The 72,089-nt window shown below is 38.6% G+C and overlaps 1 protein-coding gene across 1 annotated transcript; it reads left to right on the top strand.

The window, feature by feature from the left end:
- Nucleotides 1–51,764: 51,764 nt before the first annotated feature.
- Nucleotides 51,765–68,642, top strand: LOC120535359 (cytochrome b-c1 complex subunit Rieske, mitochondrial). Its single transcript, XM_039763146.1, has 2 exons — nucleotides 51,765–52,051; nucleotides 67,901–68,642. The coding sequence occupies exons 1-2, from the start codon at nucleotides 51,841–51,843 to the stop codon at nucleotides 68,509–68,511; spliced, it is 822 nt and encodes a 273-aa protein (XP_039619080.1). The 5' UTR covers nucleotides 51,765–51,840; the 3' UTR covers nucleotides 68,512–68,642.
- The last annotated feature ends 3,447 nt before the right edge of the window (nucleotides 68,643–72,089 follow it).

Genomic DNA, 72,089 nt, shown 5'->3' with positions numbered 1-72,089 from the left:
TTAGAAAGCGATAACCCTACGCATGCGCCACGGGCCAATACACAGAGTAGCAACGCTGCTTCTTTTTCATTAACATATCCTAGTTACTTAGGCTAATAAATGGGTGCTATGCACCAAAATAATGCATTTTCTTCTTTTTAAAGGTACATGTTAATCATGCCAGGAATAAAAAGACTAATTAAACGTGTACAAACATTCATGACTTATATATAAATATTAACGCGCTTACGGATTTTTATTTATTTACAAAACCATTAGCCCTAGCGTGTCTTACCAACTTCTAGGCGTATTATAAATTAAATTGTGTTTATTAAGAATGAGAAGAAGAGCATTCCATTTTTTTTTTTTTACCAATTGTTTATGGGGCTATGTTAGAATAACATTCATTAATATTTTAATCATGATAATATAGATAGATAGATAGATAGATAGATAGATAGATAGATAGATAGATAGATAGATAGATAGATAGATAGATAGATAGATAGATAGATACTTAAAAAGACCTGTCTTATTTTTGCTCTCGTCCCCAATCGCAAAAGCAGATCTCCTGGGTTAGAGAGCGGCTGCCCTATGAGTGCCACCATTGCATGTACAGCATTATAAAGATTTTGTCTGTTACTGTTAAATTCATATGCTAACACCGTTTTCATTGACAGACCAGTTCACACATTTTTTCAGTCGCCATATTGCCTTTTAGCCATATGAGACTCTTCACATCCCAGCTGCCTGGTGTGTATCCTGATTGGCGGTTCTGAATTTGGGAAGCGCTGGATGCACTCAGCACACGCCCGAACCAGCATGGTGTAATTCCATTGGCTAGCTTAACATGCGGCATGTGTTTGTTGATTGGTTAAAAATATGTTGGCGGGTTATCTTAAAAAATCTTTTCTTAAAACGTTTTGATTGGCCCAAGCGTTGTAAAAGCCTCGTCCATAAGCATATTTAAGTACAGATATTTGGACCCAAAGGCCCGGGCTCCATAAGAATTGGGTAAGTTGTGCTGTGTTTTTTTTTTCTTTCTTTTTTTTCCTCTCCTTTTATTTTCTGTCTCTCCTTTGGGTAAAACCAAGCACCGGTAGCCATCTCCTTATGACAGGGACCTAGCAGGTCGGCTGAGTCCACCGCTGTCCAAGTCAGAAAGGAGACACCAACGCTTGTTTTACAGCTAACATTTCTTTTGACCGAGCTGAAGTTGGTTGGCTGAGTCCACCACTTTTGCAAGGTTTTAACTGGCTACGCTAACCATAGTCCCTGTGTCGCTTGGCCAGTCGAGCTCTCGCTGGTCCCTCGCAGCATTGGAGCTTGCTGGTCCATCCCGAGACACACCATTATCTGTTTTCTTTTACTAGAAAGAAGCAAAACGTGGATTCTGCAACAACAAAACATACCGCTAAAGCAGAGACCGGTGTTATCATTATAGAAGATAACCAGTCGGTAGAACATGAACCAGAGAAATCTAAACAGGTAATTTGGATCTATGCCTGTCTAAAAATGTTCTTGGGCTTATAGACCTAGCTTATTTATGCTCCAAAGGGCTAGAAAGGCTAGACTTGTGTCCTGTGTCTGTGCCGTGCTAAAAATGTATAATCTCCCCTGTTTTCTTAAATCTGTCAAGAGAAAGGTGGATGATGTTATGTCGGTATTTGAGCAGGGGGAGATACCCGTTGATGCTTATGCACAACTGCTTCAGCCTGTGAGGACCAGCTTTTAGTGGTCGGCTCTGTTCCAAACAGAAAATAGTCTTGCATAATTTGGTGAAATACAAATATATAAAGTATGTGCTGGCTTAAACACTTTTATTTAGGGGTATTACTGGTTCACTGATAGGTTTGGACCTGGTTTGCAATTCGATTGTGTTCTCATACTTGTATACAATTGTGTTTTTGTTTCTTTTCAAATGGGTTACTGATCTCATTCACACAAGCTTGTTTGTATAATTTTCCTAAGCAGTTTCATACTGTAATTTACCCAAAGTCTCTTTTGACAAATTTATGAACAGAATGCTCAAGAAATCTTTTCAATGAAGTTTGCAACATACAGTACAAAACATTATTGTCTATGAGTGCATTACACCAACATAAACATTTATGATGCCCACATCATATACTGTATGTATCAGTGAATATTTTCCTGCTGTTTCTCCTGCTTTATTCATACATTTAAAAAAAATATAAAATGTATAGCACACAGTGTGTAACTCTGAAAGCAAAGACTACGTGTTAATTGCTATGTTTGGAATTTTGCTTCAATAAACTTGTTGTTTTAAGACACTTTGATATCCTTTTTTTTTCTCTCCCTTTATGTATCATGTTATATCAGATGGGTTGGGTTAGATCATGAGGTAAAGGATGCAAACTGTGTGTGTCCTTGAAATATACAATAAAGTTATTGTTTTTAAGACACCTTGGTGTTTACTTTATGATTTGCTTTATAAAGGGTATGGTTTGGAAGGTGGCTGAGGTAATGGGATGCCCATGGTGTGTTTGGGCTGCACTGCCAGTTTCCTTGGGTGTGTAATAGATTCTCTCTCTAAAACCTTCTTGTACATCCTCTCTCTGGGTCTGTCACTTCATGCTCTCTTGTTTCCTCATTCATTTGTGTAAATTGTGCTTCCTGGGTGATGGAATTGAACATTTTTGGGTAAGTCAGTTCCACCAGTGCCACTTCCCAGTCTCTGGGCAGTTTTATTGTCTTGGCTACCTGAACGGTTAATGATGCTGTCGTGTTGTTGGGAAAAGTTCTGGCTGATGAATTATTCAGAGGGTTTTATAAAATCCATTTCTGACTTTAGACATTTTTTCTTGGTTTCTCAACTCCTTGTCTTTCACTTCTGAAGTCTTGACCCAACTGTTAAATTTCTTGTCCCAACCAAGCCATTTTACCAACACATGCTTGTTTCTACCATGCCCGTGAGTGGTTAGAATTTTCTGGATGCGGTATACACCTGGTTAGCATCTGGGGTTTATTTTTTTGTAACTCTTCTGCATAAAATCTCCCTTGAATTTCATCACCTGCGTAATATTAGTTTTTAGACAGGTTTGATCCATTTTAAAACAGTCCACGATAATAAATATCTCATCTGTAAACCACTGCTCATAGCCTTCTCGAATACACTTTTTAATTTTGAAACTCGGACATGATCACCTATTTTCAAAGTGCACGGAGTAGATTTTCTTTGCCCGGCCCTACCATAGACTGTTTTCCAAACACTCAGAGCATTTTCAGGAGTCACATCTACAGGTCTTGTTTTAATCGTGGTGTGTAAACTGTGGTTATAACTCTGCAGAACGTCTGACGGGACATCTATATACCGAAAAGTATTGGCATATGTAAAATTTCCACATTTTGGATTTTAAGGTGCTATTGAACCGTTTTACTATGCTGGCCTTTACATAGCTGTTCGTGACAAATGTACAAATGTACAATATTGTTCTGTCTTAGAAGTTTTTGTACCAATGTGTTATAAAATTTTTTGCCTTGGCCTGTCTGTAGCTTTTTAGGAACTCGACCCTGTCTAAAGATCAAACTAAAACCCAGAGAAACTTCTTTCCCTGTCTTGGCCTTTTATTTACACAGCCCAAGCATATTTTGAGAGCACATTGATACAAGTGAGGATACATTTTATATCCATCATTGAATTTTGAGTAATAAGACATCTCTGCTAAATCTACTTGCTACTGGTAATTGATCGTTGAAACAATTGTTCTGTTTCTCTTGAGCCTCAGCTGTGCTTGTTTGTGCATACTGTAAGTGTATTGTTCACTCATCCATTCCAACACGTTTTTTTGCTTGACATTTCTTTTCTTTTTTTCCCCATAGAGTGACGATGGCCGGTGACGTATTTAAGCACAGTGTGAAAGATTGTTCAACTTCAAGGCGGAAGTCTCAAGACCTGTGTATTTTCTCAAACACTTGTCAGCCATCGCAGTCACAGAGCCGGATTGATTTTAATGAAGCATTATGTAAAGTCTGTTGTAGCTTACGTGGTCTGCACCTGTGTAGAGATGTATTAACTGGGTCTTGTTTAGCATGCCGTTTGGGTTCCGAATCTCAGGATGGGCACACTTGTCTTTTACTAGAATCTGATCCTGAGGAAATACACCCTTGTGTTTCCAGCATCTGTCGACAGATCAGTATTTAAAGATTAATACACATGGTGTTTTATATGGTTAAAGCCTTGTGTGGATTAAGAATTGTGAAACAGAGTAAAGTTCATACTCTTAACTGTCTGAAGCAGTTTGTTGCTGAAGTAAACACTTTCGCTTATACAAAAGACCATGCAACAAAGTCCAAGATTCGGACAGCAGCTTTTGAACTTGTCTCTAATCACCATTACTGTTGTTTTTTTAAAACCAACATTAATTTACAGAAACCTAAGCAAATTGCATTATCCATGCTAAACAAGATCTGTTTGTGTTATATTTTCTGTCGGCTAACTGTTTGTGTTTTGTTTCTGTTGTCAGAGGAACCAAGACTCGGCAGCTAGAACAAGGAAAACCAGGTCCCTGCCCAGCGTGACACGTAATGCAACCTATAGAAGGTTTTCTCCTTATATTATATCTAATAAAAAGATTCATTATGACCATATTGGTCGCTCAGTCATCTGGGCTTATGTGTTTAGCTCTGTTGAACATTTAGTGGGAAAATGTATGGAATATCAAGTGAAAAAATACATACCAGATGGACACATTTTGTAATTTGGTTCACTAAAACCAATTATTGCATATAGACATAACTTATTTATGCTCAAAAGGGCTAGAAGAGATAGACTTGTGTCCTGTGTGCGTGCTTTGTTAAAAATGTACAATCTCCCTTGTTTTCGTAAAGCTATCAAGATTGATGTGGATGATATTATAGCTGAATTTGAGCAGGGAGAGAGACCCATTGATGCATATGCAAAACTGATTCAGCCTGTAAAGACGAGCTTTATGTGGTCGGCTCTGTTCCAAACAGAAAATAGGCTTGCATAATTTAGTGAAATATAAATATATAAAGTATGTGCTGGCTTAAACATTTTTTATTTTAGGTGTATTACTGACTCACTGATGGGTTTGGACCTGGTTTTGAATTTTCATTTGCGTACTCATATATGTATACATTTTCTTGTGTTTTTGTTTCTTTTCAAGTGAATTGCAAATAGGTATACAAATGAGCTTGTGTGATTGTTTTACGGCTGTTTCTCCAGTTTTTATTCATACTTTAAACAATTTTAATGTATAGCAAACAATTTGTAACTCAAAGTGAAGACCAGATCTTATTTTGCTATGTTTGGAATTTTGCTTCAATAAAATTTGTTGTTTTTAAGACACTTTGGCATCTTTTTTGAATCATTGAATAAAACTTGTTGTTTTAAATCACTTTTGGTATCTGAAATATGCCTTGCTTTATAAAGGGTATGGTTTTACAAGGTGGGTGAGGTAACGGGATGCTCAAGGGGTGTTTTGGGCTGTACTGCCAGGTTCCTTGGGTGTGTAATAGATTCTCTCTAAAGTTTTCTTGTACATCCTCTCGCCGGGGTCTGTCAATCACGCTCTCTGTACTCTCTGTACACACCCCGGGCGCTGCATAGAGATAGGAGCAGGATGTCTGCTCGCCCCATTGATGACTTACCTTTTATGACACCTTACAGGCTCCCAAAGGTCCGTCTCGGATCATAAAGATGATCAGCCCCCAGTTTAGCATCAAGGCTAAGATCGGCCGACCATTTTTTCCTTGCGCACGACTGACAAAAGGTCCGATGCCGGTCAAACAGAGCACCCGACAACAGGCAGAGATCAGAGCGCGGGGGGAAATGCCCATGAACCAGGTGGCAGCAGGTGGGTACCGGAAATGCCAAGGGGGCGGGACATACACCTGTCAAAATCTGATGATGTATAATAGTGCCGCCCCTATACTACTCATGTTCTTCAACTATTCTAGTAATTTTGCTTTTTATCTCTGCTACTTTCTTGGTTTCTAATTTATTTCTGTGGGAAAGATATGAGATAATCTGTCCTCTTAAGAAGGCCTTAAGAGTTTCCCAGAGTATTCCTGTAGAAATCTCTGAAGATGTATTTGTCTCTAGGAAGAAATTGATTTGTTTGGATATGAATTCTGTACAATTCTTGTCTGCTAATAGAAGCGGGTTAAGACTCCATCTGCGAGGTGATTGTGTGGGGCTTAGTAACTTTAGCTCCAAGATGAGAGGTGCATGGTCAGAAATAACAATAGCATCGTATTTGCAAGATTTAATCATGGGTAAGAAGTTATTATCTATTAAGAAATAATCAATCCTTGAGTAGCAATGATGTACTGGTGAGTAGAAAGAATATGTTCTTGAGTTTGGGTTTAAAAACCTCCAGGGGTCTGATAAGTTGTGATCAGTTATAAACTTTGTAATTATCTTTGCGGTGTTAGATGCCGTTCCCCCTGTGGAAGAAGTCCTATCCAAGAGTGGATTTAAAACACAATTAAAGTGTTCAGATTGGGAATGGATGCAAAAAAAATTTGTATAAATTCATTATCATCAACATTAGGTGCATAAACATTTATCAAAATCATTTTACAGTTAGATAAGTCACCCATGACCATTACATATCTCCCTTCAGGATCCAATACTACATCTTATGCTACAAATGAGACTGTTCTATGTATGAGAATTCCCACACCTCTAGTTTTCTTTGTAAAACAATAATTGAACATTTGGCCAGTCCAGTCTTTTTGCAGCCGGAACTGATCCTTGCTTAGTAGATGGGTCTCCTGACCCATTTGTGATTCAGGCCTTTAACATCCCAGCTCACAAAGTTAACTGTCCCAGCATGAAGACATTGATTCTGAGTTTTTGATGTCATTTTATTGCCTTAACTGGAAGTGAGACAGCTTCGACCTTAGTTTCCTATTTCCCCAAGAGTTATTGCCATGTAGCCTATTATTACGTTGGTAGTTATAATTATAAAGATTAAAAGGATAGATTAGGTATAGATCAAGCCTGCTCTCTTTCTCTCCCCCCCTTAACCCCCCACTCTCCCTAGAACCCACTTCACACAGTCCCGGTCCTCTGACATACCCAGAGACAGAGCACGTTCAAAGCAAAACAAGCCCCCACGCAGCAGCGTTTTAGGATTAAAAAATAGAGATATCTATTACCAATATAGTCTAAAAAACTGTGCACTTAGAATATATATAATCTTCAGCAATCTTAGTGTATTAAGATAATACACCCGGATAATAAACCTGGGGAATGGTGTTAGAAAGTGGTCCAGAATAAGCATAATAAGTCTAATGCAATAATAGCAGTAACAATAAACCAAGGGTATGATGTTGAACAGTCTCGTTTAGGGTAGAGAGAAAATAATTAGATAATAAAAAAAAGAAGAAAAAAAGAAAAAGTAATTAAGCACAATAAAACATAAACAGATAGCACCCAAGTAATAATGAGTGATAATGAGAATATATCATGATAAAATCCCATATTTTAAACAATTAGATCAGACAGTAGATTATTAATCCTTGCATATCATTAACGGCCATGACTCACTATTATGTATCAGAATAGTCCCGGGATCAGCTTTCTTAATTCCTTTTCTGCTTCTTCCTTACTAGCGAAGACATAGAATTGACCCTGCAATTCCACTTTCAGTTTGGCCAGATACAAGAGGCTGTATTTGACGTTGGCTTGCCGTAACCGCTGTTTAATGTTGTAGAGTACATTTAAATTCAAAGAATCATTTGAGTATGTTGTCTTTTTGTGCACTGAATTATACTTTTATCGAATGTTTTTAGATAGGCCGCCCCATTTAAGCAAGCTGTACCCAATATGCATTTTGTAAAATTAATGTATAAGGCACAGCCTTAAGTTGGGGAAATACGGTAATTGTCTCGTGTTATGGATCAGCTATACTACAACATGAGTTCTCCAAGTATGTGAGAGGTTTTCAGCTCCGCTCTTTTAAATATTTTGAGCGCCCCTGCCAATAGTTACTGTGATATCAAAGAACTCACCCTTGATGACCATCAGCACAAAGGCTGGGTCATCAACTGAGATTGTATTAGAAGAGATGCAGTTCTCTAATTTGGAGGATATTTGTTCTAAAAACATTGTTTATATTACTCTTAGGGTGATGGAATAGATGCACATGTGTAGTCTGAGAGAGGTGTGAATAAATGTGAGATATGAGACATGTGAATACACTGGCAACAAGGGACAGAGAGACAAAATGTAGTCTAGTCTGAACAAAAACTGATCATGAGAAAAGGAATATTCTTTGACTGGTACATTTATTAACATAACAGAATCTTAAATCGGAAACAAATTTGAAAAAATGAGATGAAAACAAACTAGCATGGTGAAGGTGCTGTGTCACTGCTAATGTGGTGTTGTCTTTTCTGCAGATAATTTGTTACAGACACCTGCCTCCCAAGTGCTTCTTGGTGGTGTCTTCTGCCACTGCCAATACTTTGCCAACCAACAAAGCCCTAAAAGTATTTAATATTTTAACTGGTGTGTATGCATGCATTCACAAAGTTTTCCTGGCTTGCGTCTTGTGCTGCAAGGATTATCTGTAGTGCCCAATCATCCCAAAAAAGATATTTTAGAAATGATTGAACTGATTTGGTACATTATAATATTAAATCACATTGGTTTAATAAAAGAACATAATACATATGTACTGTAATAAAGAACCTCTACAGACATTTCCAAGAATTTAAATAATAGTGTCATATTTTATACATTAATAAGTGTAACATGAAAAAACACTCTCAATAGCTATCTCTCTCTCTGTATATATACTATATATATTTTATTACTCTGTTATCTGTTTGTATCTCTTACAGCTGCTATTGACTGCTGTTTTGTACAGTAGGAATCTACTTTATGACTTCCGATGAGAGATTTCCACCGCTTCAGCACAGAAAAGTGGGAAAAATAAAGAAAAAATTAAAAAGGACAGTCACTCTTTTACAATAATTCTGAACAGAATGAGAATGGGCACACCACAGTGCTCAGTAAGGGGTAGAGGACAGTGGAGATTAACTCAGCAGGTAGTTAGAGATCTCACCATTTACAGGCTTGTAAATCAATAAAAATAGTTTGCACTCTATGTTTTTCCTTGTTGATCAGTACAGTGGAGCCTTACAATTCAATGATTCATCAGTGGCAGATGAATATGTTAATTATGGCTGGATTTTTTTCTGTCTTCCTAGAAGTTCAATGATGAGGGGTTATCAGAGTGGATTGATAAGTAAGTAAATACATAAAGGTTCAGGCAATATTAACAAAAAAACAAGACAGTAAAAATGACATAGCAGTAGCCTCCAGTGGACAAATTCTGTGATTGCTAGAAGAAAGTTAAAGTCATACATTGCCTAGTGTGCTGCCAGGCATTAATAATAACATTTAGAAAAACAGATTGGTTTGAAAATAAGATTTTCAGCCTAGCAGGACATTTTCTAAATCTCATGTTGTCAGTTATTGGCAAATAGAAAGAAAGAACTAGAAAATACTGGGTAGGCAATATTTATGAAATGAAAATTAAAAAGAATGTTTTTAAACATGTTTAAACCAATATCACCCAAGACAAATTTATACTAACTGCAAGTTATTTCTGAAGCAGTTACTTAATGCACTGTTTACATTTTTAATCCTGATCTTGATTCAAGTGCAAGAGGAAACAGGAGTACAGGAGCACACAGTATATGAAGAGAACGAGTTGGTTCTGTGGTCATTTATTAGTGAAATTATGACAATTTTATTATAGTACTACTTAATGATCTTTAGGAAAGACAGTGTCAATTATGTGTGTGTTGATCAAAATTGCAAGTAAGAATTTTCCTCTATTCTGAACAGAAGATCCATTGCCAGTTACTGCTACATTCATTTTGCTCATAAAAAGAAACAAGGGGCAGGCTAAATTTCCAGTCACTAAACATATTTAACAATTGAGATTCTTTTAACTTAACTTTAAATCTTTCATATTAGAGTTGTAATTTAATATAGCTTAGGCTTTCAGGCAGGCTACCTTGTTACTCGACCATTTGCCATTCAGATTTGAGTTGAGTATTTTGCAGATTTTTCAGAGCATACATGTGCTTTTTAAAGTGCTTAATTCTTAGTCACCTTATTGAAATCACAGAAAGAACAAACACGGTTTGTGTTCAGATACGCTCTTTGAAACCTTATAATGTCCATAATGTCCAGAACTCAGCTAATGCAGAACTTTCACCAACTTCATGAATGGAACGCTCTATATTATGATGCCTTCATGACGGATTTGAGGAGAGTGGCCAGAATTATACATAATAAATAAACTGTTGCAAGGTTAGTAATAATACAGATGTCTTCTTTTTATATCTTATAATTTGAGCTACACTTGCAATGTGATCATAATCAGTTCTTAATTTGTTGTCAAGCTGAGGATAGTGCTACCCCATTTGCTTTAAGGACTAACCTAATGTGACGATAGAAAAACAAGAAAGCAGGGGGAGCTGAAAACGTGGACCTCAGTAAATAGAATGTTCCAAGTCTGGGGTCATTGTAAGTGTCATTATATGGACTTGCCACCAATATAAAGAGCACATTTGGTCAATTATAATATAATTTGCTATATTGTTACTATAAGAAAAATTGATAAGTGACCCATGAATGTGTGTCAATAATATCAATTAGTATTTGCATCTGCTTACTTCTGTAATACTTGACATGTAAGAAGTAGATTAATACGGATTTTCTAAGTAATATATTTGATTATTTTATTTACTCAATAGATGCGGTAGACTGTACAGTATGTCTGAATATGAGTAAAATTACTTACTGTCATAAAATAGTCTTTGAGGACTAATTGTTCTAATTGAAGAAAATAATTATCTATATTATGCCATCTTTCACTAAGCCTGGAACAGCTGCAGAATGAATTATGTCAAATTATCACATGTAAAACAAGTGCTCTGACTTATACATAAAGGTTTAGATATGAAGACATACTTCTCAAACTATTTTTCACTAATAAAATTCTATAAGCTTCATTAATTATCTGTTTTAATGTGTGATTTAAATAAAAGGGAAAGCAAATGTAGGAAAATGAACAGGTTAGCTGAAATGAGCCTACTGTAAGTTTTAAAGAAATAGTGTGGATACAGTTAAAACATTTCATATTTAAGTTTTATAAATGCAGTTAATGCATTAATAAATGATTTAATTTATAGGACATCATTGACAGCCTCTCTAGAGATTGTTCCTGCCTTGCACTCCATGCTGCCAGGATAGACCACAGGCCCTCTTGATCTTAAATCAGATTAAGTAGATTTAAGCACTTTATGTTATATTATGCTATGTTTTATTACTTGTGTTTGTATAGGAGTAGTTCAATGGACTAATGCCATGTTCTCAAAGACCTTTTGCAACAATGAATTTGGAATAAACAGGTTGTAATAGATATGTTAGAAAATAAAAGTTGTTTTTTTTTTTTTTAAATGTCCCTTCCAGAGTCAATTTCCTGCTTTGTAGCTGATGTTGTTGATGTCAGCTCTGGTCCAATCAATTATGAACTGACATGTGCAAGTCTGATAATAATGGGTTAAATATCTGTATATGTAAATAAAATTATAAATTAATAGAGGAAAAAAAGGGCGAATCAGGAATGTGCATGCTTATTTTTTACAGCTGTATGAACATATTGCAGAAATGTCCATCATACTGTGTACATTATAAATAACAGTGAGTCTAGTAAATGTAGATTTTATTTGAAGAATATCAACACTTATGTTGTGGGAGGTGGGTAGCAAAGATTATTTGTATGATATAATATTAATTTTTTTCACTGTACACAGTATTTATTAAACATGTAGGACAACTTTGAACAGTTAAAGTAAAAACAAAAGGTAAATCTGCCAAAAATAAATATCGTACAGTTCATACAATAAAGGTGTTACTTTATTAGGGATGTTATTGTACATTCCATTTTAACTACCAAAGCAGTGGCTCTTTCCAGACCATCGACTATAAACAGTGCAATAAATCTGTCTGTTTAAGCAAATTTGAGTCTTTATGTATACTCATTGTGGTGGGCTGGTGCCCTGCCCGGGGTTTGTTTCCTGCCTTGCGCCCTGTGTTGGCTGGGATTGGCTCCAGCAGACCCCCGTGACCCTGTAGTTAGGTTATAGCGGGTTGGGTAATGGATGGATACTCATTATGTAATTAGTAATGTGGAAAGTCTGTATTTACATTTTACTTGAGAAAATGTCACAGCACTCTATGCTTGCACTCAGTGATAAGTGCTATACAAAAATAAATTGAATGAACTGAATTGATGATTCATACCTAGAACATTAGAGGCTTGACGCAGCTGTACTACCAGCTGTGCCACAGTGATGCCTATTACACAAAACACAATTGTTATGATTAGAACACTAGAAACATTTTTGTTATTTTTTTTTTTTTTACTTAAAAGTTTTATTGTGCTTTATATTTAGGAGAAAGTAACTTAAATCCAACAATTTAATGTAACACAGGGCAAAAAAGGAAGCTTATTTAGAATCTTTGCAGTAATCATTCCTTTATCACAGTAAAAGTGGCCTTTTATTGTTAACATTTTCCTTCAAAAATAAAATGCACTTTTAGAGAATTTTTAGAACTCATTTCTTTGGAATGTAGTTTACATTCCTTTTCATGTGTAAATTGGTCTGGTAAATTAGGTGAAAGTTTTTGAATTATTTTTTAGTCCCTGTTAAGCCTGAAGATCAAATGAATGACATCAGACACTTCAAATTAGAAAAGACTTTGTTGCCAAAATAACACATTTCAAGAAGTGAATAAACTGCATCTTTTACAGTTTAACAATAAAGTACTAATAATAAGATGCTACTATTAGTCTTTTTTCACTGGCACACTAACATGTTCTCCCCCTCGATTCTGTTACAATATACTGTGTCCCAAATGAAACTCTCCTGCACTATATTTGCTCATGCTTTTTATATAGGGGATACTTGCCTTTTCAGCTAACAGATCTCAGCTGATAGGCCTTAGTCTGAACATCTTGTCAAGAGGTACAAGATGAGTATTTTCCATGATTAGTTTGAGCAGTTTTTGATTCCCACAAGTAAATAACCATTGAGCTTAGTGATAATGATGCCTGATACATTTTCTGTGTTTTGAAGACACTATAAAAATGTAATGCTCTGCTGGCAAGTAATTCAGGTGTTTTGTGTATATATTTATTTTTGTCAAAAAGGGAAGGGGAAGAATAATTTTTTTTTTTATTGTAAAAGAAGGCATTTTTCAGTTCTCTTAGCTAATGGACATTTGCAAGGATCCTCTCTCATTCATTTGCTGCTTTTCTGACAATCTGACTCTTTTGCAAAGAGTTGAGCTCAGTATCTGCCTTGTGAAAATTGACACTTTCATGGAGCTCACTTTCAGCTGCTGTGGAAATTTTGCAAAGAATTTTCTATCCGGCTTTTCTCTTTTCATTGATTCATTGATTAAGGATATATAATTTGTAGCTAAGGAATTGGGCCATCTGGGAATGCCTATCTACATATTATTGTGCCTAATAGGGCTGCATAAACCCACCTAAGTTGTGTAATTCTTTGTATCATTTTGTATTTGCTGTTATCAGCTTAAATCAGGTGTCTCTGTCTGATTGCTATGAGCAGAGCCAGGCAGCCAGATTAATTCCTTATCTAGCTGGAGCCCCTGAAGGTCACTAGAGTACTTGTTTGTGAAATCCTCTATTGGTAGTAAACTAGGCTGAAGTAATGGATTAAAGGCAAAAGAAATCCCATTTATGATACTGTATATAGTACCATATCATCTATATAAAGGGATATTTTCTTTTCAAGTCCTTCTCTGATAAGCCCCTTTATCTCAGATGTATTTCGAATGTGAACAGCCAATTGTTAAATAGAGATTGCAAATAGCATTAGTGAAAGGGAGCACCGTTGTCTAGTACCACGTTATAGTTTGGAAGTAGTCTGACAATACAAACTGAACATTCTTGAATGGAATATAGTAGTCTGATCCAATGCACATATTATATGTTCAGGCCAAACACAAATTTGTGCAATGTGGTGAATAGGTAGTCCCATTCAATCATATTAAATGTTTTTTCTGCATCCAAAGATAATAAGATCTCTCCGGTGTTAGATTTTATGGGTGAATATATTACATTAAAAAGGTGTTGAAGAGGGGAAGCTAAGTGTCTGCCCTTAATAAATTCGGTTTGGCACTTTCTCAGTCCTTCTATCTAGAACTTTTGGGAGTATGTTAACATTGTTATTCAGAAGTGAGATTGGTCTGTATGATGCACATTGTAGTAAGTTCTTATATTTCTTAGGAAGATGGTAATTAATGCTTGGCAAAAAGTTTGAGGTAGAATTTTATTTTATCTGGCTTATATAAATGTTGCTAATAAAAGGGAGTCTAACTTAATTGAACTTTTGTATAAAATTTAGTAGGGTAGCCTTCAGGGCTTGCTGCTTTCCCACTCTGAAGTGAGTTTATAGTGTCTAGGAATTCTGAGAGTGTCAGAGGTTTATCCAGTTCCTCTGCACTGAAAGTATCTAGCAAGCATCAAAAAACAAATTAGTTGTATCTTGTCTTCTTTAAACTGAATAGAATATAAGGATTTATAGTAGGCTACAACTTTTTTCCAGTGTTATTATCCCTGTAGCCGAAGACCTATCCAGGTCTCGATTTAAAACACAAAGTCTCTTGCCATTATAATTTTATGAGTGTTAACATCAAGAATGGATGAAAATACATTTTGGATGAATTCTCTATCATCCACATTGGGGGCGTAGATATTTATCAAAATCACAGTCACATATCACCTTTCGGGTTTAGAAACTACATCTGATACTACAAATGAAATTGTTCTATGTATTAAGATTCCCACACCTCAAGTTTTCTTTGTATAGCTGGAGTAGAATATTTGGTCAGTCCAATCCCTTTGCAACCGAAAGTGATCCTAGCTTAATAGATGAGTCTTCTGTAAAAATACTTTATTGGCATTTAGACCTATTAGGTGTGAGAATAATTTAATCCTCTTTATTTTGTGATCGAGACCTTTGACATTCAAGCTCACAAAGTTCACTGTTTGGTCATAGAGACATTGTTTCTGGGCTTTTATTGACGTTTTATAGTCTTACATTAAGGTTGTACATTATTACATAAGATAGCTTTAACCTTAATTTCCAATTTTGCCAGGAGTTATGGCTATTCATCCTATTGTTATGTTGGCACTTTCAGTTGTGGGGGTAAAAGGATAGATTAGAAATAGCTAGTCTTCCCCAGCCCCAGTCCCAGTCCTCTGACATGCCTAGAAACAGAGGATGTTCAAAACAAAACAAGCCCACCAGCAGCAGAGTAGAAAGATTAAAGTAGATATATCTATTGGCAATACAGTTCTAATACTATACACCTAGAATATAATCTTAAACAGTCTCAAAAGGATAAACCCAGAGACTGATCATAACAGTACCCATGAAGAAGCAGATAACGTATGATAGTACAATCATAATATAATAAGCCAAGAGTATGACGTTAAAAAATCCCCTTTGAGAGAAAAATAGAAACATTAAAGTTATAATTATAATTAAAAAATAAAAGTAACCGAAAAGGAAATAGAATATATAATTATGGCAAAAGCCTAATTGTGATAGGACCAGACTGCAGGTAAAATCTTCTTTGCGTTACCAAGGCACAATGTGACTCATGATCGTATTTCAAAAAGTGTCGGAATCAATTTTCTTAGCTCTTTCTCTGTTTCATCCGGAGAACTAAAAATGTGAAACTTGCCTTGAATATCCACTCTTAATTTAGCAGGATACAAGAGGCTGTATCTTATTTTGTCTTTGCGTAATGCTGTAAAATGCGACGTGTTTAGCAGCTGTTGAAGGTGAGAGATCAGGGAAAATATGAATGCGGCTATTTTCAAATATAATTTCTTTTTTTAGTCTGAGAAGCGACACCAAATTTACTTTAGATTTTAATTTGCTGAAATAAACAATAAGGCTTCTAGGTTTTGAGGCATTCGATCCATGTATACAGTAACCTGCAGTATCTCGGTGTGTGATTTAAAGTCCTCTCCAATTATTTTAGAAAATAGTTCAGCTATAAATTTTACTTTGGTTTGGACTTTCATGGAGACCTTCAATTCTGATATTATTTCTGCTATGTCCATCTTCCGGAATTGTCTCCAAGTATTTTGCATTTGGATTTTGTAGCCGTTGCTTTTTCGTCAGCAGTGGATGTCAGTTGTTCAACTATTTTAATACGAGTCTTGAATATTTGCTTATTGTCTTCAAACTGAGCACCAAGTGCTCTAAATTTATTCACAATCTTACTCACATTTTCCTGTATTTTTTTACTCAGTTTTTTCTAGCATACCTTTAAAGGTAGCACAGTGGTAGCACTGCTGCCTCGCAGTAAGGAGACCTGGGTTCGCTTCCTGTGTCCTCCCTGTGCATGTTCTCCCTGTCTCTGCGTGGGTTTCCTCTGGGTGCTCCGGTTTCCTCCTACAGTCCAAAGACATTCAGGTTAGGTGCATTGGCAATCCTAAATTGTTCCTAGTGTGTGCTTGGTGTGTGTGTGTGCGCGTCCTGCGGTGGGCTGGCACCCTGCCCGGGATTTGTTCCTGCCTTGCACCCTGTGCTGGTTGGGATTGACTCCAGCAGACCCTCGTGACCCTGTGTTAGGATACTGCGGGTTGGACAATGACTGACTGTCCTTTAAAGGTTGCCTCAAAGCAATTACTTTAACGTTTCCCCTGGTCTTTAATATCCTCAAGCAGCTTTTCATTTGTCATGTTTATGTCCTTTATATCTTTCCTTATATCACTTGTATCATTTGTAACTTTCTTTATATTACTTTTTAGCTCCTTTATGTCCCCCCGAGAGCAGTAATTATTACAGTAGTCATTGCGGTGATCATTAATTTCAGCTTGGACTGTTCGCTTCGGTCTTCTCCACACTCCACGGATAGAGTAGCAAGCCCAGTTGGTAGTTGAAAACACAGATAGTAAGGCTATGCTCAGTTCCAATGAACATTCTAGAATTGACGAGTTCTACTGCCTTGACTGACTTGCAGTTTCGCTCACACATTTGCTCTCAGCCAAAGCCAATGGTGCAGTGTCAGGTTCTCGGAGATCTGTTCTTTAGCCTATCAGTTCCAAGTCAGTCTCTGGCAGACCATACCTTGAACTTGAAGTTGAGGCCTGTTTAGGCTTAGATGAAGCTTTAGCTGTCTTTTACGTTTCATTCTGAAACTTTTTTCTGCTTCTCATGTTTTGAAATCAAAGCCCCTTGGGCAGAGTAAATACAGGATACCTCAGGATGATAGCAAAAAAATGTAAAATAACACTGCTGCTATCTGAATTCCGTCTCACACACTCCTCTCCCGAAACAGATGAGACCAAGATTCTCAGGGTACTCCTGCTTCCTTTCACAAAAAAAATGTGAACGATATCATAACTGGTCGAAATTATTGTAATTGTAGCCACCAATGTTCTTTGTATCCATTTCAAGGCTCTAACCTTAAGTTTCTTAATTGACTTTCAGTAATGTCTCCAAATCATTCTTTCTAATATATAAACCTGTAAATGGTTTTGGCTGCCTTTGATTATGTTTGTGCACACTTTCCAAAACATACAATGCATAAACAAACCTTCTTAAAATTTCAAGGAAAAATCATGGTAATATAGTAGATACATCCTTAAGCTTCAAAGCCTCTCAATTTTAGAATAAATAATCTGTTAGCATGGGGATTCCTGAATCCTATTCAAATACACATTACTTTAGCCTACAATACCCTTAATAGGGCAGATAATTAAGCTGTTCAGACTAAAAAAAGTCTTCATAAAGTAAATTGTGTAAGTCATTTTTAACTGCTATTACTAATCATTTTGCCTGCTCTTTCTCTTCAAAACTGTATCATTTTGTGCCAGTGGTGTCTTGACCAAGCTGCTTTTTCTAGCCTTGGAAAAAGGAGCCATAATCAGCATAAACCATTGGCATCAACTGTGACAGACACAGTGTTAAACCTTCAGTGTTGACTTTGGCAAAGTGTTAGACTATCATGTAATTATACTACTATTATAAACCTCATCACAGGCCCTCTCCTTCTTTAGGATACACAGGAGAAGACTGTGTGGACACCTAATCCAGGTTTTCAAAAATCCTCAAAGGCATTTAAAAATAGATCTATCAGAATTCGTTCAACAAAACAATGAAGCACATACTCAAGGACACTAATGGAATTTAAAGGAAGTGCATTTAAAACTGAAGCCAGGAAGCACTGCTTAAAACAAAGAGGGAATGGTCTCCTCTTGCTTGTCAAATTTCTCATATTTCACTACTATGGTAATCTGTAGATGAGTTCACATTTACAAAGATATGTTTGTTTAATGAATGCTTTGAATGTAACACAGCAATGTCACCTGAGAAGAGAACAATGCACACAAGACATACCCAATTTACTCAGGTCAGGTTGGGTAGCATGCACTGGTACAGCGCATTGCTACACCCACCACACAACAAAACAGATTTGGATCCTGGTTGGCAACCCCCCAGCGCTGACAGGCGTCCAATCCCAACACAGTACTCAAGGAGTCCAGTCTTCCTCTCTGGTCACTGGATAGTATCCATGTCCCGCAATCATATAGCAAAACAGGGAGCACCTGGACTCTAAAGACTTGGACTTTCTTCCTTTTGCAAAGATATTGGGAGTGCCACACACTCTTTCCAGTTACCTCATGTCCCCCATGTGCTCCCAATCCATCTACCGACTTCATAGGATGGTCACCAGAGGCATGAATGTTGCTGCCAAGGTAGGCAAACCTCTAAATTAGGTCGATATTCACTGTGCAGACAGATGCACTGCTGATGGCTGTGCCCAAGAGGTCATTAAAGGCCTGGATCTTGGTTTTTAACCAGGACATCTGCAAGCCCAGACACTCAGACTCCTCACTCAGTCTCTTGAGAAACTTGATCAGAGTCTCCATTGACTCTGCGAAGATCACAGCATTGTCAGTAAAGTCAAGTTCAGTAAATCTTTCTTCACCAACAGATGCCCCACAGCTGCTGGACCCCACAACCATGCTCAATACCCAGTCCATGCAAGCACTGAACAGAGTATTAGCAAGAACACAACCCTGACAAACCCCAGAATCAACTGGAAAAAACTGGCCTGACTAATTGGCTTGAAAGGGTTGTCACAGTCTCAACATCAGTCTTCTGTGCATACGGGTAAGATGATTGAATACATTCCAAAGGCTATTTTTTTAAATTATTTTATTGATTTAACAGATATTATTACAATGAATAAATTAATAATCAGTAATACAAACAGTACTTGATCTTTCTCAGATCATATCAGCTAGCTCCTCAGCTAACCCATCTAAAAACAGAGAAAGTAAAGTTTTTAATATGAGAAATCTCAAAGGTTAGCAATGTTTCAGCATGCTCAGTTAATTGAGAGCAGTGGTGATAAATGCTTGCTAGAGTAAAAAAAGTAAACTGTTCTTCATAAATTTCATTAATTTTCTAATTTAATCTAAATCTCCACATCAGCATTGTCAGTACAAAAAAAACATATTTCAAAAAAATTATACAAGACTAATTGATCTAAAATACTGTTCTAAGATAAAGCTGAGTCCACATTTACAAGGATGTATTTTTTGTTAAACACTCTAAAATTAAAGCAATAATGTCACCTTATGGGCACGTCTAGGAAGAAAATCAGACATATGAAAGCAGAATACAAGTCACAAAGATGAATGAGCATTTGCAGATCTTACATGCCCATTTTTTCCCCCAAAGCATCACTACAATAAATTAGCACATATAATTATATGAGCATTGTTATATCTAAGATCTGATGACACTATCTTACAAAATATTTTCATATTAATATATGAATGAATTAATGAACAGATTTATTGCATTTTCAACATGTCTTTTGAATCAGCTATCAATTATGCTTTTTGTAAAGGTCAAGGGCTCAATAACAATGTAGTAGGTAGCTCCCAAGAAGGAAGGCCAATGATAACCAGTCTCAACAGGGATGCCAAATTAAAGAAAAGACAGACAGGGGTGCAGGACATGTTCATTAACACAACTTTTTGGCAGCATTGACATGGTGCATTTATTTAGGCTTCTACATAGTCACCTGCCCCTTTCTGGATGGAAGGGCCTAAGAATACCTTGGGGGAAGCTTTGGGAATAAGACTTCAGATGTTTTAAAGCCAGGCCCAGCCCCTGAAGTTGAAGAGGACCTACTTATCACTTTACAAACAAGTTTGGGACTTTTATGTGGAATAAAGTCCAACGCTTACCTGGCAGGGGCTACAGGAGGAGGGAGAGGGTGGTAAAGAAGAGTGTGTTGTGTGAGAAAGTGGACCAGCCACCTCCCAGGGGATAGACAGGATCATTGCTATGTTCAGATAGACCCTGAGAGGATGTAGATTTGTTCCTATTTTTTCTTGTTTGGCAGTGTATATTCACTCATACTTGTATGTAACCTTACCCTTGTGCATATATTGGTTTACAATAAAAGGCACACAGCATCACTGTGTAAGGTCTTAGTTGTTCCTTTCTGGATTAGGTAATCACTCATAAGTATGCCTAAAGTTCACAGATTGCCTTCAGATAAACTGTGCAGTGTAGCTTGTTTTGAAAATCATTTATGATCTGTTCATATAATCCAAAATACATTGACTATTATTTTTTTCTAATCTGAATATGCCCAACAAATTTTCAACTGCTAATAGTCTCTACTGCTATTAGTCTTTTAATTATTATTTTTTCTCATGACCTTTATCTCAGGTAATATTTTGAGTATAACAAAAATCTCTGTCATGGATTGTGGTACTCCAAATATGCTTTCATTAAATATTAGACTGCTCTCTGTGACTTGTTTCTTAAAAATGTTTTAGGAAGTCTTGTGAATTGAAGGATTATTCTTAACATCCAAACAATGCAGATTAAATTCTCTGAAATTTCCCACTACCTCAGACCAAAACTAAGGAATGGTAATAAAATTCTACAACTGTTATCAAAATATTAATTTACAAAATAAATAAATATTTTTGCTTGGAAAATGCTAATCATTTTGTTGAGTACTATTTATATAATGACCATAACTAAAATACAAAGTGAAAACTTAATGGCCAGTTTTAAAGCATTTATGTGGCTATTTTCAATTGTGTGTCAATAAAAATTGAACAATTTAGTGAAATTCAGAACATGTAAAGAAAATCTATTTATAGATTTATAGAAAAATATATTTGGGAATATTAATTGACAAAAGTTAAGTACAACTGTATCTATCCTTCTCTTTGCTAATATCTTCTTTCAGTTATTCCATACCCTTTTGCCTTGTGGATAGTAAGATTTATATCAGCAGCATGCAGCTTTTTCAGGTTGAACATTAATGAACTACGTGGGTCACCTGACCACCAGACAGTTCCCAGCTAACATTACTCTAATGCTTGGCTTCAAGTTTATGTCAAGTGATCCTTATTCAAATCAAGGATTACTTAGATTTACAAGAATCATTGTGACAGTCATATTGTTTTTATTGTTCTTTACCAGGCTAGTACCCTCAGACCAATTTACCATGAATAATCTAATCAATAACACACATGTCCAGATACATAGCTCTAAGTATAACTAAGATGCACAAATTTCTATACCATGCCACCAGCAAGGTCACAGCCCTAGTAGGGTTGCAAGCTCGCTCTCTGTGATAGCTGACCAATAGGAGAGGAACTTGGACTAAAAATCAAAGATCCAGTAGCTTCAGATATTTCAGTTGACGAGTTTTGGACAACTTGTAAGAATACCCCATTACATTGCTCATGGAGGGGTATACCAAACATGGCATGCTAAGTGAAATCCTGAGACAATTTCAGAATAGGCTGTGGGGAGTACAGAGGATCTCTGAAATCATGCAAGAATTTCTGGGAATTCCCTATAAGGAATGGGGTGACCTGATCTGTTCAGCTCAGCGGGTTGTCACTGTGACCCTTATCAGGAAAGGAGATACAAAGTCAGTGAATATATGATTTATTTGTTAAAGGAATGGCTAAGTATCAGCATGAAGTGTACAGGATGAATATACAACTCCATTTCCAAAAAACTGTAACAGTATGTAAAAGGCAACTTAAAAAAAAAAACGTAATTTTTAAATGCTTTTTTACTCATATTTAATTGAAAGCAGTAGAAAGTCAACATATACAATGTTTAACCTCATACAGTTAGCATAACCTTGTAAATATACGCTAATTCTAATTTTAATACCTGCAACACATTCCACAAAATTGGGACAGGTGTCTGTTAACCTATTGAGTGTGTCAAAAATCTTTTTGAAACTTTCCACAAGTAAAAAGGTGATTAGGTAACAGATGGCACTATCATGATTGCACATAGAAGGAGCATCCCTAAAAAGCTCTGTCATTTACAAATACGGATGAATTGAGGCTTGCCACTTAGTACAAAACTGCATGAGCAAATAGTTGAACAGTTTAGAAACAATCCATTTATGACTGCAAATAATTTATGGATTACTCCCTCTATAGTCCATAACATCATTAAAAGATTCAGAGAATCTGGGGAAACTGGTTTGCATAAAGGACAAGCTTGCAACCCAGTATTAAATGCCTATGATCTTCAAAACCTTAAATGGCACTGGAGAAAAAAATGACATTATTTTGTAATAAATGTAAACAAATGGACACGGGAGTATTTTGAAAAACTTTTGTCAGTAAACACAGTTTGTCAATGCATCTACAAAAGGAAGATAAAACTATGGTATGCAAAGCGAAAGCTATACATCATTCAACATCAATAAATGCAGGGTACTTATTTGGGCTAAAGGTAATGTGGGATAGATATACACAAAGTGGAAATATGTGCTGTGGCCTGACTATTCCACCTTTTAAGTTGTTTTTAAAGAAAACAGACTTTGCGTTCTCCAAACTAAACAAGTTAAAGATCATCCTTTGTTACCAATGGCAGGTTTAAAAGCCAGTGCCCATCGCATGGCAAACTTGTACATCTGTGAAGACACCATTATTGTTGAAGAATACAAGCATTTTAGAGTTTCATATGCTGCCATCTAGATGACATCTTTAAATGGACATCTTGCTTATTTCAGAAAAACAACACCAAGCAACACTCAGCGCATATTACAACAGTGTTGCTTTGCAGTCAAAGAGTGTGGGTGCTAGACTGGTCTGCCTGCAGTTCAGACCTGTCTTCTATTCAAATACAGTGTATTATAAAGCACAAAATATGCCAAATGAGGCCCAGGACCGTTGAGCAACTGAAGTCCTATATTAAGCAGGAATGGGAAAAAAATAAATTTTCAACACTGCAATAATTAGTGTTTTCAGTTTCTAAATGATTATTGGAAGTTATTAAAAGTATAGTGGGAATTACACTCCTTGTAAGAGCCATTTCTTAGTTATTTAAGTTATATTAAATGTGTACCTATTGTAAAAGATAGCCTGGCCACAGATAGACACAACACCAGATGTCCACAACACACACGGTTTATTTACAATTTCCCAACACACAAAGCCAACGACAGTGCACAAAAACACCACACTAACTCAGTACTTTTCCTCTCTTCAGCCGCCTCCACTCCTCTCTCACAAGATCCGTCTTCTCCCTCCCGACTCCGACTCCCCGAATGGAGTAAGGCGGCCTATTTTATCCCTTCCCGGATGTGCTCCAGGTGCTCTGTGATGGTCTCCTGGCAGCAATTCCTGGTGTGGCAGAAGTCCTGCCCTTGCACTCAGAAGCATTCCGGGCGTACACAGTTCCTGGTTTAGCAGTATTTCCTAGTATGGTGGAAGTGCTGTCCTCCAGGGCTCAGGAACCATCCAGGCGCCCCAATGGAAACCAGGTGTCCCGGTGGGGCACAGTCCCTGGTCGTCTGCCACACTATATATTAGTGCATAGTCTATGGGAGGTTCTTACAGCCCCCACAAGTTGAAATGAATTGGTATATTCTGATTACTTTTTAGCCCCTCTGACTAGATTAGTCTCAGTTAGTGACCTGCCTTGCAGTGTGTAAGGCATGGAGGGCACACAGTTTTGCCTTATGTGCCTAATAATATGAAATACAACACACTCTATTGAACATGCATTGCCGTACGTTTAGAGCGTACTGAATGTGAAGTAAAGTATCTTTAAGTATAGAAACAACTGAAGTTTGACAAGAAAAGCTAAGTTTATAGAAGAGACATTTTTTCCCATTTTTTTGCCTTTTATTCTATGTGTTTAACAACCTTTTTTCTTTATTCTTGAGTGGTCTGTTTGCTTTGATTTTTCACTAAATCTTTTAAAACAAACTTTTGGACTGAGAGATTTCTTTTGGCATGTGTTTTACCCATGCTTGATCCTGCCTTACTCACCAGCATGTTCACTCCTGTATCAACGTTTTTTGGAACACATTGCAGGCAATTTACAATGAACATTTATTTACCAAAATAAATGTTGATTAGGTTAAACTTTACATATCTTGTTTTTGTAAGATTTTCAATTACTTTATAGCTTACATAGCATTTACAAATCATTGCTTTCTGTTTTTATTTGCATTTTACATCATGTTCAACTTTTTTGGAAATGGGGTTGAATATCATGAATACTTCTGACAATGAATATGTTTCAAAGGACTCTGTTTTAATCTCTTTCAGGACAAAAAAATTATTTAGTTTAAAAGTTCTGTTTTTTTGTTAACTGTACCTGTTACCTTTGACTGTGCTTTATGCACAAATGATACCTTACAATGTTCTTTTTCTAGATATAGAAATGTTCATTAGCTGTTTTTGTTGACTGACGGAAATAATGAGGCAATTTTTCCAGATTCACTTACTGATCAGTGGTTACTTGTGAGAGCTCAAAAGAATTTCATGTTAAAAACTTCTATCAAGCAGTATTATCTACCCAAAATGCTATATTCTCTCATCATTTTGATAGTAAATTGACAAGTAATTTTCTTAGTAAATGGCTACATTAAAGACATTAGCGGTAAACGTTCAGAACCACAGCTGCCAGCTGCATAAGAAGATACTCATGGGATTGAAGCACACTCTCTATAAAACTGCTAGTTCAGATATCCAATTTCAAAACAATCTACAGCTTCCAAGATTAGCAGAGTACAAATCATATTTAAATAGTAAGACAGCTGAAATCAAGAAAGAAAAATTACATTCCGAATTTATTTTAATTTAGGTCCTTCTGCAGGGCCCTTATATTTTTAACACCTTAGAGGTAATGTCTTTCTTATCATAAATGTAAACAAACAAAAATACAATCATTCAATAGGTTATTTTTTCTTAGTACATTAAATAATACATGAGTTATTTTAACTGTGAAGTCTTATCGTGATACATAGTACAATCTGACTTTGTACTATATATACAGTATACACATATATATTTATATACAGTACACACATTCCTTTCACATGGATTTATTTTTTCAGTTTAATAAGATGCTAACAAATTCTTCTTGTAGTTCTATCAAGACTTCATAATAAAGATATAAAGAAACTTAATAGAACATGACTGGCTATTGTAAAAGAATAACTTTAAAACATGACCTACCTTGCAGTTAAGCTCAATTCATTATTAAAATTAATAACAAATGTGAAAAGTATTAAAATTAATTGCTTAGTGATTCTAATTTGAAAGATTCCAGTTTACTGCTTAATATGATTATAATTGCCCTGCAGTAAGTTTTGCACCTATGTACCACTGACTATTTACCATTTAACAGCCCCCCCTATAGCCATACACCTCCTTGACAGAAACCTTCTAAAAACATTCTGTTCATTACCTATTATGCATGCTGTGGTAATATATTTTAAAGAGAATGAATGAATTTTATAAGATTGGTGCTTATATTCTATTCCGCAATACCTCGGAAAAATACAGTGCAGACCTCTTCATTCAATGACTAACGTGTTCAGACAACTGCGTATGTTTCAGACAAATTGTTACTTCTTTAAAATACAGTCCCTATAAATGCTGATAGAACATTATTGTACTGACAGTTTAAGCATACTCCATAGTATCATCTCCACCTTCACAAGTTTTTAAGCTTACTACAATCCTAGTTTATTAAAATTAAAGTATTAACTGTAAAATACTGCTTTTGTTGAATGAATAACATTCGCTTATCCTTCATTGCATTTAAGTCCCCCAGACCAATATTTTGAGTGTGCCAAAAGGTAGACATACCAATAAACTTTTTAAATAAACAGTTTGGCTCCCAGTAGACTGATTTTGTTGAAAGTCTATTTCTCAGGACAGTTCAATTTTCATTGAGATATTTTGAACACTGTACACATTTTTGAAATTTCAAAATACCTAATAAAAAGTATTGGTGAACTTTAAATCTCATCTGTCTTAGAACAGAGAAACATTTTATGTGACGTCAACTACTAATTAGCTTACAGTGTCAATTTTACCTTGAGAGCAGCTATTGCAACTTGTGTATTTTCTTTTTAACTTTTAAACAGAATGCCATGTGTTATTGTATAAGAAAGGTAAGATGTTAGATGTGTACATATTTATTTGGTTTTTAAACAATAAAATTCTTCATGTATTGTGATGGTTATTCTTCTTCAAAAGAATCTTACTCAACACAAAACAAAGTTTTGGGGACCGTCCCCATATATTGTCGTCCAGACAATTAAAGAAAAGAACGATTCCAAGTCTCAGAACAAAACAATGAACAGATTTCTTGAGTCAAAATGGCGACTTTATACAGGGAAGGATTATGGGACAGGAAATGGTTGGCAAAAAGTGACGTTAAAAACAGGAACCGGAAACAATGTCATCATGATGGGACGGAAGTGACATCATCATGGTGGGCCGGAAGTGACGTCACCGTGGCCATTTTGGAATCCTGGAAGTGGAGGAATTATTTTTCTTCAAGTTTTCTGTTGAGCAAAAGAGATTCAGGTAAGTACCACGTGACAACCCTCTATCTCGCGATGTTTCACTCACCTTTAGGCTCTTTGACTGCCTCCTAATCGCACATGTGTGACATGACCCCCCTCAGCCCAGACCCCTCGGGTCGGGCGACCTGCACCGAGAGGTCGTGGACACGAGAGAGCATCTGCGTTGGCCTGCAAGGAACCTTTATGATAAATGACACTGAAACGATAAGGCTGAAGATTCAAAAACCACCTAGTGATGCGAGGGTTAGACTCCCGATGAAGGGATATCCACTGTAAGGCAGCATGATCCGTCACCAGAGTAAACTCACGCCCCAGTAGGTAGTACCTCAAAGACGTGACAGCCCACTTAATCGCCAAGGCTTCTCGCTCCACCGCAGCATACTTGGTCCCGGTCCAGCAGTTTCCGCTCAGGTACATAACAGGGTGTTCAGCACCATCAACGCATTGGCTCAGCAAGGCACCCAAACCTGTGGCCGCGCGTGGTCTGGAGGATGAAAGGAACAGAAAAATCAGGAGATCTTAAAACAGGTGCTGAAGTAAGGGCCAATTTCAAGTCACTGAATGCTTTCTCAACCGAAATATCCCATACCACTTTTAAAGGTGCTCGTTTCCTTGTTAAATTAGATAAGGGCAGCAACTTCTGAGAAATGCGTACAAAACGACGATAGTAACCTGCCAATCCCAAAAATGCTTGTACCTGCCGCTTATTCATCGGACGGGGCCAATTAAGAATGGCATCAATTTTGGAACATTGTGGTTTAACAACACCCTCCTACTAGGTAGCCCAAATATTTGGCTTCTCTTAATCCAAAAAAACATTTCTTCGGATTAATTCGAAGACCAGCAGACGCTAGCTTGGAGAGTATTGTTTTAACCTGCCATACATGATCCTTCCACGTGCTGGAATAAATGACCACATCATCTAAGTAGGCAGCACTATATGAATTGTGGGGCCTTAGCAGTGTGTCTACCAGACGTTGGAAGGTAGCTGGTGCCCGTGCAAGCCAAAGGAAGGACCTTGTATTGCCAATGTCCACTGGGTGTACTAAAAGCGTTTTTTTCTTTGGCGGAGTCCGCTAAGGGAATTTGCCAATACCCTTTCGTCATGTCAAGAGTAGTTAGGAATTGAGCGTTCCCCAACCGATCAAGTAAATCATCCACCCGCGGCATGGGATACGCATCAAATTTAGAGACCTGATTGAGTCGAAAGTCATTACAAAACCTCCACGACCCATCAGGTTTAGAAACTAAGACAATTGGACTAGACCAAGGGCTATGACTCTCCTCAATAACCCCTAATTCTAGCATTCGTCTAATTTCCAACTCTACTTCCGCTTTTTGCCTCCGGAGCCTATAAGGTCTCTCTCTGACAATCACTCCAGGGTTAGTAATAATATCGTGAACAATCACGCAGTACGTCCCGGTATCTCGTCCACAACTTTAGGGACAGACAAGATAGCCGCCTCGAGATCTTGTCTTTGTTTGGATGTCAAATCGGGGCCAAAATTAAGATGGGCACATGACATAAAAAGAGAACGAGGCTGATTGGACGAGGGATCAGGTTCCCTGTCCTTCCATGGTTTCAGCAAATTAATATGATATACTTGTTCAGTAGGTCGCCGATTAGGTTGTTTAACCAGATAATCAACGAGACCTTTTCTTTCTTTAATTTCATAAGGGCCTTGCCAATGTGCTAACAACTTTGAATGAGAAGTTGGGACAAGTACCATCACATGATCACCCGGGACAAATTCCCGAATGGTGGTGTTTCGGTTATAATAACGGGACTGCGCTGCTTGTGCCTTTTCCAAATTTTCTTTTAGAATAGGTCTGATTTTCTCTAATCTATCGCGTAATTGCGCGATATATTCAAGAATATTTGAAGTTGGGAGGACCTCCTCTTCCCATCCTTCTTTTAACATATCCAAAAGCCCTCTGGGTTGTCTTCCATATAATAATTCAAGGAGAGAAACCAGTAGAGGTCTGAGGACTTCCGATAAGCAAACAAAACGAGAGGAAGCAACTGATCCCAGTTTCTTCCATCCTCGTTAACTACCTTGCGTAACATCTGTTTCAAAGTTTGATTGAAACGCTCTACCAACCCGTCAGTTTGGGGATGATAGACAGACGTTTTCAGATGTTTTATTCGGAGTAATTTGGCTACTTCCCTGAACGTCTCCGAAGTGAAAGGAGTCCCTTGGTCCGTTAAAACCTCTTTGGGAATCCCAACACGAGCGAATATCCCTACTAATTCCCGTGCGATGTTTTTCGTATTAGCTGAGCGCAATGGAACAGCTTCCGGAAAGCGAGTGGCATAATCTACTAGCACCAAAATATATTTAAATCCTTTTAACGAGGGTTCCAATGGTCCACGAGATCGATACCACTCGCTCAAAAGGGATATCAATAAGGGGAAGGGGAACGAGAGGAGCTCGTCCTTCTAGGAATCTGGCGAAGTTGACACTCAGGACAGGAAGCGCAAAATCGCCGGACCTCCTCGTTAATTCCCGGCCAATAGAATCGGAGCTTTATTCTCTCTGTTTTTTCGGAGCCTAAGTGGGCTCATAAAAGGTGAGCGTGTGCTAATTCACACACCTTTCGCCGAAAAGTGCGTGGAATTAAAAACAAAGTTCGCACTTCTCCCTCGTGTTCTGCCACTCTATATAATAATTTCGTTTTAAGTACAAAGAACGGCATCGGTGGCATGGGATCCAGGTTGTATAACCCTGGTAGATACTACTGCATTCCTAATATTTTTAAGGAATCATCGCTCCATTGTTCCCTTTAAAAGACGATGGTGTTAATAGAAATTGGGCATTTAAATCTTGTATAGGGTCTGTGCGACCTTAAGGGGTGTGGTTTCTGTCTCCACGCCATCTGCGTTAACTGCACTAGTTCCCGCAGAGGTCGATGGGACATCAAATTCTTCACATTGGGTACCCGTATGGGTCAGTGTTACTGTGGGACATGGCATGGAGGCAGTCAGAGCAGTATTCTCCATTACTAAGCCTAAATGTTTCTTAGGTACAGTTACGTTATTACCGCTGGTAATTTTATTCCAGTCTCTACCCAATATAACTGGAAAAGGGGATCCGTAATACAGCCATGGCCATGCTCATTAGGTGATGATTTACTGATACCACACATCTGGCCGTTTTATAATACCGGATATCCCCATGAATACATTTTAGACTAGTTTTTATCCTAGTCCACTGTTGCGGTAAAACGAAACGGGTGGCAACAATGGAAATGTTACTCCCGGAATCAAACATTGCTCTTACCTTCCTGCCATTTATAATAACTGCACCTGTATATGGAAGAGATAAAGGATTAGTCACAGTGGCACAATACCTTTCTCCCTTAACTAATGAGCAATCCATGGGCTCGATGGTACACTAAGGGGACAGATGTCCAATCTCCCCACACTTGAAACAGCGGGGAAGATTGGCACCTCTGTCCCGTCTACGGACGGCAGGCTCGGGAGTTTGTCGGGTGCCCCACGTGCCTGTTGGGTTCGGCGGGAGAACCGTTCTGATTTCCCTGATTTGCAAGTCGCCCAGTGACGCTCAGTGATATGGATTAAGGAGTCCATGTCCTCAAAATTATGCTTCCGTACTTGCTGGGCGATATGGTCAGGGAGGGCATGCACAAAAGTTTCACATGCTAGAAGCTCGGCCATTTTATGTGAATTATTAATGTCGGGCCGTAGCCAGCGACATACTTTCCCCCAAGCTTCAAAGCCCTGGGTTCTTATCGGTCTCTCTGGATCGAACTGCCACTCCCTCCATTCTCTTGCCTGCTGTTCCGGAGATACGCCGTAGCGCTTGAAGACCTCCTTTTTTAGAGCGTCATAATCAGCTGCCTGCTCCTCAGTTAGATCATAATAGGCTCTCTGTGCCGTTCCCATCAGGTAGGGAGCCAGTATGTACGCCCATTCCGACCTCGCCATGCGTTCCGCTTAGCGTACGCTCGAAAATCAAGAAGTATGTCTCGATGTCGTCCGATTCTGTTAGTGTAGCGATAGCAATAGGAGGTGGCCGAGCGACCTCCGTCCGTACACCTGCAGCAGCAGCAGCACGAGCGTTGGCTTCTGCTACTTGGGTTCTTGTCTCACCCATCTGTATCTTCAGGGTTTGCAGATCGCCCATGATGGTGCTCAGAACGGTGTTCAGGTCCTATTCTTCCGACATCTTTAAACAAACAAAGAACAATCCTGCCGAAGCTACGCCAATTGTGATGGTTATTCTTCTTCAAAAGAATCTTACTCAACACAAAACAAAGTTTTGGGGACCGTCCCCATATATTGTCGTCCAGACAATTAAAGAAAAGAACGATTCAAAGTCTCAGAACAAAACAATGAACAGATTTCTTGAGTCAAAATGGCAACTTTATACAGGGAAGGATTATGGGACAGGAAATGGTTGGCAAGAAGTGACGTTAAAAACAGGAACCGGAAACAACGTCATCATGATGGGACGGAAGTGAGGTGGATTGATGGGGCCGGAAGTGACGTCGTCGTGGCCATTTTGGAATCCTGGAAGTGGAGGAATTCTTTTTCTTCAAGTTTTCTGTTGAGCAAAAGAGATTCAGGTAAGTACCACGTGACAACCCTCTATCTCGCGATGTTCCGTCCCCCCTGGCCATTGAACCTTACTCTTATTCGATGTTAATGTTGATTTATTTTTTATAATTATGTCTTTCATTTTTCTATTCTTTAATATGTAAAGCACTTTGAGCTACTGTTTGTATGAAAATGTGCTATATAAATAAATGTTGTTGTTGTTGTTGTTGTTCCACTCACCTTTAGTCTCTTTGACTGCCTCCTAATCGCACATGTGTGACAGTATTCACTACAACAGTAAAGATCGCCTTTATTTATTTATTATCATATAAGGTAAAATACCATTCCTTACTTTACCAGAATGCAGGGGTAGGTATCGTTATACTATATGTTAAAAATATAGCTTCTGCCTCCAACCATTTTCACACTCATCTCTGTGGCTACCCGGCATTTTGCAGAAACTTCACTTGCAGCAGCTGACTTCTCCAGGTTCTTAAAATTAAAGTAAGTGAATGACATGATGTTCATGTCCAAAAAAAAGTAAAAGTAATTTACTTATGTAGAACTGCATCGTAGATTGCTTGGGGACACTTTATGCTATAGTGAAAAAATATGTACTCAGTATTTCCATTACATTAAGAACAAACTCTCCTCTGCATTATCTAAAAATTATAATGATTCAGTATTTTTGTTTCATATTTCAGGAAAGTACCACAGTGTACAGTGTGTCAGGCAGATAAAATATACAGAACTTATACAACAAATAATTTTAAATAAAAAAAAAAATTGACTATTTAAAAAATGAAGAAAACATAGAAAAAACAATACATAACAGAACAATGATTAAACCCGCACCTGAGAGAAAAAGAGAAGAGCCAAGAGCTAGGGAAAAATTATGTTTCCCCTAAGTGAATGCTTATTCTAAAAATTTTCAGTTAATTCAAAGTTTTGGAAAGATCCTCTAAGCAAGAATTAGATTTTTTACAATTGCACATAATACAGAACTGAGTTATAAAATGTGGGTTGGGTTAGTCAAGATAAGTCTATGCTGTAGCAGTGTGGTATAGGCTACAGGGTTAAGTGTACTAGACAAAACATTTAGATTGAATTACAGAGTGCTTGCCACATAGACAGCTAGAGTGAATTCCATGTATGGCTGACTTTCGCTTCTTTTCTGAGATGTTAAATGAAAGGTAATTTTCCCACTGTACCATAGGATTATTGAAGGGAAAATTCTTTGAGATATTTTTATATATTGTTGAGATGCTGTCAGAGATTTCATGACTGATCGGTATTGCCTCTGGAATAAAAAATGGGTGTAGGTCTGGATAATTGGGCAGATTTCTTTTAAATAAAATACTGATTTGAAAATGGAAAAACTATGTTGCTGGTAAGTTAAATTTGAAACATAATTGTTCATATGACGCAAATGTGTTATCTTTATAGAGTTTTCTAATTATCTTAAATACCAAACATTTTCCAAAGGTTAAATACTGTGTAGATTTGAAAAAGGTGATTACCATGTAGAGGAGCAACAGAAAAAAACATCTCTGCCTTGAAGTGTGTCCTGCATTGGTGCCAGATTCTAAGTGATTGGTGGACAATTGGATTATTGGTATACTAGCAAAAGTTAGTATTTACAGGGGCACAAAACAGTGCATATAAAGAAGTATGGCAAGATTTAATGGTATCACTTTAGGTCAGGTGTCCCTAATTACACTGTACTTACCATGTAAATACCGGTATAATTAGTAGTAGTAACTAAGTGTTATTACCTTGTATTTACTGTGTAACACAATGTAATGCTGTGGTTAAGCACTTTATTGTAATTCTACACTTTATGTACGTATGTACTTTTAAAATTATAGTGTTACACTGCACTACACAGTAAGTACAAGGTAAAAACACCTAGTTACTCTGCAATTATATAAGAAATTAAATGGTAAGTACAATGTATTAGGAACATCTAATCTAAATTTATCAATTTGTGCCAATTTCCAGGTCTTAATAGTTTATATACTATATTTGCCACCCACTGATAAAAACTGAAGGTTAGGTAGTGCCATGCCATCTTCTACTTTGGTCTTTGTAGAGTTGCCTATTAAATATGTGAACATGTCAAATTCCAAATAAATGAGGTTATAATTGAGTCTAGTTTCTTAAAGAATGATTTGTTAACAACACATAGGAATGCTCGATAATAAAAATAGAAGCTTAGGAAGGATATTCACATTGACAGTACTGATTCTCCATGCTAAAGAGAGAGAGAGCCGTTACCAAATTGTCTTGAAAAAGATCTTTATGTTTACTTGTGATGTTTACTACTAGATATTTAAATTGTTTTGATGGAATGAATGGAAAGATGTCCAGTCTAGTTTGGTGTGCTTGAGACTTCACTGGGAAAAACACACTTTTTCAAATTCATTTTGAGCCTGTATGTCTTTTTAAATTCTGCTAATGTGTTAAGGACTAATGGTAAACTTATTTGTGGGTCTGATATACAAAGTACCATATCATCTGTGTATAGTGATAGTTATTGTTAGAGTCCTAATCCCCTTCATTTCTGATGTACAGTATTATTGAAAATGAATAGCTAATGGGTAATGCAAAATGTAATGGTGATAGAGGGCATCATTGTCAAGTACCACATTCTAGTTTAAAGTAGTCTGAGTTCATGTTGTTAATACGAACTAAGGCTTCTGGACTGTTATAATGTAATTTTATTTATGCAGATATGTTTGGGCAAAACCCAAATTTGTGCAATGTAGTGAATAAATAGACATGTTTGACTTTGTCAAAGACTTCTCCTGTATTAAAAGATAGTAAGATTTCTGATGTGTTAGATTTTGTGGGTGAGTATATTACACTAAACAGATGCTGAAGGTTTGAAGGTAAGGGTCTGCCTTTAATGAATCCAGTTTGGTTATGTGATATTACAGAAGGAAGCACTCTCTCAATCCTTCTTGCTAAAGCTTTGGAAAGTATCTTAAAATCATTGTTCAGAAGTGGAATTGATCTGTATTATCTATATAGTAAGTCATTATTCTTCTTTGGAAAAATGGTAATTAATGCTTAGTAAAAAGTCTGAGGTAGAATTTTGTTTCCTCTCATTTCTAAGAATCTTGTTAATAATAAAAGGAACTAACATATGCTTGTTGGGTATTGCACAGAAGCCTTAGCGTTGTAGGACTCAGTACCCTACTTTACTACCATGTAAGTTTTGGTGAGTTCCAAAATCTTTCAGGGTTTGCTACAGGTTAATGGTTGACAACACTGTATACAGTGAGGTGGGGTATACAGTGAGGATTGAGCTACCTAATATAAAATGTAAAATTATCATGGGGCCAATCAGCCAGTGACTTCTGCTTTGGTAGTTTAATTTCCCACAACAAAACCAAACTACATATGACTTTAAACCTAACATATTTACAAAAAATAAAACTTATAAAAATAAAATTATTATTTTTATGAAACAAAAACTAAACTAAAACTAAAAATGCAGCCATGAAGACTAACTAAAAACATCCTCTATCTAAACTGTATTTCTAACTAAGATGAGAAATAATATACAAATAAAAACTAGTATAAAAAGATGAAAATATAAAAATCATGGTGTTTACATTACTATCATTACAAAACAAAACAATCTGACAAACTATTTGGTTATGCAAAGGCTTGTCTGGCTCAAAATCTGATCTAGTATTTCTTAAAAGTTATCAAATGTTTTGCTTTAACTATATGAATATGTATATATTTGTCCCAAATTACAATGAACTTATGTAAGAAAAAAGTACTTTTAGAAAGTCTCATATAGAGGCAAAATATATACCACAGCAGGATACATTACTTTCATACTTCCCCTCAGCAAAACCCAAAAAGGTATTGCAATAGGTGCACATTCACAACTGCATGAAGGAATACAATTGGCAATGAAAACCAGCAGCTGTTATAGTCATATTCTAGTCCAAATACTGGAAATGGTATTACATTTACAATATCTTCCAATAATAATGTGTATTGTTTATTTTTTCTGCAACATTTATACATATTTATACCCTACTTACTGGATTCACAGATGATTTAAGTACAAGCTATATTGATGAAAAAACTTTTTGAAAGTAACATATTCTTTCTTTCTTAGTTAATTCTGTTATATAAAAACAGAAATTAATGGAGATAAATTGTTAGGTTCCATTTATGTTAATCATCTTGGAATAGCTTTTTTAACTGTGTGTTTAAACAAATCTCTATTTTTATGTATTGATGGTGCTGTTGTTAAGAGGGTCAAAAACACCAAGTTATTTGAAGTCCACATCATGGATGATCTTTCTTGGTCTCTCAACTCTGACTTCATAGCCAAGAGTGTTTGGCAACATCTGTACTTTATACAGAGACTGAAGAGAGCAAGCCTCCCCCCACCAATCCTTACCACATTCCATAGGAGTACTATTGAAAGTCTGCTCTCTAGCTGCATCACTTTCTGGTACAGGAACTGTAGGGCCACAGCACACTACAGTGAATAGTAAGAGCAGCTGAGAAAGTTATTGGTGTAACTCTATCTCCCTTGAAAGACATTTACCAAACCCGCTGTTATACCATAGCCAGTAACATTGCAAAAGACTATTCCCACCCGTTACATGGTCTCTTCTCTCTTCTACTGTCTGTAAAAACAATATTGTAGTTTCCACTCTGGTTCTGCAATACAGAGTAGCAGTTTCATACTGCAGGTTGAATGCAAAATTGATACTGTCACATTGTAGGCAGGGCAGCACAGTGGATAGCGCTACTGCCTCGCAGTTAGGAGACCCAGGTTCGCTTCCCGGGTCCTCCCTGTGTGGAGTTTGCATGTTCTCCCCATGTCTGCGTGGGTTTCCTCCGGGCACTCCGGTTTCCTCCCACAGTCCAAAGACATGCAGGTTAGGTGGATTAGGTGGATTCTAAATTGGCCCTATTGTGTGCTTGGTGTGTGGGTGTGTTTGTGTGTGTGCTGCGGTGGGTTGGCACCCTGGCAGGGATTGGTTCCTGAGTCTATGACGTGCTAAACAAATAGGTCATTAATGTTATACACTACCAGAGTTTTAGAACACCTCCATTTTTTCCAGTTTTTCTTCAAATTTGGTCAGCTGAAATGCAATGAATTACTTCAAATTGTAATAAAGTAAGCAGTAAACTGTCAGAGGATTACATTTAAAATTTAGGTTAGCAAAAAATGAAAAAAAGGAAATTTCAGAATATTACAAATGGGCCTTCTTCGAGGAACAACTAATAGGTTACAATTTACTGATATTCTGAAGCAATTAAATTAAATTGAGCATTTCAAGTTGAAGCAAACAATTTGCACAGGTGCCCCAACTTCTGTTGATTACTTAAAAGCCCTCCAACACAGAAAACATGAAATATCTTCGGTTCATACTGTTTGTAATGAAATAAAAGTCAACTTAAATTTAAGAGTCACTGTTTTTTTATTTTATTTGCATTTTCCATACCGTCCCAACTTTTTTTGATTTAAGGTTGTACAATGATTTTTCCTTGTATTTGACAAGCCATTCTTATTAGTGTAACATTAGATTATGGAGTGGAAAAGTCATGAAAAATGTGAAAACTTTGCTGAGGATGTTACATGCATGTTTATTTGGTTGTGTCACTTACCTCCTGCAATTGCCTTTGTTTTTGGTTATTCAGATCTATGTTGGTATGACAGTCTAGGTTGGCTCGACAGGTCTTTGTCTCTTGCTGGTGCCTCCTCAACCCGAAACCATTGATAGTAATAGCAACCAAGATGAGCCAGGAAAATGAAGACACATACATGTAGCAAGGGGTTGTTGCAAAAAGTGTTAGTGCTTTTATTAAAATTAACAAAATGAAAATACGCATAGTGCAGTGACACAGACCAATAAATAAATAATACATAAAACAAATGCTGAAGTGGGGGTTAAAAAAGTCCAATAAATAAGCCATATATAATCCTTAAAAGCATGTAAATCCCAGTGCTTCCTTCTTCAACATGACGTCTTCTCTGCTTACTCTGCACGGGATCCTGCAGCCAGAGGTGACATCCTTCCAGCAGATGCAGTCAACCCCAAATACCTGGGTGCGTCCCCATTATTGGTCCATTGGCATCCATGAGGCGCCATACTGAGCCACACAATATTTCTCCTGGTAGATGGCAGATCTGGCAATGCCAGTCCTTTGGCATCTGTGGGAGACACTGCATAACAGGCTGCTCTTACTCCCCAGTATCACTCAATATGATGTCTCCTTCTTCAATCCCAGGCTCCGCTCCCTGAGGCTTACTCCCAACTACCTGCCTCCATTCCTCTGTAGCATGGGCTCTCCCAATCCTGCCTCTCACTCTCATTTTCTTTGTTTTGCTTTAACCTCCATTCCTTCCTTTTCACTCTGTTATTTTTCGCTTTCTTCCCCTTCCCTCTGCTGTGCAGGCTCCTTTATACAGCCTGATCAGGTGCTGTCTGATCGGACTGGTCTGATCTGCTTACATTTGCACACGAGTGCACAATCAACCTAGCACCACAATCAACCCCAGAATGGCACTTCTATATGCACACCTGCATCTATTCTGAGCCTGCATACTCTCAGGACATGATTATTTAGTTAAAAACCTGCACAGCACCACAGACCACTCATCACAGTTAGCGACTCCACAGAATTGGACTGCATATTGATACTAAACCTGCTAGAAGTGCTTTGTACCACACTTTCTATTCCAATACCTGTACGGTCCTTCTCATTAGTCTCAACTGCAGTATTTGTGGCTTGCTCAAAGTATTTATTCAAATAATTATTTTATTTACTACTAGCTGATTACCCAGTGGCTTCACTCACTGAGTGGAAGGGAAAAACTTGTGGTTCCCATGAGGCAACGGCATTAATGCCGTCTAAACAACACATCCCACATGATTCAAATTTAACACTCTGTGCTTGGCAGTACTCACACATGATGTCCATTTCTCCTATTGTAACTTTTGGATGTAGGCAATAATCTTTTTCAATGTTATAATTGAATCCCTCCATATACAGACCCTGACGCCTGTGTGACGTGATAGCCTGTGAATACTGCATCTGTCAAATTCGATTCTGTTCAGCACGTTGTTCGGGTGAGGCCGTCATTTGTGATTGTCAAATACGTTGATCAGCGAGCCTGCAAGCCTTCTTTCTCGATCTGCTTCTGTCTCACTTTCTATGTGTAAGCTGACTGTTGCAGGCTGCTTCTGTCTCACTTTGCCTGTGTAACCTGACTCCTGTGGTCATACGTAAGCATGTTGTTCTGGTGTTTGTGAGGCCGTCAATTGTGATTGTCGTACATGTTGATCTGCGAGCCTTCTCTCTCGATCTGCTTCTGTCTCACTTTCTCTGTGTAACCTGACTGTTGTGGTCATACATAATTTCCATTTCAAACGCGAGGACGCAAGTGCATTATAATATGTTCTGTGGTCATACATAATTCCCGTTTCAAATGCGAAAAGAATTTTATATATAGATTTTGAAAATGTCTGTTATAGTTTTCAGCACAGTGTTCTCCCTAGCGTCTTTTACCCAGGTGCTTCGCCCGGCTAATTTAGTTGAGTGTCCAGCTGTCATCTCGCATGACATTGTGAAATGACAGCCGCAGATCTACAGGCACAGGTAGATCTAATGATCTGCTGAGATGGCAAGGGATGAGTGGGCGGGTGAGCAAATATTTTAGAAGCAGGATCGCAAGGTGCGAGGGGAGAGGCACAGGATGGGATGTTGCCGATAGCAGGGACGAAGCGGAGCGAAGTTCATACGCAAAGAGTATCGGGAGGTGGGCTTTCGAGAGGGGGGTGTACATGGTAATAGTAGAGGCGGAGCAGCTTAATACAGTAGCAAGGAGTATGGAGAGGTGGGCGGGCGAGAGGGGGCTGTACATGCTAATAGCGGAAGCAGAGTGGCAGTTCACAAGCAAAGAGGATGTGGAGGTGGGTGGGCGAGAGGAGGACTGATAAAATAAAAAAAGTGTAGTGGAACCAGCCTGTCAGATATCAGAAAAAGGGCGTCAGGAAGTGACATCTCTGTTCTCAGTGTCAGTGCAGTCTGTGTAGTGCTGCTAAGCATACAGCTGCTCTCTTCTTGTTCAGTACATAGCAAACCAAATATATATATATATATATATATACAGTAATCCCTCGATCGCGGGTATGCTCCAGAACCCCGCGATAGATGAAAATCCGCGAAGTAGAAACCATATGTTTATTTAGTTATTTTTATATATTTTAAGCCTTTATAAACTCTCCCACACTGTTAACATTATTAAAGCCCTCTAGACATGAAATAACACCCTTTAGTCAAAAGTTTAAACTGTGCTCCATGACAAGACAGAGATGACAGTTCTTTCTCATAATTAAAAGAATGCAAACAGATCTTCTTCTCTTCAGGAGCAGAGAATTTCAGAGAGAGAGTGAGAGAGAGAGCTCGCAAAGAAAAGCAAACAATCAAAAAATCAATACGTGTGCTTTTAAGTTTACCGCGGCATTTTTTAGAGGAGCGTCAGTATCTTCTAAGCAAACAGCCTTTGTGTAAACAGCCCCTCTGCTCACATCTCCTCCGTCAGGCGCAGAGAACGTCAGAGAGAGAGAGTGAGAGCGAGATTAAAGCAAACCATCAAAAAATCAATAAGTGTGCTTTTGGAAGCACCGCGATAAAGCGGTATTTCTTAGAGGTGCGTCCGTATCCACTAGGCAAACAGCTTCTGTGCAAAGAGCACCTCTGCTCACAGCCCCTCCTTCAGACGCAGAGAATGTCAGAGAGGGTGAGATAGAGGCAGAGACAAGCAAACAATCAAGCTCCGCGTGGGATGCATACCTTATAGCATTGAGGAGTTTTAGTTAATATGTAATACATGCTCTGATTGGGTAGCTTCTAAGCCATCCGCCAATAGCGCCCCTTGTATGAAATCAACAGGGCAAACAAACTGAGGAAGCATGTACTTTAAATTAAAAGACCCATTGTCCGCAGAAATCCAACCAGCAAAAATCCGTGATATATATTTAGATATGCTTACATTTAAAATCAGCGATAGAGTGAAGCCGCGAAAGTCGAAGCGCGATATAGCAAGGATTACTGTATATATATATATATATATATATATATATATATATATATATATATATATATATATATATATAATACTAGCAAAATACCCGCGCTGCGCAGCGGAGAAGTAGTGTGTTAAAGTTAAGTTATGAAAATGCCAGATGCCTCAGCTTAGATGGGCTGATGCGATTTCTCCTCTCGGTGATTATCTGCCCTGTTTTTGAGAAGACTCTTTCTGAGGAGACCGATGTAGCGACAATGCAAAGTCTTCCTATTATTGTAGTACACTCTTGTTTGGGCCTTAGCTCTGGCATCCCCATTTGGAGTTGCATAGACTTCAGCTTCTCTGTAGCAATTGTGCTTTTAGGGAAAAACTCTACAATAGCCTTTACCTTGTTCACAGTTGGTTTCACCACCTTCAGCGCAGCTTTAACTATCAGGTTTGTTATGTGAGCAAGGCATGGGTTGTGAGTCCACTGCAAATTTTTTATGGCTTTTGTTATGTTTGCTGCATTATCAGTAACACAGCACACCACTTTGTCATTTACTTGCCATTCTTTTGCCACTCTTAGTAGATCCTCTGCTAGGTTTTCTGTGGTATGTCTCTCAGCAAACTCAAAACAGTCAAGAAGGCAGGATGTCATCTTAAAGTTTTCAATAAAGTGACAGACATGTATGAGCATGTTGTTCTGGATGTCCAGCAGTCAGTTGTAAGGCAAACTGCTGAAGCTTTTTTGACTCTGTCTTGCCATAATGCACGCTCCTTGTTATATAGTTGTGGAATAATTGTTTGGGACAAAGTTTTTCTTTACACGGGGTTTAAGGCCTGTACAAAAGTTGTAAATCATCTGTCCTCCACAATGGAAAATGGTTGAAAGTCGCTAGCTATCATTTTAGCCAGCTCCTTATCGACACTTATTTGTTTGTCTGGCATCATTTGTTTTGGAATAAATGTGCTTATTTTGGTTTGAACTGAAGACCATGTTATACCTGCAGTTTTTGGTAAGACAGTGGATGCTGCAGCAGAAGTACTTGGCTCTTTTCCATGGTCAGTGGATGGCAGGAGAGAGGGCACGCTCTCCTCCAGTTGCACGGATGGGTGGGTGGTTCTTATATGTCTGTGTAGGTTTACTGTTGACCCTGCTCTAACAGATATTTTCATATTACAAATTCTGCACTTAGCTCTGCAGTCTCCAATATCACTGAAATGCAGCCAGATGCTGCTGCTTTTTCAGCTTTCACTCATTTCTTCACTCTCTGTGTACCTGGCCTGTACCGACACTTGCTGTCTTCGGAGCGTCTGCCCCCCTTCCTTCTTTCATATAATGGTACGATCCTAGTCCGATGTGTCATTTGTGAACGAGCCGGCATTATGAGCCAATGTTCTGTGTGCATATAAATAAAGTCCCGCCCCTGCCGAATGGATTTTCTGCAGTGCTGAGCAGGAGCGGCTGAAGCTTCGGCTCTGCTCGACGGGCATCGGCTCCTCTCGTTCGCTTCAAAGCATCGGCTCTTAGAACCGGCTCCTTCGCGAACGACACATCACTAACACAGATGCAGCACGCAGACACACAGGCAGCATGAGAGAGAGCTGGACGCATTAAAGTAGGAAGGCAGTTAAAGAATGCACTGGGCTTGATTTTGTTTCACTTCTGTTTCCAGCGATTGGTTCGTAGTGTGCATTGTTGCAATATTATTTTTCTTGGTGGTGTATTAAATTACGGATTTTTTCAAATGTTCACTTTTTCCCTGTGCTTAAAACTCATTAAAAAAAGTGCTTTTAGCCAGCTGTTGGTAGCGCTATAGCGCAAACTATTGTAGTGTTAGTTTTCTCTGTTGTTCAAGGTTTTCTCAGTGTTATTCATTTGTTTACTATTATGCTGTGCATTCTATGGTTTAATTAACTATATTTGTGCTTAAAAGCTTAAAAAAATATATATATTTACATACAGTTCGTATGGTCTGGAACGGATTAATTGTATTTACATACAATCCTATGGGGGGAAACTGCTTTGGTTCATGACCAAATCGGTTTATGACCAGAGTTTTGGAATGAATTATGGTCGTGAACCGAGGTGCTACTGTATTTCATTTACTACAGTTTCTCAAACCCCGTCATAAATTATGTAGTGCATGAACTGCTTTGTGTTAAGTGTTCCCCGCCCCATATTAATTGCTACGTGCTTCTTAAACTGAATCTCTTGCACTAAGAGGAGCCGCAGGCAGCGATCACCATACAGAATACATTAATTTCATGATATTCCTGCTCCATGAACATTTACAATGCTAAGAAAAATACTTGATATCATTTTCATGATGAAATGCATTAAAACATGTACTAATCATGTTGGGGCACATTGGCGTGGCGTGCCTCGCAACAAAGGGGGTCCTGGGTGTTCCTAGCCTTGAGTTTGCATGTTTTTCTGGTGGGTTTACTTAGCGTGCTTCAGTTTCTTTTTAAAGTCATCTAGGATGTGTGGTTTTGTGATGCTAAATTGACCGTGCTAGTGTGTATGTGTGTTCTTGTATTCACCCTGCGTTGAGCTGGCACCCTTTTCAAGATTTGTTACTGCCTTGCAAAGGATGCTTGCTGGGATGGGCGCAACCCTGAATGGATGACATAATTAGTTCTGAACACTCTGTGGTCTAAGTTTAGAACTAATTTCAATTTCACAAAGACGTTTATCGCGTGGTGATTATGTGAAGAAAGAAAAAGTAAGGATAGGAACTAGGGTTTGGTACATCAGATTGAGACAGTACGCATGCAATAAAGAAAGCCTGCTCAGAAGAACATCCATTGAATTCTGTATTCGTGTCTCTGACCACCAGATCACGAACCCAACATTTACACAATATTTAAGTTAAACTTTCTGATAACCATTCATACATCCAGTTTTCTGGAGCCTCGTCACGCCTGCCATAAAGTTCTCTACACTGAATGTACACCTGGGAATGTACACTGTGAGGGAGCAGCACTACCGCCACACCACCGTGAATGTTTAATACATGCCTTAATGCATTTCATCACGAAAATGATATCAAGTATTTATCTTAGCATTGTAAATGTTCAGAGAGAAGGAATATCATGAAATGAATGTATTCTGTGCGCCTTCTCAGTGCAAGAGGAAGTCAGTTTAAGAAGTGCGTAGTGATTAACAACTCAGACGGGGAACACTTAACACAAAGCATTTAATGTACTACTTTAACTTATGCCGGGGTTTGAGAAAATCTAGTAAATTAAACATTGATTTTAATATGAAGTTTAGTTTACGACATTCTACTTTAATGACAAAATAAACTATGAGAATAAAGTGGAAATGTCAACTTTAATCTCAACATAAACGGTGAGAATAAAGTGGAAATGTCGAGAATAATGTCAAAATGTCGACTTTATACTTGTCATAAGCATCAAGATTAAAATGGAAATGTCAAGAATAAAGTCAACATGTCGACTTTATTCTCAACATATATTTTTTTTTCTTCACTGTGTCCGTATTTTTTTTTCTTCACCGTGGCCCTAATACATTTTTGTACGGTTTTGTTAAAGTGACCCATCTGCCATTCCTTTTTTGTTCATATCTTGCCCTGCCATAGTGCAAGTGTGCATTGAATATCCAACAGGCTCTCACTTTCCCACTCAAAAGTCTTATTCATAGGTACTTTTAATTTTTTCCAAATGTTTTACCAACATGAGCAAAGAAAGAGTTCAGTTACTTCAGAAATGAGATGCCACAAACTAATGAAGGTGTGGCGTCAACTCCTGATGTGGCAATTTCAGACAAAGACATTGCAGAGGCTGGTCCATCGGAGGAAATCGTTTCAGCGCACAATCTGCCATTTGATAAATCTAAGCACCACTTATCCAGCATAAACAAACAATGGTTTAAAGATTTTTATTGGCTAATGGTCAAAGAAAATGGTCTGTGGTGCTCATTGTGCATGAAATATTTAAACAAAAACCCCCAAGGAGGGAGTTACCTTGGGTAAATGTGCCATGCACAAGAATTTGAAAAGAAAGCTTGCTGGACCTTAAAAAAAGTAAAAATGCACATTGAGTCTTCTGCTGACCTTTTAGGAAAGTGTGTACTAGAGCAAACTAGAATCGGTCAAATTGAAAGATCTGTATCTGTGTTAAATAAGTTACATAGAGATGCCTTTGTGGGACCTTTAAGATCTATGCATTGGTTGGCAAAAAATGAGTTGCCACATACAATGTTGTTTGAAAAGCTGTTGGAACACTGTAAAGAAATTGGTTGTTCCTGTTTGCAATATCTCAATGTTATGTAAAAATGCGCATTACACCTCTGAAAGAATAATGCAAGAGCTGCTGGATGTCTTAGCATCAGAAATAAAGTCTAACATACTGAAAAATATACACACTGAAAAGTTTTTCAGTATTCTGTGTGATGAAACCACAGACATCTCAGTTGTAAAACAATTAATTATTTACATTAAATATATTTGCCAGGTCACGAAAGAGGTCAGAATTAGTTTTATATCAACCCGCAATATGATTGATGGCAAGGCGGAGACTATAACCATCACACTGAGTGAGACTATGAACACTCTAGGCTTGAAAACTGCTAATCTGGTTGGACTAGGGTCAAATGGAGTGGCTGTTATGATTGGGAAACAGAAAGGTGTTTTAAAACTGCTTAAAGATAAAACATCTGGACTCTTGGTCAACTGCCACTGTGTAAACCACCGATTGGCCCTTGCAAGTGACCAAGCAGCAGCTTCTGTACCTTTAGGATGGCTGGTTTAACAGAAATTCAAAATATTCTGAACATTCCACAGATTAAGCTGAAATTGGCCAGTGAAACTAGATGGGTATCTCATGACTTTGCAGTACAGTCACTACAACAGAGTATGATGAGTGTCATAGCTGCGCTGTAAAGAGAGACCACTGAATGAAATGACATCACAGCTGAAGGATTAAGTAGGTATTAAAACGTGCAATTTTGTTTCCTCTCTGATGATGTTTTCAGACGTATTACCTTTGTTGTCCAACTTATTGAAGGCTTGGTAAAGGCACGATGTCAATCTTACCGAAATTGAGTCAATTTTGCTCGCCACAAAATTGTCTATCATGAGGTTGAAAGACACTCCTGGGAGATATTTTCAAAGCCTTCAGTATTGTCTAGCAGAAGAATGGTCACAATCTCTGCATTGTTTAAACACAGAGTGATGTAATGTCATTCAAAACTGCAATATGTGATAAATACCTACAGACAGTTATCAAGCACCTAGATGCAAGATTCCTTGACATGCCAATTATTTCCAGCTTTTCAAAATGTTTCAATGCAGAAACTCACGATTCAAGTGAGTCTGCTGAAATTCTTTTCAATCATTACTCCAAAAAATGGTAGCCCTCCAAATTTTTAAATATGAAAGTAGCAGGCAAGAATGGACAGTTGCGTCAAAAATGATCAGAAGTCAATCATACAAAGACTTCAGTCCAAAACAAATTTTACTAAAAATGGCAACAACATCAGAGCTCAGAGCTGGACGACGTTTTCCCTTGCCCAGATGCGGGTCAGCGGGGCTCCCCTCTGGAGCCAGGCCTGGAGTTGGGGCTTGATGGCGAGCGCCTGGTGGCCGGGCCTGCACCCATGGGGCTCGGCCGGGCACAGCCTGAAGAGGCAACGTGGGTCCCCCTTCCCATGGGCTCACCACCTGTAGGAGGGGCCAAGGAGGTTGGATGCAGTGTGAGTTGGGTGGTGGGTGAAGGTGGGGACCTTGGCGGTCCAATCTTCGGCTACAAAAGCAGGCTTTTGAGACGTGGAATGTCACCTCTCTGAAGGGGAAGGAGCCTGAGCTAGTGCGCAAGGTCGAGAGGTTCCGGCTAGATATCGTCAGGCTCACCTCGATGCACAGCTTGGACTGTGGAACCAATCTCCTTGAAAGAGGCTGGACTCTCTACCACTCTGAAGTTGCCCCCGGTGAAAGGCAGCGAGTAGGTGTGGGCATACTTATTGCCCCCCGACTTGGAGCCTGTTCATTGGAGCTTACCCCGGTGGACGAGAGGGTGGCCTCCCTCTGTCTTTGGGTGGGGGGACGGGTTCTAACTGTTATTTGTGTGTATGCGCCGAACAGCAGTTTGGAGTACCCACCCTTTTTGGTGTCCCTGGAGGGGGTGCTAGAGGGCATACCTTCTGGGGACTCCCTCGTACTGCTGGGAGACTTCAATGCTCACACAGGCAATGACAGTGAGACCTGGAAGGGCGTGATTGGGAGAAATGCGCCCAAATCTGAACCAGAGCGGTGTTTTGTTATTGGACTTCTGTGCTCGTCACGGATTGTCCATAACGAACACCATGTTCAAGCATAGAGGTGTTCATATGTGCACTTTGGCACCAGGACACCCTAGGCCTCAGTTCGAGGACCGACTTTGTGGTCATGTCGTCAGACTTGCGGCCACATGTCTTGGACACTCGGGTGAAGAGAGGGGCGGAACTGTCAACTGATCACCACCTGGTGGTAAGCAGGCTTCAATGGTGGGGGAGGATGCAGGTCATGCCTGGTAGGCCCAAACGTGTTGTGAGGGTCTGCTGGGAACGTCTAGCAGAGTCCCCTGTCAGAAGTAGCTTCAACTCACACCTCCGGCAGAACTTGGACCATGTCCCAAGGAGCTGTGGCCGTAAGGTGATCGGTGCCTGTCGTGGCGTCAATCCCTGAACCTGTTGGTGGACAACGGCGGTGAAGGATGCCGTCATGCTGAAGGAGGAGTTCTACTGGACCCTTTTGTCCTGTGGGACTCTAGAGGCAGCTAATAGGTACCGGCAGGCCAAGCGGAATGTGGCTTCAGTGGTTGCTGAGGAAAAAAACTCGGCCATGGGAAGAGTTTGGGGAGGCCATGGAGAACGACTTTCAGACGGTTTCGAGGAGATTCTGGTCCACCGTATGGCGTCTCAGGAGGGGGAAGCAGTGCAATGTCAACACTGTATTTGGTGGGGATGGTGTGCTGCTGACCTTGACTCGGTCGGAACCTTGTGGGTCGGTGGGTGAGTACTTCGAAGACCTCCTCAATCCCACTAACATGCCTTCCAATGAGGAAGCAGAGTCTGGGGACTCAGAGGTGGACTCCCCCTTCTCTGGGACTGAGGTCACCGATGTGGTCAAAAAACTCCTTGGTGGCAGGGCCCCGGGGATGGCTGAGATACGCCAGGTGTTCCTTAAGGCTCTGGATGTTGTAGGACTGTCTTGGTTGACACGTCTCTGCAACATCGCATGGACATCGGGGACAGTGCCTCTGGATTGGCAGACCAGGGTGGTGGTCCCCCTCTTTAAGAAGTGGGACCAGAGGGATCACACTCCTCAGCCTCCCTGGAAAAGTCTATTCGGGGGTTCTGGAGAGGAGGATCCATCGTATAGTCCGGGGGTCGGCAACCCGCGGCTCCAGAGCCGCATGCGGTTCTTTTTCACCTTTGCCGCGGCTCTGCCGCAGCTCCGGTAGTGTGTCACGCGGGCCGGAGTCTTTCAGTGGCTGCGGCGCGCTCCTGAAGAATGGGAGGCGCCGCCTTACCTGTCAGGCTGCTCGCCGCGGAGGATGACGTGTGTGCTGCCGCTGGCTGGCAGCCTATCAGAGAGGCCGCCAGACCGGGGCAGGCGTCATCGCGCCGCCAGACTGCCGCTGCGCTGCCGGGCCTGCCATAAAGAGGAGGACCGGGCTGAAGGAAGGCGCGTGATTCGCTCTCAGGAGGTAAGTCACACTTTTTTTTCCCTCTTTTCTTTTCTCTTAACGCACACGTGCCAGTCCCGGGACATAACAGCGCTTTAAAACGCTACAGTAATGTGTGCATGCCCATCTGCCATACATCTCGACACCCTACCCATCAAATGAAACTTCAAAGTCTCGTCTTTCTGATGATATAAACTATTTTGACGCACAACAACCACAGCACTGACACTAAAGCCTTTTTTACAGAGAAGTACATACTTTTAAGAGTTGACTGTGCCTACCTTTGAAGACCCCCTGCAAGTCAAACATCAATATTTCCGAGCAGTATTGATCCCATTGTGTCCGTAAGGCTCCAGCGAATATAATCCAGTAAAACGATTTAGGTCCAAAACGCACGATATATTCTCAAAGGGACAAAAACTCCAGAAAACGTTTCATAACTTGAGACCACCTACGTAATTTTTTTTCACTTATATTGCTCATATTAGACGTAATTTGTTTCTGTCGGCGATAACCATGCTACCGCATGAAACACGGAAGTGTTAGCTTCCGAAAGACACCTAAGTTGGCCAATTACGACGGGTCTGGGGTTGACTGGCACCTCGTATAGCCAACCAGTGTCACAGAAAGCTTTGAGAGTGACGTATAGCTCTGAACTCTGGTAGAATCTACCAGTTTGATTGGACACTGTGACTGACACTCAAAACTTACAGCCAATGAGCTGCCGAGCATTTTGATATGTAACTTGCCATACTAACTTGTAAACAAGTTGCAGAGTTGGTGCGTGGTTGTTTATTGTGATTTCGCCAAGTTTTTTCGCATTTTAAATATGAATAAAAGTAGAAGTTTAAACGTAAATAAACGCTCGATTAAATAATAGATGCATGTACGCTGCTGTATAATGGTTTTGCGGCTCCAAGTTTTTTTTTCTTTTCGAAAACGGGTCCAAGTGGCTCTTTATGTCTTAAAGGTTGCAGACCCCTGGTATAGTCGAACCTTGGATTCAGGAGGAACAGTGTGGTTTTCATCATGGTCACGGAAAAGTGGACCAGCTCTACACCCTTAGCAGGGTCCTGGAGGGTGCATGGGAGTTTTCCCAACCAGTCTACATTTATTTTGTGGACTTGGAAAAGGTGTTCGACCGTGTCCCTCGGGGAATCCTGTGTAGGGTGCTCCGGGAGTATGGGGTATCGGACCCCCTGATAAGGGCTGTTCAGTCCCTGTACAACCAGTGTCAGAGCTTGGTCCGCATTGCCGGCAGTAAATCGAACCCATTTCCAATGAGAGTTGGACTCTGCCAGGGCTGCCCTTTGTCACCGATTCTGTTCATGACTTTTATGGACAGAATTTCTAGGCGCAGCCAGGGTGTTGAGGGGGTCCAATTTGGTGGACTCAAGATTGGGTCACTGCTTTTTGCAGATGATGTTGTCCTGTTTGCTTGATCAGACCATGATTTTCAGCTCTCTCTGAATCGGTTCGCAGCGGAGTGTGAAGTGGCTGGGATGGGAATAAGCACCTCCAAATCCGAGACCATGGTCCTCAGCCGGAAAAGGGTGGAGTGCCCTCTCAGGGTTGGGAGCGAGATCCTGCCCCAAGTGGACGAGTTCAAGTATCTCGGGGTCTTGTTCACGAGTGTGTGAAGAATGGAGCATGAGGTCGACAGGCAGATCGGTGCAGCGTCCACAGTGATGCGGGCTCTGCATCGGTCTGTCGTGGTGAAAAAGGAGCTGAGCCGTTAAGCTCTCAATTTACCAGTCGATCTACCTATGGTCATGAGCTATGGGTAGTGACCGAAAGAACGAAATCGCGAATACAAGCGGCTGAAATGAGTTTCCTCCGCGGGGTGTCTGGGCTTTCCCTTAAAGATAGAATGAGAAGCTCAGTCATCCGGGAGGGGGTCAGAGTACAGCCGCTGCTCCTCCGCATCAAGAGGAGTCAGATGAGGTGGCTCGGGCATCTGATCAGGATGCCTCCTGGCGAGGTGTTCTGGGCACGTCCAACCGGGAGGAGGCCCCGGGGAAGACCCAGGACACGCTGGAAGGACTATGTCTCCCGGCTGGCCTGGGAACACCTCGGGATTCCCCCTGAAGAGCTACAAGTGGCCGGGGAGAGGGAAGTCTGGGCATCTCCGCTCAAGCAGCTGCCCCCGTGACACGACCTCAGATAAGCGGAAGAGGATGGATGGATGGATGTTAGAGTAGCAGGATCCTGAATTGGATACTTCTTAAATTTAATAAAAATATTCTGGCACAAGTGTCAAACCTTAAAAAAGGAAGTCATCTTGAGCATTAGCAAATAATTAAGAATACTTAACTAATAAAAATAGTGCACATTTAATTAGTAGCACCTGGCTACTTTTTCATGCCACCCGGCTGGAAAACACTTCTGGGGAGAACACTGCAGCACAACAGGATATTTTGTTTCCCTTTACTTTTTGCTGCACTACTGCGCTTTTGTTCTGAATGACAATCCATTTTCTATTTTGTACTTCAGTAATACATTAGATGTAAAATCTCATAAGAGAGACCTATTAGACACCTCTGATCATGTCCCACTCATGTTAACCAGGACTCAGTTTTCTTTTAAAAATGCTTGTTATTTATGTCTAATTGGATAGGTTTATAATCACAAGGATCAAAGTGGAGCTGGGGTGTGCGCTGGATAGCAGATTGATGTAGGTGTCTGCTGTATGTTATTAAGCATTTTCACTCTCTCAACGAGTCTCCTTTGTCACTGGGTGCTCACCTAATTCACCCTGTTAGATTTGGCAATGCACAATATAGTCTTCTCTATTCAACCTCACAATCTTAGTGATATTATTTTCGAATAAACTCTAACTAAATGCTTCATGTGAAAAATGCTTTTTAAAAAATCAAGAAATTATATGTCATTTGGGGTTATTTTCCAATATTGTTTCTTTAATATAAACCGAATATACAGTTTCGCTCTCTTTCTTCTTAGTTATATTAGTTTGTTTGAACTGTCATTAATTTTGTGGTTCACAGAACAGAACATTTTGCCCAAACTTTTCTGCGGGCGCCCATGTAAGTTAAGAGCTTAAACAGCTATTAGCTTATAATAGCTTATGTCTTTATATAACAATAATAAATTACTTTTACGTTTATGTTTGAGTAATTATTGATATTTATGAAAATTTCTAAATTAACATCTCCAGATTTATTTCTCAGCTTAATGTTAACGTAGCAATCACTCGCTTTTAAACATTGCAATAAATGTATTTAGATTGTAAAATGTACAATATAAAATAAATGCTACATTTAGTTATAAGGAGGTAGCACTTTATTTTGAAAGATTTAATATGTCTTAACCGAAAGAAGCTTGTTATTCTAATATAACTATTATTACTAAATACTCACTTCACATAGTCGCCTATCCTTCCAATTTCATTTTCGCGAAATCAGTTCCTGGGTTTCTCTGCTGGCTCCTCCCTTTAACGTGCTAATGGACGTGGACGTCTAAATGACGCGGCACGTATTGTCGCCGAGCGTCCTTTTCAGTTTTCCTGCTCGATAAAGGTCGCTGTGACCGTAGTGGCCGCTCTTAAGCCCTGTCGCCATGCTTTCGTTGGCTGCTCGTTCGGGGGTTTTCGCACCTTACTTACAAAGCACCGCTTTCGCTGTTGCTGGACCACTGAAGCCTTTGGCTCCTGGAGTTGCCGTTCAAGCCGAAAAGGTGTTATTGGATGTAAAGAAACCGTTCCTCTGCCGTGAGTCCTTGAACGGGCAGTGCGCGAAGACTGGGCCTGTTGTCGCCACTAGCCTGAATGGTAAGTAGTCAACCAGAATTGACAGTTATTCATTGGTAAAAGAATCGCAAGACCTTAAAGCAACATCAAATATGCGTCCACTGTGAAATATAGTTCTCTAATGGAATTCGAGAAGGATTTATTATAACTTTGGCCTCTGTGGTAGAGCTACAACGCAATATTCCTTCAGACCGGCCCACTGATTGGCACAGAGTTTTGTTTTTCTGGTTAGTTATGGACCTGTGCTCTATTGATATTTTGGCCCATTTTGATAATTTCAAATTTGTTTTCTTATTCAGGTTTCATAATAGGAGCAGAACTATATTATATATATATATATATATATATATATAAATATATATATATATATATATATTTGTGCTGTTAACAATTGGGTATGTTTTATTATTCTGTACTAAACATAATTTTAAGTATGCCTAGAACAAATTCTTTTACCTGATGATTTTCCTAATAATAAAATGGGCTATCTTATTTGTTGAGTCCTGTTATTTACATCTTGGGTGTTTCGGTGCAGTGTTTTCTCTCAAAAGGTTACCTGTAGCGAAATAGAAGGTTAAAGAGTCCACAGATGTAGACATAGGTGACTTGAGCTTTTAAATATGTCTTTGACCTTTTTAAAACCTTCATATTCAGGGCTACAGGTAAAGTGTTCATCTTTATATGATGTTATCTGTTTTCCATGACATCATAAATATAATGTGTGGATGGATTTTATTCAGAGTATACAATCTGTAGATAGTACATCACTACTAATGTAATGTACTATTAGCTAGTACTGTACATTAATCTAATCCAAAATCAGGGCTTTGGTATTAATTTTATCTTGTTTACTCTCCAGCATATTGTGATGTGCCTATCCATGGGTAAATTTAAATACTTTTTTTTTATCAATTTTAATTCTAATATTGTATACAATTTTCATTTTATTATTACTTTGCAAGTTTCAAGTGGCTTAAACCATGTTTCTTCTACATGCAAAGCTTGCATTTTGCAATGAGTTTCTTTCTGTTTAGCTAAGAAGGTGTGTACTTTCTTTCCCAAGGGCACATACTACTTCCATACATGTACATGTCACAAGACTTCTGTGTCTGGTATGATTATTTTTTTAGCTGTTTCTTTTTAATTATGTTTTTCCCAGACAAATAAAATTCCAATTTAATATTTATTGCTAGTTGTACTTAAGTCCGCTTTCAGTACTATATTCATATAAATTGTGTATGAATTGAAATATGGAATAGTTATGTGGTTGTTGATTTATAAACATCTGAATCATATGTTTGGGATCGTAAATAAAGAGCAATACTTTAGTTGTAAGCATATCTTGTTAATTATATCCTAAAAGTGTTTTGATAACCTGGATAGAGCCATCAAATTAGCAAATAATTCATCACTGAGTGTTCATATAAAATATTCGGATATATCTAAATCTACATTAAAAAATTCTGAAAGCTACTTGTATAGTAACAAACAGGCAGTTCAAAGTGAGGAATATTACTTTATCATTTTTTAATGAGATAGAGTGGTGTCTTGTCATACTTGTTTTCTTTTGCTCATTGTAGGTCCAAAAATATGAATTGTTACAACGTGTGCATGTTACTTAAAAGATACATGTGAAAACTGTAGTTTTCAGACATGTTTTGACAAATATTACGTGAATTTGCACCCCTTCACAGCATTGAAACTTAAGTATTCCAAGCACTCAAAAGGACCTATCTCAAAAGAGTAGTGTACCCCCTGCCATGTTTGTGTCATACATATACACTGTTTTTGCAGGTGTTATACCACTTCTTATTTTATAGTCCGTGTTGTGCATGCACAAGAATTTTATGATGCAAGAAGCTTGAAGCATTTTGATGGATTTGGATTGCAAAGAGTTTATTACTTTATAATTATAATTCTTCATATGCTATTTTTATTAACTCTGTAGGCTATTGGGACCTAAAATAATATTGTAGGTATTGTGAATTTGGTTATAAAGTTTGCTGACACACTGCATTATTCAGTTCATTCCTTGTTAGTTAAGCAGCTGTGTTATTACTATCAAACATTCTTTCAAGATATTGCACAAGTCAAAACTTATCTGTCCTGTTAGTAGCACCAACATGTGAAAATGAGTGACAGAGTTTAAAATCACAAAATCACTTCGATGGGTGGCCCCATCTGATTTGGAGAGTGCAGATTGGTAGAGGGACCAAACTGGGAAAGATGTGCAGCAGGTTAGGGTGATAAAGGATAAATATGGAAATGTACTCACAAGCGAGGAGAGTGTGCTGAGCAGATGGAAAGAGTACTTTGAGAGGCTGATGAATGAAGAGAACGAGAGGGAGAAGAGGTTGGATGATGTGGAGATATTGAATCAGGAAGTGCAACGGATTAGCAAGGAGGAAGTAAGGACAGCTATGAAGAGGGTAAAAAATGGAAAGGCCATTGGTCCAGTTGAAATACCTATGGAAGCATGGAGGTGTTTAGGAGAGATGGCAGTGGCGTTTTTAACCAGATTGTTTAATGGAATCTTGGAAAGTGAGGGGATACCTGAGGAGTGGAGAAGTGTACTGGTGCCGATTATTTAAGAACAAGTTGGATGTGCAGGACTGCAGTAACTACAGGGGAATAAAATTGATGAGACACAGCATGAAGTTATGGGAAAGAGTAGTGGAAGCTAGGGTTAGGAAGTGAGGTGATGATTAGTGAGCAGCAGTATGGTTTCATGCCAAGAAAGGGCACCACAGATGCAATGTTTGCTCTGAGGATGTTGATGGAGAAGTTTAGAGAAGGCCAGAAGGAGTTGCATTGCGTCTGTGTGGACCTGTAGAAAGCATATGACAGGGTGCCTCGAGAGGAGCTGTGGTATTGTATTAGGAAGTTGGGAATGGCAGAGATGTAACAGTTGTACAGGATATATACGAGAGAAGTGTGACAGTGGTGAGGTCTGCGGTAGGACTGACAGATGCATTCAAGTTGGAGGTGGGATTACATCAGGGATTGGCTCTGAACCCTTTCTTATTTGCATTGGTTATGGACAGGTTGACAGAAAAGATTAGACAGGAGTCCCCGTGGACTATGATGTTTGTTGATGACATTGTGAACTGTAGGGAGCAGGTTGAGGAGACCCTGGAGAGGTGGAGATATGCTCTAGAGAGGAGAGGAATGAAGATCAGTAGGAACAAGACAGAATACATGTGTGTAAATGAGAGGGAGGACAGTGGAATGGTAAGGATGCAGGGAGTAGAGCTGGCGAAGGTGGATGAGTTTAAATACTTGGGATCAACAGTACAGAGTAATGGAGATTGTGGAAGAGAGGTGAAAGGGAGTGCAGGCAGGGTGGAATGGGTGGAGAAGAGTGTTGGGAGTAATTTGTGACAGACGGGTATCAGCAATAGTGAAAGGGAAGGTCTACAGGATGGTAGTGAGACCAGCTATGTTACATGGGTTGGAGACCGTGGCACTGACCAGAAAGCAGGAGACTGAGCTGGAGGTGGCAGAGTTAAAGATGCTAAAATTTGCATGGGGTGTTATGAGGATGGACAGGATTAGAAATGAGTACATTAGAGGGTCAGCAAGTTGGACGGTTGGGAGACAGTCAGAGAGGCGAGATTGCATTGATTTGGACATGTGCAGAGGAGAGAAGCTGGGTATATTGGGAGAAGGATGCTAAGGATAGAGCTGCCAGGGAAGAGAAAAAGAGGAAGGCCTAAGTGAACGTTTATGGATGTGGTAAGAGAGGACATGCAGGTGATGGGTGTAACAGAACAAGATGCAGAGGACAGAAAGATATGGAAGAAGATGATCCACTGTGGCGACCCCAAACTGGAGCAGCTGAAAGAAGAAGATGAGCACTCCTTGCCTCGGCTCTTAATCCAAGCATAAACATCCGTGTTCCCTTGATCCAGCTATAAAACGGAGTAAAGGGAAAAACTTGTCAGAGAAGTTCAATGTGCTAGTAGCTAGGCTTATAAGCAGTGATCTAAATACATGAGTTCTGTTGTCTTTTATGAAGTTTGGTGAGAAAAGCAGAGTAAGTAATAAGAATCAAATGTGGAGGCAAAATATTTATTAAATCCCGAAACATCTTTAATTCTTTAATTTTTTATGGGGAACCCATTAACAACCAGTGATATTCATAGGAAAGACTGTTAATACTGGTTAAATGCCTGTATAATTTAATTGGTTAAATGATTCACAGTAAATACATTCATGTACAATAGAACTGCCCACATAAAAGAATTACCATACAGCAAAATGTTTACTCACCTATCACTATGATGAGTACTATGTGATTTCAGCTCTCAGTGGTTTCATCAACTACAACATATATTTTATTGCCACGAATCTTTCCAAGAACAGCGTCAATATGTTGCTCAAAGACGCTGGGCAAATGAGTTTGACGAAGACTGCTCATTTTCTGGCAACATGCCTCATTGTTTACAATGCTTAATAAAGAAAGTACACATACAGTGGTGTGAAAAACTATTTGCCCCCTTCCTGATTTCTTATTCTTTTGCATGTTTGTCACACAAAATGTTTCTGATCATCAAACACATTTAACCATTAGTCAAATATAACACAAGTAAACACAAAATGCAGTTTTTAAATGATGGTTTTTATTATTTAGGGAGAAAAAAAATCCAACCTACATTGCCCTGTGTGAAAAAGTAATTGCCCCCTTGTTAAAAATAACCTAACTGTGGTGTATCACACCTGAGTTCAATTTCCGTAGCCACCCCCAGGCCTGATTACTGCCACACCTGTTTCAATCAAGAAATCACTTAAATAGGAGCTGCCTGACACAGAGAAGTAGACCAAAAGCACCTCAAAAGCTAGACATCATGCCAAGATCCAAAGAAATTCAGGAACAAATGAGAACAGAAGTAATTGAGATCTATCAGTCTGGTAAAGGTTATAAAGCCATTTCTAAAGCTTTGGGACTCTAGCGAACCACAGTGAGAGCCATTATCCACAAATGGCAAAAACATGGAACAGTGTTGAACCTTCCCAGGAGTGGCCAGCCGACCAAAATTACCCCAAAAGCGCAGAGACGACTCATCCGAGAGGTCACAAAAGACCCCAGGACAACGTCTAAAGAACTGCAGGCCTCACATGCCTCAATTAAGGTCAGTGTTCACGACTCCACCATAAGAAAGAGACTGGGCAAAAACGGCCTGCATGGCAGATTTCCAAGACGCAAACCACTGTTAAGCAAAAAACATTAGGGCTCGTCTCAATTTTGCTAAGAAACATCTAAATGATTGCCAAGACTTTTGGGAAAATATCTTGTGGACTGATGAGACAAAAGTTGAACTTTTTAGAAGGCAAATGTCCCGTTACATCTGGCGTAAAAGGAACACAGCATTTCAGAAAAAGAACATCATACCAACAGTAAAATATGGTGGTGGTAGTTTGATGGTCTGGGGTTGTTTTTCTGCTTCAGGACCTGGAAGGCTTGCTGTGATAGATGGAACCATGAATTCTACTGTCTACCAAAAATCCTGAAGGAGAATGTCCGGCCATCTGTTCGTCAACTCAAGCTGAAGCGATCTTGGGTGCTGCAACAGGACAATGACCCAAAACACACCAGCAAATCCACCTCTGAATGGCTGAAGAAAAACAAAATGAAGACTTTGGAGTGGCCTAGTCAAAGTCCTGACCAGAATCCAATTGAGATGCTATGGCATGACCTTGAAAAGGTGGTTCATGCGAGAAAACCCTCAAATAAAGCTGAATTACAACAATTCTGTAAAGATGAGTGGGCCAAAATTCCTCCAGAGCGCTGTAAAAGACTCATTGCAAGTTATCGCAAATGCTTGATTGCAGTTATTGCTGCTAAGGGTGGCCCAACCAGTTAGGTTCAAGGGGCAATTACTTTTTCACACAGGGCCATGTAGGTTTGGATTTTTTTTTTCCCCTAAATAATAAAAGCCATCCTTTAAAAACTGCATTTTGTGTTTACTTGTGTTATATTTGACTAAAGGTTAAATGTGTTTGATGATCAGAAACATTTTGTGTGACAAACATGCAAAAGAATAAGAAATCAGGAAGGGGGCAAATAGTTTTTCACACCACTGTATACTGCTCGAAAAAATGGCAAATGTTTGACTCGCGTGGACACAAAGTGGCGTCTTGCATCTAACAGTTTTGTTGTTTCCTCTGTTGTTACCTGAAGGGCGAAAAAATTTTTGATCTTAATTTCTCCTTGTTTTTGAGATGAGTTTTAGATTTGATATGGTCATTGCAAGTATCTTTTCGTGTCCAGTCTATTGTGTGCAGGCAAAACTTGCAGAAAAGTTTTTCAGATTCGTAAATGTCACCAGGATATTGTTGTGCCCTCAATTTTGCAGTTAAGCTCATGTTTCTTCGTTTTTTCTATGCATATCTGATACTGCTCGCTTCAATATTTCTGTCTCGAGCAGCTGGCTAATTTGCATGTCTTTAATGAGAAAACACAGGAAACACGTGCACAAATGGATAGAAGCATGACTGCTTTCTACAAAGAACTGCATTTGCTTCAAAAACATCAAAACTAGAAAATAGTATCTGATTGATAGAACTACAGATTATTCTATCGTTTAATTTATTGGGATGTTTTGTAACAGTCACTCCTTAAGTCTCTAAATTACGCACATTTCCATTTTTAAATCTGAAATCCCTTTTTAAAGTGTTAATTCTGTTGTTCCATCCATGTTTTCTGCATCGCAGAAATCATAGGGCCCTAGGAATATTCTAGTGAAGTGTTGCACCAGGTACACAAGGTTTAAAAGGCTGGGCATAACGTTGCAGACTAATCACTAAGAGAGTTTTTTGGGCCCAGCCTCGTAATACTTCAATATATTGGAAATGATGCTACAGAAGTTTATGTAAGATAAATGCAATGTATTGTTTTCTTCTTATCTTGATTGAAATGAGTGTTGTAAGAAAGTTACAACTAATAGAGCAAATTGATCCAGAATGTGTGGTTTTTCTTTTCTGATTTTTTTTTTTTTTGCCCCCCTTACAGTCGCCAGAGTTGATTGTTGTGTGATGAATAAATTCGCACTAATCTAAAATGAAGCTCTAAGACCCAAGTATTTTCTAAACTTTGGTAAAACGCTTACGCAGCATAGTGGTTGGAGTAAAATACCAAATACTACAGTAGATGAGTGCATGCTTTAAGAATGCAATGATGTGAACAATCAGTTGTGTTTTGTAGTTATTTTCAATTGTACTACTTTAATTGGGGGATTTGAAGTGATGGCAGGATTACTGTATATACTCTTGGATAAGCCAAGAATTTTAGCCTCCAAAACAGACCCCAAAATTGTTTGGCTTATCAAGGTCAGAGCTCAGATTTTTAACATTATTTGTTTTGAACATATGAAAACTTTTTCTAATAACCAAACTTAATCCAGCAGTCGCTAAAGAGTATAAAATACTTAATCAGTGGCTATACGGTATTTGTCAAGAATGTCTAATTGCTACGTAGTCTTCACAGTAGAGCAGATGCTTTATATAATACATACTGTGAGAGAGCTCATATTGGAGCTGGGGAACACCTGCGGAGATAGCTCCACAACATGATGTAATAACAGCATAAAAGAAGCTGCCAGTAGCTTTCAGTGCACAAACTTGGAACCAGCAGCTGAGTGCAATGATGCGATTTCTGAACCGAGGACACTGATTATGAGTCATTTTACTGAAGTAATGGGTTATTACACACTGGTACAGCGTACCAGCTTTATTCTGTATTGCACCGTTCCAAACTGGCATTTCCGCCTTTGACCTTGAAGCAGACTGCCAACCCCCATGCTGTATGAATTAATGTAAATTTATCATAGTAATTGAAAGTCTGAGGGGCACTCGAGCGCTTAAATAAGTTTTCATATAAAAGTTGCAATTGAGAAACCAACAAAAAAATAGAGTACCAGCACTTATTTGTTTCTATTTCATGCACTGCTAAAGATTAATGGTTATATGTATTTTTATCTTTATTTTTCTATTTCATATATTACAAGCAAAGCATGAAAATGTTTAGTTTCTTCCTATGGCATTGCCATGAGTATATTTTATTTATATTGTGCAATACTTCAGTCCGAATATAAACATAAAACATGGTTTCCATGTTTCAATGGCATTTTAGTGTTTTTGCATGTTCTTAACCGTCTTCCTGAACATGCAGAATGCATTTGGCAACATTGCCCACCTGCTCATGAATTGGTCTAAAGGCATTTTCACACCTTTTTTATATATATATATATATATATATATATATATATATATATATATATATATATATATATATATATATATATATATATATATATATATATATATATATATATATAAAAACCTGGTGTGCTTTGCATGAGGTATAATTGATCTAACTACAGGTGAAAAAGTGAAATTGTGTGTTCTGTGGTAGTCATGGTAAGTGTCTGCTGTCAGTAATTAGGGAATCTCATTCACAACATAATGAGTAATGTGTTAACATGGAGCATTAAAATAATAAAGAGGTAAAAATAAACCTGTACAAATGTAACACAGTTCACAAAAAACATAACAGTTAATCGGATCAAGCCTAGCACCTAATTCATCTCATGTATGCCCCTTGTGCATGTGATTATACAGCAATTGAAATAAAAGGTGTAAATTGACATGTTCAAAATACATACGGAGCAAATGAGAAATGAGCAGTGCGCTGTGAGACAGGAAATCGATCACCTACTTTCAAAGTTTTTTTCCAGATATTCAATAATATGCATTTTGCTCATAGTTATGTTAGGTAAATAAACCAAGTAATTATGGAAAATACAGTAGTGTGCCAACACAAATGTCCCTCAATGATATTTTCTGGGAAAAAAATATTTCTGTCCAATGAAACAAGCCTACAGTTATCCCACAGGATATTTGATGTTTAGGTTGCTGGAAAATTTGCACTGTAAAATGCAGCCCAACTCATTGGAAATTGAAACAAAGTAACTAAACATCCCTTGATTCAAAGCAAAGAAAACAGATTGTGAGTCTTTGCTGCAAGTCTTTATCTCTGGGTCACACTACAAACTGTGTTAAACATGAAAATTACTCTTGTTGACATACATACCAAGATAAATCTGCATGGAACCAGCCCAAACTGTGAATTAAACATGTTTTTATCGGCCACCATTACAAACTCTGAAGTATGTAATATATTAAAAAAATAGATAATTTTTGGTGGAATATTCATTTCAAATTACAGGAAATTTTAAGAAAATGATCATCATATTGTGTAAAGAGAGATTACAAAAAGTTGATGCTGACTAGTCAATTGTGGAGATAACATGAAAGGCCTCAAGAATACTTGCAAAAATAGACATCTGCTTGAGGAATGGCATATGGGTAGTAAATTTATTCCAAAATTGAATATTCAAATATGGGTTAAAAGTTGCGTTTCTATGTGTAAATTTGTATTTAATGTACCCTTGTATGCTTTATTTTGCTTTTTTGCTCACCGTGCATCATAGCTTGTAGCACATGGGATTCGTGTACTGGTGCTGTTCCAAAAAAAAAAAAAAGGATTTTTGTGTGTGTGGTAACTTCAGAAAAGAGGAACCTGCACACTTGTGCATATATTAAACTCCTAAATTGCTCAGGATTAAACAAGTTAAACACACTTGTTACTTTAGTCCTCCAAATCCTGCCATCCTCCTCCAGCCCTCTGCACCACCGTGTGCCTTTCCAGAGGTGCTAAAGATGTGAAATCAGTTTAAATCTACAGTACAGGCCAAAAGTTTGGACACACCTCCTCATTCAATGTGTTTATAAAATAAAACCATTTCAGGTGACTACTGCTTTGCACACTCTTGGCATTCTCTCGATGAGCTTCAACAGGTAATCAGAGCAAAGGGTGGCTGTTTTGAAGAAACTAGAATATAAAACATGTTTTCAGTTATTTCACCTTTTTTTGTTAAGTACATAACTCCATATGTGTTCATTCATAGTTTTGATGCCTTCAGTGAGAATCTACCAATGTAAATGGTCATGAAAATAAAGAAAACACATTGAATGAGGAGGTGTGTCCAAACTTTTGGCCTGTACTGCATATTTTATAAAAGTTATGGTTTGGTTTGTCTAAGTTATTAAAAGTATTCTCTCGTCATTATTTTTATCTGCATACATTTTCATTAATGGCAAATGAACTTCTACCAAATACACAGTAAAACTTTTTCAAAGCAAATCACAAGAAGCATAGGTTATAACAGGTATTTTTCGTTAAAGGTTTTAGAAGGTAGATTTCTGTGTGGAGCAGTAGGTTTGCAGAACAGGGTTAAACTCCCTTTTTTATTTTATTATTTAATTTATTTATTTTATTTTATTATTGTGAATTTCCCCTTGGGATTAATAAAGTATCTATCTATCTTATCTATTTTTTCACTTTTGTTTTAGGAATTGTCAAACCAGCAGCCTACAAAAGAAACGTGTTGGTTGAGATAGTTTAAAATTACCACAAAAATACTTAATTTTAATAAAGGAAAACCAGAAATATGCCATTTATTTCCACATTTTGTTTTAAAAAGATAGGAAACCAGCTGTGTTTGCTATGATGAATGCTCAATGGTTTTACTACAGCAAATCTGGGATCTCAGTTTCAAGAGTGCAACACAATGCTTCTTGGATGTTGCAGGATGCTTTAAAATGTGGTGTTAGTAGACCTGCTGACCAAAAAGCAGAGTAGTGTGGTAGAAAAAATCTGCCCAAACTAACAATTTAAAATTAAGTGATCGTGGAAGTGACTTGGAAAACACATGCAAAATACAAAAGTATTGCAGCATAGCATTTCTGGAGTAACCCTGCCAAAATTAGAGCAAGGTTAAAAAAAATTTGATTTTACAATCAAATGGCCGCATTTCCTTTTGAATATGATATTAATATAGTGGTGTTATTTCTGACTGCCCAGTCCCCGAGTATTTTAGTGACTTCTTCACAGTTAAAGGAAAGGAAAACACATGAGAAAGAAAATGCATTTAAAGAAGAACACATCTTAAGGGTTTGTAGGTTCAAAACAGGAAAGAAGCAAGACTGATTTGAGACAGAACTGATTCTAAAGCAACAGAATATTGAACCTTGTACAGTCTTTCCCACTCTTCTGGCCTTGGGGAAACACTTCACCGAACTTCATTAGGTGCTGCTAGTTCCCATTAGAAGGGCCATTATTACACAGTTTATAAAATAGGCTCTTTCCCCATCTTCTCTCTCACCGCTTCACCCTCAGTTCTGTTTCTCTTCCATTTGCCAACTCTTCTTAGTGAAACGACATTCAATCATGCTGCCATGTTCCCGCTTAAAGATTACCACCACCTTCTCTCTCATTCCTCTCCAGGCAGCCTCCTCTCTTCTCTATTAGGTTCATGCCTGCTGCTCATACCGCAGCTCTTACTCCTGCTGGGAGTCCTCATTTATTTAACCAGCTCCCGCTGTCACCTTCCTATCTTGTCTTGCTCCATGATTTTTTTTATTTTTTAAACTTCTGAATTCTAAGTCTGTATAGGAACCTTCATGAAACTTGCCAAAAACACAGCAAAATGTAATCATTTTCTTTTATTTTATGAACATGTTTAGTCCATCTGTAGTGAAGTAAATTTTACATTACCTGGCTTTCTCCATTCCAATATACGAGCCCCCCAAGACTTGCAGCATGAGCATTAGCTCTGCTGTACCACCAGATTATGATTTGAAAGTACCTATAGCAAATAGCAGGATTAACACTAGAATCCCTGAAGTTTACGTTTTTTCGTTATCCCTGACCCCCCCTTAAATTTTCCTGATGTAACGCCAAGGCTAGTGCAGTCTCTTGGCGTTATGTCAGGAAAATTTAAGGGGTCAGGAATAAAGTAAAACAGAATTGTAAACTTAAGGGATTCTAATGTTAAAACTAGACTGATGCTTTATTTATAGGTTTGTTTTACTGGATTGTACTCTGTACACTCTTTTCTGCTTCACTGTGTAATTCTGTCCAGCAAAAGAGTGGCATACCAGGTTTGCTTTTTGCTTTGCACTCTGCTGCTATGATAATCACTGCCTCCCTGTGAACTAAAACCAAGTGGATTAGATTTATCCCTCAGCAGATGCAGAATTAAATGTACTCCTGAAAACTTTTTTAAAAAAATCGCTTGATTGCATGCTATGTAAGTGGTGAACTGCTTTGTTACATGGAGAGCAGCAGGCAACATCTTAAAAAGGCAATACAAAATACTTGTATGATAATAATGCATGTTTCTTAATAAGCTTCCATAGTAATGTTTTTTTTTTTTAAATAGTGATGCAACCATTTTCATTTCAGTCAAATAAGCATAGTGGTATGTTAGTTGTTACATTTAAAAATCCGTGTTTCAGAACCAGTTTTACTTTTAAATTTTCACATTCAGCCTTCTGGAGGTGACACATTTTTCATTTTATTTTGGTTAGAAATGAAAGGGTCGGCTCATCTGCTGGTACCTACAGTAATCCTGTTCTTATACTGTAGCCACCCATCCATTTTCTAACCTACGTATCCAGTTCAGTGTTTCTGTGAGTGAGTGCAAAGTGACTTATCTCTGTACCTGAGGCTAGTCTACAACAATGACAAAATGAGCTGCTCCATATGTTCCTCCCCAACAGTCTACAATTGTATGCATTGTTTTTACTTCCCCTGTCTGAGACCATCCATTTGTATTAAGCTTCATTGTTTTAATTCCTTCCTAAGTCAGTTTTATTGAAGCTTACTTGTTAGGGTTTTGGTGGTACTAGGGCATATTTAGTTTATCTTGTGAAGCAAGAAAGGATGCACACATTGACACTTTGCCAATTGTTTTAAATTCTCAATAACAAAAATTAATCTGTACATAATCACAGTATATCAGAATATATTCTATTGATGCCTCCGGGTACTGTATTTAAATGGCATTTGCTTAACACTGTGCCCATTGTTTGGGACCAAATACAATACCTCCTGTCTAACATCCAACTCCTGCAGTGTTCCAGTTAATATGTGGCCTTTCTACTTGGCCTTGTTTATTGATTAACTACATGTGGAGACCAAAATCTAATTGATCCTTAACTTCCATTTACAAGTTTACAGTGTGGTCTATTCCTCTCAGTTTAATGTCCTCTGTAGACTTTGAGCAACTTATGAGACAAATGTAAATAAAACTAACTACATACAAATTCAGTTGTGCCACGTCTTTAAATCAAGAAATTTAGCTGGACCAGACATTTTCAGCGTCCAGAACACAGTAGGTAGTGACACATTTTAAACCAACCCAAATGAAGTAATGTTTATTCCTTGTTTCCCATTTAAATTTGGTTACTTCTGACACAGGCACATCAAAGTGCATAATAAAACAAAGCACACACATTAACCAAACAGAATATAAGGTAGCAGCAATACTTTTTTTTTTTTTTTCCCCCCTCATTTTTGTCATATCTGACCTAGGCACATTTCAAAGTGCATTTAACAGGATAAAAAAGATCCATCAAAGCTATCGGGGCACAAACTTCTAACGAGTGATAACCGTAACTAACAAACATGAAAACAACATCTACTGCCAACTAAGGGAACATGGGTTTATTTTAAATCTCCCCATCAGTGATAAGGAGTGCCTTTTTTGTGAACAAAAAGGTGGCGGGTACACATGTTGCATTTTGATCAAGTTTGAGGTACTGTGACGGTGTATAGAGGCAGCGAGTCCTAGCTCTACATGTTGTTTGTTTTTTTTGGTTTTTTTTTATTTGTTGGGAAAAAAAAATACAGCCATGGTTAAAATTTGAAATTGACAAATTGTCAAGTATGATAATGTTTATATAGTGTTTAACTCACTACTCAAAACACTTTGCAAACTCTACACAGGGAGGACCCGGAACGTGATCCCATGATTTCCTTACTGTAAAGCAAGAGTACTGCCATTGTTCCACCTGCATGAGTGGGCTGTACTGTATAATTTTGTGCTTGATGGTTTAAAATAACAAAACACAAAATTTCTGAAATTGAAAAATATCAGCCATAGGTTAATGACGAGTTCTAAATTCTACAAAAACGTTATGTAGTCCCACAAAGCAATCGGTGCTTCATATGAATACATTTTAAATATATATTTTAATATAATATTGCTAAGATACTCTACGTGTTGAATTCATGTTCCCAACTACTGTAGGAATTTCTGAAGGCTTGCAAAATGTGTTTTCCTCAGTTTTTCTCTGCGTTTCTGGCAGGACCACTGGCTGGGCTACTCGGAGCTTGCTTCTATGCCACATGCGGCCCGCAGGCCATAATTTTAATAGGCCGGATCTAGAGAATTGTCAGTGGTGTCCCTTATGACCTTTTCTTTCTTCTAAAGTTGTTTTTACCATAGCTTTTCCCATATTTAAGCATATTTATGTATGTCCTACACTTAATGCCTGCTGATGAAAAGCATTTTAAAAGTCGTCATAAAGGACATGAATTGCTGCACAGTATTGAATATTTTCTTGGTTATTTTGTATATTTCCATCAGATTGTGACTCAAGTAAATATTTTATTGTCCTGCAACACACCCTAAACACACCAAAAATGGCTTCTTGTCTGCCTGTGTGTGTGTGTGTGTGTGTGTGTGTGTGTGTGTGTGTACATGTTTGGTTTAATTATAAAAAATTAATATTTTTATCTGACAAGTTGACAAGTCATTTGATTGACTTGAAGAGTTGGAAGTGAACCTTCCAAAGATCAATTAAACAATTAGAAAACAAAGCACTTAATCCTAAAATTAAATACACTGTTGAAATAGATTTCTCAATGGGATTCATAGAAGTGATTAATCCAGTTTGATAAAATGGATGAAGTTTGTACTTCATTGATATCATGTCAGCAAGGTTTGCTCATTTTATGATTGCAGTATCTTATTTGCAAAGAGGACACTTCAAGTATCTTAGTGCTATAGGCTTCTGTGAAATTTGTGAATAGTGGCAGACCTCTTCTGCCTTAACCATTTCCTTTGGATCTGCAGATATAAAGTTTATCACTGATCACAATCCATATATTATAGTTTTTGCTGTCATTAAATGTGTATCATTGCAAAACTCCACTAATCTTGCACTTTGTTTTGCAAGTGTCATCTGTTAATCCAACCTTCCACCCATCCATCCATTTTCTAAATCCGCTTATCGTGAACTGGGTCATAGGGAAGCAGTAGCCTACCAAAGCAATTATCGGGCACAAGGCAGGAATAGTTCCTGGGCATGGAGACACTGTCACTTGTGTCCTCCATTAATTTTGTTTTATAAATTTCATGAATGCTAAATGGGTAGTGTGAACCAATGTGTTATAGAGAAGGGTCTCTATTTGACATAGGTCTCAGTAAGTGCTTTAATGTGCTCGTGCCACGAACTATATGTAGTAAAAAACAAGAGTACAAAAATAAATCCAACGCTTGAAATTTAGTGTGAGATTGCAGGAATTGCGCTCATTAAAACAATTGTCTAATTATGGTGCAAGTTCAGAAACAGAAGTCCCCTGTTGCTTAATAAGTGGTGGTGTGCTAATTTTTCAGAGAGATAAGTGACCATCCATAATCAAATCCAATAGGGTTTTCTGTCTCTTATTTTCTATTATAATATAAAAAGGTAATCTATCTTTAACTAACATCTCTTGAAGTAATTCTGTTTATCTCTAAATGAACTCCACTGTTAATTGCTGTGGAACTTTTTTTTTTTTTTAAGCATACTTGAAGATGCTCAACCTCTAAATACACTTGTGGTATGGCAGGGTTCGCAGAGGGAACTTGACAATTGCTTTTGATAAGTTGGAAGCCATTGTTGTCTGTACTTTTGTGGTGGGGTGTAATGGTTTGCGTTTTACAATCATTTTAATTATGTCATTTGTTTTCTTTGCAGGTTTCTCCAAGGTCCGATATGCACACAGTGACATCACAGTCCCAGATTTCTCTGACTACAGAAGATCTGATGTCCAGGATGTGAGGAAGTCATCACGTGATAGCAGTGACAACAGGAAAGCATTCTCTTACCTGGTCACTGGAGCATTTTCTGTAGTTACTGCCTATACTGCTAAAACAGTAGTCACTCAGTTCATTTCCACTATGAGTGCTTCAGCTGATGTATTAGCTTTGTCCAAAATAGAGGTCAAGCTTTCTGATATTCCAGAAGGAAAAAATATGACCTTCAAATGGAGAGGAAAACCACTGTTTGTACGTCACAGGACTCAAAAAGAAATCGAGCAGGAAGCTGCTGTAAGTCTGGCAGAGCTGAGAGACCCCCAGCATGACCTGGATAGGGTGAAAAATCCTAAGTGGATGATTTTGATTGGTGTGTGTACTCACCTTGGTTGTGTACCAATTGCTAATGCTGGAGATTTCGGTGGTTATTACTGTCCCTGTCATGGCTCTCATTATGATTCATCTGGTAGAATAAGGAAAGGCCCAGCACCTCTCAATCTGGAGGTGCCATTTTATGATTTTCTTGAAGATGACCTTGTAGTAGTTGGCTAGTTTGAATCTCCATCCTCCTTCACAGCAGTTTGTGTATAATTTAAAATGTTGTATGTAAAGCTGCATTGATTTAAGATCTGATCAGAAAAAATGTTTTGGGGGTTATTTGTTTAATAAATCATTTTACCTCATGTCACTTGTCATATTACTTTTGTCTTCTCGTTATAGTTGATCAAGAATTGCTGCTGTCAGTTCAGGAGGAAGCCCCTCAAGTACATAATGATTAACAACTGGGTCGGTTTTAAGATGACTTTTATGACTGTCTACTTTAATGATAAACTATGAGGTTAAAGTGGACATTTCGATATTAAAGCCGCAATGTCCACTTTAATCACAAAATAGACCTTTTTACTGTGTCCTTAATTTTTCTTCTCTGTGGCTTAAAAACACTGCTGTATATTCTGATGCTGTTGTGAAGGTGCAAAAAACAAAAAGATGGCAGAGAACAGGGGATGAAACTTTTAAAATGTATTGAGTCATTATGTTGGTGAATATGCAACACTTGAATATAAAATTACCATAGATGCATTTGTATGTTGGCATTTTGCTTTACCACATCAAACCATTTGTTAAACATCGAAGCATGCACATCGATCCCGTAAGCGGCTTTCTGTCACATGTAGATAGTGAACGGAGACTCTGACATTATGTTCCAACTTAATCGCACTGTGACCCGACTTCTTGGTGGTACTGCAACTTGCGAACATGTCCCATAAATTTCTGAGGATGTACTTGGAGGATGTGTCAAAGGAACACTGGGAACACATGGCAGCCATGATACCTGTGTGTATGTGTTCTGAGCGTGAAGTATAAAATGGGCCTAACTCCACCCCAAAGATCCTCCACAAGGCCAAACTTTTATTTCCTATTTGTAACCACACTTGAATCTGACTGCCAGGGGAAAGGGTTCAGGATTGAGGACAATTAAAAATGTGATTTTAAAAAAATCTTGCATAACACAGCAAATCTCTTCAGGGGAATTGGGTTTATTGAGTTTGGGGGTGATGGGAATCATACTGTGAACAAGCCACTAGTTGAAGCATGATACAGTGACATTTCATCAGTGTGGGGATCCTCACTAGAAACTTAGGCACAAGTACAGTGTGACAGAACTCACACTTACATTAGGAAACTCTGCTTGTACTTAAGATGAATTTGACACAGCACTGCTCAGTAAACTAACATATTAAGAACATGCAGCAGACAGTTTCCAGGTATGGTAATTGAACCCATGACATTTGAAACATAAAACTGCATGCTTAGAAGCTTCAAAGCTATACTTAAAGCAGTATTTACAAATTTAGTATCCCTTCAAGTCCTTCTCGGATTGGTCAAAACTATGGCCAAAATCTGACTCTAGCTTTCTGCGTAATGATGCTAATAGGATAGGATAACCTAGAGACCTGCTCATAAAGGTGCCTTAGCAGATGCAATAAAAATGCCTAATAACAGGAAAAGTCCAAGTTTTCACCAACAGAAACTCACAGCAGCTTACTGTCCTGCAGCCATCCTTAACCCACTATGATCTTCATGATTATAAACCTATCCAATCAAACCGAAATAAAAAATTACACATGAGTAGGGCATGATCAGTGTAGGTGTCTAGTAGGACACTTTTATGAGATCAGACATTTGATGGGTTACAGTGTTGCAAAAGAGAAGAAGGTAAAATGGATGATCATTCAAAATGAGAGGAAAGTGATGCAGTGAAAGGAAAAAGAGAATGAAGCAAAAGATGCTGTTCTTTTCTAAACTATACCTGACATTAGCAGCAGTGCACACTCCTGACAGCAACAGTAATGTAGAAGACAATGAGATTCACCAAACACCAAACTCGAATCAAAGGAATCCCTGTATGCTCTTTTATTTAGTTGGTGCAAACATGCAAACCCAAAACGCTCAGTTGCATGTTACATTTTGCCATAAAGTTTGTAGGTCTTTTAAAATTATTTGTGTTCTTTAACTGTGCTATCAGAAGAAAACTGATTTTCCTCAAGAGATGTGGTGCCACACTCGTCAGCTTGTTTCTTATAGTCATTGTAAACTATCCATCTATCCATTATCCAACCCGCTATATCCTAATTATAGGGTCATGGGGCCGTCTGCTGGAACCAATCCCAGTTAACACAGGGCACAAGGCAGGAAACAAACCCCAGGCAGGGCGCCAGCCCACCGCAGTCATTGTAAATTACTAATGAACAAAAAATGATTTAACTAAAAGTTACTCCAACACAGTTTTTGAGGTTTTTTATTTCTGATTGCAGTGTCTGTACCTGATTTGTTATAAACATAAACACTGTTCAGAATGAGAGAGCATATTCGTGTACCTTTGTTGTTTGGTGGTGCTCTAAACTTAGATTTTTCGGAGGTCTTTACATGTGAGGAAGTAGATAACTTCTCAGCAGTAAATGGGACTACTAAGGAGGTACTGATTGATTTGAAAATTGTGGAGGGAGAAGTGCTGCACAGATTAAATTGGCTAAAATCAAATCACCAGGACCAGATAATATTTACCCTCGAGCTCTTAAAGAGGTTTGGGAGTACATATATAAACCCTTGACGCAGATTTTTAGGAAGACCCTGTGCACTGGAGAAATTCCAAAGGACTAGAAAATGGCAAATATCTCGGTATATAATAAGTGTGACCGGGCAGATCCAAGCAACTATATGCCAGCAAGCTTAACATGCATAACAGGAAAATCAATGGAAAGAATTATTAAGGATAAGATTGAGCAACACATGGCAAGAACAGGAGTGTTATGGCACTTTTCCACTGCATAGTACGGCACAGCACGGTTCAGTACAGCTCACCTTGGTTCGGCTCAGTTCGGCTTGGTTTGCGTTTTGACTGCAGTTTAGTACCGCTTTAGAGTGGGCGGGATTATTCACGTGTTGTTATAGTTGCGCCGCTCTACTGCCGTGACACCGTGAAACTTTTACAACAACACGCAGACAACGACAACACTTTAGCTCAACGACGCGCAAGGGTAAGCATCTAAAAAAGCACATCACTAGCTAACTTTTATCACTGTTGCAAAGCATAAAATGAACTTAACTGCCAGTGTAACATTAAAATGCTGACAAACACTCAGTGGCTGGAGAACTTTCGAATGTCTGAAGAAACATTCATCCACTTATGCAACAAACTGCGTTAGTGATGGAGAGACGGGACACAAACTTCCGAAGTTCCGCGTGTGTGTACCTTTAAAGAAAAGAATAGCCAGTGACGCAGTAATGACGATTTTCTCCGCCAATCAGTGACCAGCAGAGTTTACACGCCACGCTTTGGTAACGGTTCGGCGCTTGGAACCTCGGCTGAGGTGGTACTAAAAAAAGGACCAGGTACCAGGTACTGTTCCCAGTGGAAAAGCCCCCAAAAGTGAGCTGAACTGAACCATGTCGTGCCGTACTATGCAATGGAAAAGCGCCATTAGTCAACAGTCAGCCTGGGTTCAGACGAGGAAGGTCATGTTTTACCAACATGAGGAAGCACCAAAAAGATACGATCAAAGTGGAGCATATGATATTATTTATCTTGACTTTCAGAAGACAAGGTGCCATAAAATAAATATACTAGA

The sequence above is a fragment of the Polypterus senegalus genome, chromosome 9 (assembly GCF_016835505.1).
Source record: "Polypterus senegalus isolate Bchr_013 chromosome 9, ASM1683550v1, whole genome shotgun sequence".
In the NCBI taxonomy this organism is placed as follows: domain Eukaryota; kingdom Metazoa; phylum Chordata; class Cladistia; order Polypteriformes; family Polypteridae; genus Polypterus; species Polypterus senegalus.
Note: the sequence above shows the minus strand (reverse complement) of the source record. Positions and strands in the feature narration are given on the sequence as shown.

Bases quoted from the DNA above. Each gene is read 5' to 3' on its own strand.
- LOC120535359 (XM_039763146.1), top strand. From the start codon at position 51,841: ATGCTTTCGTTGGCTGCTCGTTCGGGGGTTTTCGCACCTTACTTACAA. The intron at 52,052-67,900 runs GTAAGTAGTCAA...TTTTCTTTGCAG, and splicing joins TGTCGCCACTAGCCTGAATG to GTTTCTCCAAGGTCCGATAT.